This window comes from Coloeus monedula, assembly GCF_965178545.1.
Source record: "Coloeus monedula genome assembly, chromosome: 23".
Taxonomy (NCBI): Eukaryota; Metazoa; Chordata; class Aves; order Passeriformes; family Corvidae; genus Coloeus; species Coloeus monedula.
The window spans coordinates 5,131,920-5,199,879 of record NC_138803.1 but is presented as its reverse complement, the minus strand read 5'-3'; the positions used below and the strand labels follow the sequence as shown (position 1 = coordinate 5,199,879).

The following is a 67,960-nucleotide window of genomic DNA, read 5'->3' as shown; positions in this document are numbered from 1 at the left end:
CCACGTGGGGTTTGGTTTCTCCCAAGAAAAGGTGTTTGGGTTGGCCAGCTGGGGCTGAAATTGTCCTCCTGCAGTCTGGAACGTCCATCCCTTCATCCTGCTCCTGGTTTTCCATGGAATTGATGTTGGAGAGGGACAGGGAATGGGGCAGTTTGGGGCAGTCCCGGTACCAGTCCTTGCGCAGGGCCCAGCAGCGGTAGCAGTACCTTTTCCCTGGAGAGTTGAACTTCCTGCACTTGGAGCATTGCCAGCAATCCTGAGGGATTTAAGGCAAAAATTCCAGCAGAAAAATCAGTGTATTTTTGGGTATTCCTCGTTTTAGCCATGTGGGAAAAGCAGCAAGGAAGGCTCGTGATGAAAATTTTATTTATGAGTGATTTATAAGCTGAAAAAATCAACATTTTGTGGCTTGGAATTGATTTCTCCCTGTGTGTCCCACAGATTTCTCCCTCATGAATTCCTCTCCTTCCTCTCTCTCAGACCCCTGGAAGAATCCAAGCTGGAGCACAGTTTATTTTCATTTGATTTCAACAGAATTTTCTATTCCTCACTTGAAATTCAAGGGGAGAGCTCCTGGAATTCGGCAGGAATTTGTTTTCCAGGCTCACCCATCACTTAGAGCTGTGGAATCTGCACAATTAATAGATTTATTAATTAACTATCCCACAAAAAAGGGCTGGAGCTGCCCAAGTGCAGAGCCAGGAGTCAGCTATCCAAAACCAGGGACATTCCCATTTATTCCAGGCTGGAAAATTCTGCTAAAACCACTAAAATTCTGCTAAAATTATTAAAATTCTGTTAAAACCATTAAAATTCTGCCTAAAATTATTAAAATTCTGCCTCAAATCAATTCTTATTTTGGTGTCACCAGCTGTAAAAAGTCCCCTGATGTACTTTGAGGAATTCAAACCACCCTCCAAGGCAGCCTCAGGATTGGGAGAAGCTGAAAGAAGGAATTTGGTGTTTGGGATTTGGGAAGAGGAACAGGGTGAAAGCCCAGGAATTGCTGCTGGTTATCCTCCCACCTTGTTTTGTCCTTAAAACAGGGGAAAACCAGCTGTGGTTTGTAATTCCAGAGAACAAATGACACCACAAAGGCCATTCCAGTGTCATGGAAATACGGAATTTTCCAGAAGTGGATCCTCCTCCCATCCCAGAGAGCACAAAACAGGAGGCAGCTCCACTGGACTTGGAGAATCCCTGATTTTGTCACAGAAAAAGGGATTTTGTCCACTAAAAAGGTGGGTTTTTTTGTTTTTTTAGAGTATGGGTTCAGTGATTCCAAAGTGCTACCTGAGATTTCCAGGTTCCTTCCAAGGACAATCCTCCAGATTTCCATCCAGAGGGCAACATGGAATTAAAACCTTATTAAAAACCTTATTAAAACCTTATTAAACTATGCCTGGATATCAATAGAACTTCACCCAGCCCCTTTTTCTGTGGAAACCCACAAGAGAATCAGCTTTTTCCACCCCAAAACCAGCAGCAGATGTGGGATGAGTCCTTCCAGCCCCAGGGAATGCTGATCCCAAGGTATTCCCACCTCAGAAGCAGCCTCTGTGTCCGTGTCATCAGTCAGGCACTGGGAATTCTCCAGCTCATCCAAGCACACATCCTCAGGCACCTGGAATTCCAGGAAGCATTGTCAGAGAGTGGGAATGTCAGAATGATCCCTATTTATCGTGTTCCTGGCACTGCACACCCCAGTTAAACGATTATATAATCACCCTGCTAATTAAACCACTTCTGTAAGTGAATAAAAAGTCATTTTTTGCAGTGTTTTTATTGCAGAACGTTGGTGATTCTTCCTGGTTTAGTCCTGCTTTACTGTGATCAGATTTTCCTCTTTGAGTCTTTAGCTGGACGCTAAGAGCTTTTTCCAACCTTAATTCCATGATTTTTGATTTGTAATTCTTGCAGATCCTGGTTAGAAACCCAGTTAACTTGCTGGGAGAGGTTTAATTCATTTAAAATCAAATTTTATGCCTTGAAAATATGGATTTAAACCAAAACCCAAGCAGAAAAAACACCCAACACGTGAGGAATGGTGACAGCCTTTTCTAAACAGGATTTAGCCTCTGGATGGGAACAGATCCAGCTTTTCCAAGGGCAGCAGAGCACCATGGGATGAGTTAAACCAGGCCTAACTGTGGTACCTTTGTGGCACTTCCTGTAACCTCCTCACAGTCCAGCACTTCCACCTTGAGCCCAGCACTGCCCTGCTCCAAGGGGCACTCGTTGAGGAACCACAGGTCATCAGTGGTGTCTGAAACTATGGCAGTGTCAATGTCCTGAGGGAAAAAAAAAAAAAACCAGGAAAAGCCCTTTAGGAGCAGCTTCACATCCATCACCATCCCCTTTTCCTCTCCAACAACCTCCAATGCTCTGGGCAGCTTCTTCCTGGGGCACTTCACAACCCTGAGAGACCCTTTTTTAAAATTTCTACCTCATGGGCTCCCCTTCTTAAAATTTTCACCTCACAAGCTCCCCTTTTCCCAATTTCCTCCTCACAGGCTCCCCTTTTTAAAATTTTCACCTCAGAGGCTCCCCTTTTCCCATTTTCCACCTCACAGGCTCCCCTTTTCCCAATTTCCACCTCACGGGCTCCCCTTTTCCCAATTTCCACCTCACGGGCTCCCCTTTTCCCAATTTCCTCCTCAGAGGCCCCCCTTTTCCCAATTTCTACCTCACGGGCTCCCCTTTTCCCAATTTCCTCCTCAGAGGCCCCCCTTTTCCCAATTTCTACCTCACGGGCTCCCCTTTTCCCAATTTCTACCTCAGAGGCCCCCCTTTTTAAAATTTTCACCTCACAGGCTCCCTTTTTCCCAATTTCCTCCTCAGAGGCCCCCCTTTTCCCAATTTCCTCCTCATGGGCTCCCCTTTTTAAAATTTTCACCTCAGAGGCTCCCCTTTTTAAAATTTTTACCTCACAAGTTCCCTTTTTTCCCATTTCCACCTCACGGGCTCCCCTTTTCCCAAATTCCACCTCAGAGGCCCCCCTTCTCCCAATTTCTCCCTCACAGGCTCCCCTTTTCCCAGTTTCTCCCTCACAGGCCCCCCTTCTCCCAATTTCTCCCTCACAGGCTCCCCTTTTCCCAATTTCCTCCTCAGAGGCTCCCCTTTTCCCAAATTCCACCTCACAGGCTCCTCTTTTTCCAACGTTTTCCCAATTTCCACCTCACAGGTTCCTCTTTTCCAAGTTTCCACTTCACAGGCCCCCTTTTTAAAATTTCTCCCTCACAAGCTCCCCTTTTCCCAATCTCCTCCTCAGAGGCCCCCCATTTCCCAATTTCCACCTCATGGGCTCCCCTTCTTCCAAATTCCACCTCATGGGCTCCCCTTTTCCCAAATCCCACCTCAGAAGCCCCCCTTCTCCCAATTTCCACCTCACAGGCTCCTCTTCCCCCAGTTTCCACCCAACAGGCTCTCCCTTTTTCCAAATTCCACTTCACAGGCTCCTCATTTTCCAGCTTCCACCTCTGTCCTGCTTCCCCTTCCACCACCCTACAACGTTCATCCCAATAAAAAAGGGCAACTCCTGAAATCTGGGGACCTCTGAGGGCCTTGAGGGAGAGTTTGGTTGCTTTAAAACCACTAAAAATCACCAACCACCCGATGGGAAAGGCTGGGACAGGCCCACACAGGGGGAGAGGCTGAAAATCCTGGAGTGGGAAGGGGAAAGAGAGAAAAACCAGGAATATCTGATTGCCTTGGAGGCAAAAGAGGAGAGGGAGAGGACACTTTAAAGTGGTTCCACACCTGGTTAGTCTGAATATCTGTGGATCCATTACTCCTGGAATTGTAATTGCTTCTGAGGTTGCCTAAAAACCACCAAGGCAACCCAGCCACATCCCATTCCTCAAACACCAGGTCCAGCTTCGGCTTCTTGCTTTTGGAGAGGTTTTCTATCAAGTCTTTGTCTGGAAGAGCCAAGGAGAGTTCAAGTCATTGGTTAAGAGGCCAGCAGAGAAAAACTGGGCCCAAATTGGATTATTTTGTCCTTCTTGCATCAGGCTGGGAGCTTTGGGGTTTGGATGTCCCATCTGTGCTGCTGGATCTGACAGAAATCCCTGCATTAATTCAGGAAACATCCCAGTGTTCCCAGTGTCCCTGTACTGGGACAGGTTGAGTTTTCATCTCAAGTTTCACCACAGAAACACGAACACTTCCCGAGCCAGCCCTGAGTGGAGTTCTTGAGTGATTTAAAATGCAGAAAGGACCGGTTTGAATTCAGTTTGCAGCTCCTGAATTCCCAAGCCAGGCTCAAACAAAAGTGGGGATCCATCCTCCCTGTGCTCCAGCCTCCTTTCCAGCCCGGGATCCCAAACTGAGCGCTCTGGATTCCAGGATAACCTTGGATCTCCCTCCCTCCAGTGCCTGGAGTTTCAAAGGCACAGCCAAGGCTGTTTTGTACACTCAGGGAATTTCCACCACTCCCATTTGAGCTGGAAACACCCACATTCTGCAAAGAGCTGCTTTTCCAACTGAGGTTCATTGATATGAGAGAATACGAAGTGGAAAAACAAGAAAATTGCTCCCAAAACATTTGAAATCTCCATGAGTGACCCAGCAAGAAATCCCATGGGGAAATGTCAAAATATGACAGATCCACCAAAAAAAAAACCCCTTGTTGTTCAGTTCCCTGCTTGGTTTGCAGGGAACAACTGCAGCCAGCCCAGGCTGGGTTCTGTGTGCTCAGGAGCCTCCCTTGGGAAGGGGAATGGATCCAAGGATAATTCCAGCATTTAAAACACCCTCCAGCAAGGTCTGGAAGGTTTTTTTCATGGCATTGTTCAGTGAGAGATGTGATTTGGGGGCTTTACCTGCCACTGCACTCAAAGCATTTTGTTCTTTGTGAGCCAGACAGCGCCTGTGACGAACATTTGCAATCTCTCCATCTTTAGCACGAAGATTTGGAATGATTCCATTCCAAACCAGGGATTTTTTTGGAGTCTCCCAACTCCCTCCTCCAGCATTTTGCTGCTGTGTGTCCCACACAGGATTTGTAAATGTCATGGTAACACAGAAAATTGGCCCTCACCTTCACAAGAGTCACATTTGGGCTCTGAGGTAGCCAGAGCAGAGGCTTTGCTGTCACCCTCCACGATTCCAGAGTCAGACCCTTCCTCCTGGCTGAGCTGCAGGAAGGAAAATCAAGGAATTAGCCCAGCAGAGCTTGCAGGGACAAGGGGATGTAGCACTTCCATTCCCAGGCACCAGCTGCAGGATGAGACCAAGCAGGTAGGAAGAGGAATAACTCAGAATAAAAACTACAAACTATTGACCTCGTACACAGCCTAAAGCCTCTGGAATCAGCACAACCAACCTAGGAAAAATCTTCAGCTTGGCAAAAGTCCCAAAGTTGCCGTTTTTCATGCAGTAAAACCGGGATTTTGTGGCTCTCTGAGACCTCCCAGCTCCACCCGCCCTCATCCCAAACCACACCAGGAAACTTTGGAAGCGCCAAGATTTTTCCTAGGTTTTCACCTCTGCCTGAAAAGCTGCTGAAAACAAATCCTAACTAGACACAAAACTGGCTCAGTGAATGATTTGGCAATTCCTACTCGGAGAAAGGGTGGGATAGAAGGGGGAAAAGCAGGAAAACACGGAGCAGGCTGGAGAAGCTGAGGCCTGGAAGTGCTGCACCCCAGAGAAACGCGCTCAGAGACTGGCACTCTGTCACGAGGAGAACAGAGAAGGGTCACTCTGTCCCTGCTCTGTGGACTCCAAGAACTTTTTCTTTTTGGGGATTGTTTTTGGCTTTTTTTTCCTCTCAGGAAGGTGAGGAGCTGGCACAACAAAAAAGTTCTGGCAGTCCACCATGCACAGGTACAGAGAAGGGGCAACTCTGTACAAGAAAAGAAACCACCAGGCAGTGGGGTTTACCTTCAGCTGGTCTGGGCTGGGCTTAGCGACGCTCTGCTCCTTTGGGAGAGTCTGTGCAGCATCTGCAGATGGCAGGTAAAACACAAGGAAAAACCTTCCCCGGAAATAGCCATTCTCACATCACGCAGGGCCTGCAGCAAGCAACCAACGAGCCACGCTTGGCAGACCTTGGAAAATTCCTTATTAGCAAAGGCCTGGCTTCCTCAGGGATGAGTTTATGGATTTTGGGGTCTGCGCCTTGCTGGAGAAGCAGCTGGGTGAAAAGTCAGGATCTTCTCAAAGGGAAAAATGATTCCTGTTTTCCTACAGGCATCCCAAGCTCCTTGCCACAAGAATTCCTGGTTAGTCTGAGTATCTGTGGATCCGTTACCCCCGCACTTGGAATTGCTTCTGAGGTCGCCTAAAAACCACCATGGCAGTCGGGCCACATCGCACTGCTCAAATTCCAGAGGGTGGGGAATCCCACCTGGAAGGTCAACAGGGAAGAGCAAGGTTGTTCTTTGGAATCCTGAGGATTCCAGCTCTTCCTGAAGGGTGTGGGCACGAGGAATAAAGAGTGAAGAAGGGAAAATTCCATGCACACGCAGCGTGGACACGTCCTGGACAAACCCGAATCCAGCTGATTCTGCTGCTCCCAGGAGTTAATTAAAAGGCCAAGCTAAATAACAGGAACAATCCAATTAATGGGAATCTTCCTGAGTCTGGCTTTGAACAGGGAGAACAAAAGATGCCAGGCTGGCTCCTGCCTGCTCTCCTTGCAATTTAGCAGGGAAATTCCCTGCTGGATGAGGCTGATTCCCACCAGGAATCACACACACAGGCAGAAAATTCCACCTCAAAGTGGCCTTTAAATGGAGCAAAAGCCAGGATCAGAGACGACAGGGATCTATCCCATATTCCTGCTTTCCTTTCCCGCTTCCATCACCTTCCAGCTGCTGATTTTTTAATCCCTGATGGAAAACAGAAGCCAGCTGGCTCATCCATCACTGCTTGGGCTCTGCAGGGATGTTAGAACAGGGAAGAATCATCCTTCCAAAATTGGATTTTCAGGGAGTGAAAATACTCCAGGTGCTGGAAGGCTTCCTTTAGGAGCCAATATATTCCATAAAAAACATCCTTGAGGTGAGGGATTCCAAAATGCATCTCGTGGGAGACAGACTTGGGGGGGAAATTAGACAAGGAAGGGGGGGAAAATTGGTTAAGAAAAGGGGGAAAAATAAGAAAAGAAAAGGGGGGGAAAGAAGAAAAGAAAAAGAAAAAGAAAAAGAAAAAGAAAAAGAAAAAGAAAAAGAAAAAGAAAAAGAAAAAGAAAAAGAAAAAGAAAAAGAAAAAGAAAAAGAAAAAGAAAAAGAAAAAGAAAAAGAAAAAGAAAAAGAAAGAGAAAGAGAAAGAGAAAGAGAAAGAGAAAGAGAAAGAGAAAGAGAAAGAGAAAGAGAAAGAGAAAGAGAAAGAGAAAGAGAAAGAGAAAGAGAAAGAGAAAGAGAAAGAGAGAAGAGAAAGAGAGAAGAGAAAGAGAGAAGAGAGGAGAAAGGAGAGAGAAGAGAGAGAAGAGAGAGAAGAGAGAGAAGAGAGAGAAGAGAGAGAAGAGAGAGAAGAGAGAGAAGAGAGAGAAGAGAGAGAAGAGAGAGAAGAGAGAGAAGAGAGAGAAGAGAGAGAAGAGAGAGAAGAGAGAGAAGAGAGAGAAGAGAGAGAAGAGAGAGAAGAGAGAGAAGAGAGAGAAGAGAGAGAAGAGAGAGAAGAGAGAGAAGAGAGAGAAGAGAGAGAAGAGAGAGAAGAGAGAGAAGAGAGAGAAGAGAGAAGAAAAGAAAAGAGAAGAAAAGAAAAGAGAAGAAAAGAAAAGAGAAGAAAAGAAAAGAGAAGAAAAGAAAAGAGAAGAAAAGAAAAGAGAAGAAAAGAAAAGAAGGAAAAATCAGAAGACAAAAGGGGGGGAAAATCACCAAATCCAGTAATTCCTGTGCTGGGCTGAAGGAAACCCAACAGCTGGAAAGGAAGGCAAACAGCTGGAAAGGAAGGCAACCAGCTGCAGTCTCCCTCCCTGTGCATTCCAAGGTCTGGTCTGCCAAGCTTGTTTCGTTTGGGTCACACTCACGCACAGCCAGGCCTAACTCAGTCCTAAGGACAGCATTTCCTGAGCCAGGCTTAAAGTGACACCAGGAGTGGACCAGGAATGGCCACATTCCAAGGAAAAAGGCAGCAGAGGACAGAGTTTGGCTGGGAATCCTTTGCTCTCCACACACACAGCTTTTCTTGGGAAGAGGGAATAGCACTCACACAATTATCCTACAGGTTAAGAGTCCAAAAAGAATTCAAAAAATTCTTCCAGAAAATAAATCCAAAGATTCTTGAAAAGAATCTTCCGTAAAAATAAATCCAAGGTAGGAAACCAAACCCTTTAGGGCCATATTTTAAGTGTTCATTTTCATTTTGAATTTCTCTCCATGTGCCTGAGCCCTTCTGAAGGATTAAATCCATTTTATCTGTTTAAAAACCTCAGGAAATGTAGCACAAAACTCCACAGTGGAGTTTCTTTTTCCCAGTGGAGTTTCTTTTTCCCAGTGAACGTTCCCAGCCCTACAACAGGAACTGGCTGCAAGGAAGCCACCAGCTCAGATTAATTTGAGAATTTTCATTTTGATGGAGTTTGATTTGATTCCTCTCATGAGCTGGGGAAGCTGAAATGACCTTTAAAGGTTCCAGTGTTTGATTAAAGCCTTGCAGAGTTTTTAGCAACTCTTAGAGATCATCAAAGTATAAAACGAGGTGAGAGCAAGAAGTTGCAGCTCCGAAGCTGAAAAAATATTCAGAAATCAATCAAGATTGATTTCAATTGATTGAAGATTGATTTCAATAAAGGATGGGATATTTCAGCCACGCTCAGGATTCAGCTTTGGCCCAAAATTTGGCTTTTCTTGGCAGCCACATCACTCAAACAGCTCCTGACACACAGAAAAGACACAAACTCCGAGAGATTTGCTTGGCAAAGCCTTCGAGAGAAGTTTATTCCTCCTTCAGCCACAGATCTGCTCCTGAATTTCAGTACTTACCCAGTTATTGCAACATTTATGGAATGGGTTTGTGACCAACCTACCTGAGAGGGCAGCAGCCGTCAGGTTCCGTTTCAGCATCTCGTACACGGGGCTGTGGGGAAGGGACACAAGCGACCGTCACCCCCTGAGCCAGGAAAAATCCCCTTGGAGCATCCAGGGAGACCCCAAAACCCACAGGGAATTGATTTTCCTAGAGAGATCCCAAAAACTGCTTCTAGAGAGACTCCAGAAACCACAGGGAATCTTTTTTCCTAGAGATCCCAAAATCCACTGAGGATTTTTTTCCTAAAGACCCTGGAAACCACAGTGAGGTTTTTCTAGAGAGACCCCAAAAACCACTGAAGTTTTTCCTAGAGAGATCCCAAAATTCACAGTGAGGTTTTTTTCCTAGAGAGACCCCAAAAAACCACAGTGATTTTTTCCTAGAGAGACTCCAAAAACCACAGTGATTTTTTCTAGACATCCCAAAACCACTAAGGTTTTTTTCCTAGAGATCCCAAAACCACTGAAGTTTTTCCTAGAGAGATCCCAAAATTCAGTGAGGTTTTTTCCTAGAGAGACCCCGAAAAACACCGTGGTTTTTTTTCTAGAGAGATGCCAAAACCCCACAGTGAGTTGTGGGCTAGGGGGGTTGTTTCTGGAGAGATCCCAAAAAGTGCTTCTAGAGAGACTCCGGAAACCACGGGGAATTTTTTGCTAGAGAGATCCCAAAAGCCACTGAGGTGGTTTTTTTCTAGAGGGAACCCAAAATCCACTGAGGATTTTTTTCCTAAAGACCCTGGAAACCACAGTGAGGTTTCTCCTAGGGAGACCCCAAAAACCACTGACATTTTTTCTTAGAGAGACTCCAAAAACCACAGTGAGTTTTTCCTAGAGAGATCCCAAAAACCACAGTGAGTTTTTTCTACAGAGATCCCAAAACCACTGAGGTTTTTTTTCCTAGAGATCTCAGAAACCACTGAGGTTTTTTTCTAGAAAGATCCCAAAAACCTCTTCTAGACAGATCCCAAAAACCACAGTGAATTTTTTTCTAGAGAGACCCCAAACCCACAGTGAATTTTTTTCCTAGAAAGCCCCCATAAAACCCAATTAGGATTTTTTTTTTTAATTGCTTATTACAAACTTCACCTCCAAACTCAGTGCAGGACAAAGATTTTCACTGACATTTAACACCCAAGGCTTGAGGGGATGCAGGAACAAAAGGGACAGAGCTGTCCCCTCAACCCAGCAGTGACTCCAGGAGTTTTTCCTGGTGAAAAGAGAATTTTTTTTCCTACCTGGGATCCTTGACAGAGAAGCTCTGCAGTCCCAGCAGCTCTCCCAGCTGATCCCCTCCACAATGAACCATGTGCTGCTGCCTCTTGTCGTAGAGCTGCCTCCCCATGATGTACTGGCCCAGGAAATGCATCACCTGTGGGGGACAGGACACTGCCTCAGCCACCAAAATCCTGGGAAATTTCCTTGGATTTACAAGGATTTATGTTGTGGGAGGTAAATTACAGGTGACTTTTGGCACTTTTAGCCAAGGGAGGGTTGTGTTTTAGCAGAAGGTTTGGAATTGTTAATGCTTGGCAAGGAGGGAAATGGAGGTGAAGGTGGGGAAATGGAAATGTCCCAGTTAAAATGGGGTTATCCCAGTTTAAAGGGGCATTATTCCAGTTAAAATGGTGTTATCCCAGTTCAAACAGGGCTATCCCAGTTCAAACAGGGCTATCCCAGCTAAAAACGGGGCTATCCCAGCTAAAAACGGGGCTATCCCAGCTAAAAACGGGACCATCCCAATTAGAAACAGGAGTCTCCCAGTTCAAACAGGGCTCTCCCAGTTCAAACAGGGCTCTCCCAGTTAAAAACGGGGCTATCCCAGCTAAAAACGGGGCTATCCCAGTTCAAATAGGGCTCTCCCAATTAAAAACGGGGCTATCCCAGCTAAAAACGGGGCTATCCCAGCTAAAAACGGGGCTATCCCAGTTCAAAGACAAGGGTTCAAATAGAGGAAATTAAAGAGTCAGTCCCATCCCACCTCCCAAAAAACCCCAGGGATAAAAGCTGGAATGTGACCCCACCTCTTTGAGTGTGAAGGTGTCGCCCTGGGCACCTGCAGCCTGCAGAATCCTCAGGAGGGGCAGTTTGGGTCTCACCTGGAACACAGAGCAGAGTTTTGTAGGAATTCCAGCCGGGAATAATCCTTGGCAAGACAAAATAACCCACCAAAAAAGATCCAAAGAATTTGGATTTAACCCTTCACACTTGGATGTGGCTGCTCCTGTGAGGAAAGACTGGGAATGCAGAGCCAAGAGTGGGAATGCAGAGCCAAGAGTGGGAATGCAGAGCCAAGAGTGGGAATGCAGAGCCCAGAGTGGGAATGCAGAGCCCAGAGTGGGAATGCAGAGCCCAGAGTGGGAATGCAGAGCCAAGAGTGGGAATGCAGAGCCAAGAGTGGGAATGCACAACCCACACTGGGAATGCAGAGCCAAGAGCGGGAATGCAGAGCCCACACTGGGAATGCAGAGCCCACACTGGGAATGCAGAGCCCACACTGGGAATGCAGAGCCAAGAGCAGGAATTCAGAGCCCAGACTGGGAATGCAGAGCCCAGACTGGGAATGCAGAGCCCACACTGGGAATGCAGAGCCAAGAGCAGGAATTCAGAGCCCAGAGCAGGAATTCAGAGCCCAGAGTGGGAATGCAGAGCCCACACTGGGAATGCAGAGCCCACACTGGGAATGCAGAGCCCACACTGGGAATGCAGAGCCTTGGGATGGGTGGTGACTGAGCTCGGAGTCACCCCCAGGAGCAGGGATGGGACATTCCCATGGAGCAGCCCGGATTTTCCGATTCCTGTTGGGAACAAATGGGTTCTGCCCTGCTCAGAGCAGGGATTTATCCATGGATTTATCCACATCAAACACATCAAATCTTGTGGCTCATCTGCTCTGGGATCTGGGTGAAACCTCAGGAGCAATTCCATCATTCCCAGGGTGATTCCTATTATGGATCATAAATAAAGATTTGGATAATAATAAAGATTCCATAGGAACTGGAGCGATAGGAAATGGGGGAATGGGTTTAGACTGAAAAAAGGGGAAATTTAGGGAAGGAATTCCTCACTGTGAGGGTGATGAGTGGAATTAAGTACAAATTCAGCATAAAAATATGCATTATCCCATTTTTTTATGCCCACTTTTACTGCTTTTCCCTTTAAAATATTCCTAAATCAGTGATGTGAACGAGAACAAACTCCTCAGGATAAACCCCAATCCTTTAGGATCAATTCTCCTGATTTAAATATTGCTTGGGTTTAATAAAAATCACTGCTCTGAGGAGAAAATAACGGAGAGAAGTGGTGGAAATGAGGGGTAATTAGCTGCTAATTACCTGATGAGCTTGTCCAAGGGTGATCCTGCAGGAATTCTCGGCTGCTGGATGCTGGGCAGAGCTTGGGGAGCTCATCCTGGCAGTGAGGAGCTGTTCAAGCACCGCCCTAAAAATGGATCCAGGAGTTAAAATCAGCCCTAAAATCCCATTTTAAATCCTGTTCTGGGCCCCTCCTGCTTTGTTCTGTTCCGGGGGGGGGGGGTTTGGATTAAACAGCAGGAAAAATTTATCATGGAAAAGGTTGGAATGAGCTGCTCAGGGTGGAGTTGTTACCCCTGGAAGTGTTCAAAAGTCCCTGTGGATGTGGCACTTGGGGACACGGTTGGGTTCAGCTGGGTTGGATTTCCTGATCCCAAAGGGCTTTTCCAACCCTAAAGAATTCCTGGGCTGGATTTCCTGATCCCAAAGGGCTTTTCCAACCCTAAAGAATCCCTGGGCTGGATTTCCTGATCCCAAAGGGCTTTTCCAACCCTAAAGAATCCCTGGGCTGGATTTCCTGATCCCAAAGGGCTTTTCCAACCCTAAAGAATCCCTGGGCTGGATTTCCTGATCCCAAAGGGCTTTTCCAACCCTAAAGATCCCTGGGATGGATTTCCTGATCCCAAAAGGCTTTTCCAACCCTAAAGAATCCCTGGGCTGGATTTCGTGATCCCAAAGGGCTTTTCCAACCCTAAAGATCCCTGGGCTGGATTTCCTGATCCCAAAAGGCTTTTCCAACCCTAAAGAATCCCTGGGCTGGATTTCCTGATCCCAAAGGGCTTTTCCAACCCTAAAGATCCCTGGGATGGATTTCCTGATCCCAAAAGGCTTTTCCAACCCTAAAGAATCCCTGGGCTGGATTTCCTGATCCCAAAGGGCTTTTCCAACCCTAAAGATCCCTGGGATGGATTTCCTGATCCCAAAAGGCTTTTCCAACCCTAAAGAATCCCTGGGCTGGATTTCGTGATCCCAAAGGGCTTTTCCAACCCTAAAGAATCCCTGGGCTGGATTTCCTGATCCCAAAGGGCTTTTCCAACCCTAAAGATCCCTGGGCTGGATTTCCTGATCCCAAAGGGCTTTTCCAACCCTAAAGAATCCATGATTCCAAGCTGCATCCAGCAAACAGCCGTGGAAGGACTGGCCAGAGAAGCAGGGATGGGACATTCCCATGGAGCAGCCCGGATTTTCCGATTCCTGCTGGGAACAAATGGGTTCCACCCTGCTCAGGGCAGGGATTTATCCATGGATTTATCCACATCAAACACAGGGAACACTGAGGACCAGGGGGCTCATCTGAGCTCAGAGCTGGTTTGGGAATGTGGGTGAAACCTCAGGAGCAATTCCCTCATTCCCAGGGGGATTCCTAGTTGGGATAATAAAGATTCCACAGGAACTGGAGTGACAGGAGAAGGGGGAATGGGTTCAGACTGAAAAAAGGGGAAATTTAGGGGAGATATTGGGAAGGAATCCCTCACTGTGAGGGTGGGGAGGGGCTGGGATGGGATGGAATTCCCAGAGGATCCATGGCTGCTCCATCCCTGGAAATGTCCAAGGCCAGGCTGGAGCAGCCCGGGGTAGGGGAAGGTGTCCCTGCCCATTGCTGGGGGTGGCACTGGATGATCCTGGGATTCTGGAATTCCATGCCCTGACTCTGGCAGTGACACACAGCGGGGAACTTAGGGAATCTCCATCAGGAAACATTCCAATGCCACGGGGTGAAATTCCTGACTCAGAGGTGGGGAATGAGCAACTGAGTCACAACCCAATGGAATTCTCCCCATTCCAGCAGCTCCTGATATAATTCCCAAAGGAGAAGCCACAATCGGCACATCCCCCACCTCCCTGATTACCCAAAATCTCCCAAAGCTGCTGCAACCTCCCAAAAAAACGCCTGGATTCAGGGAATACATGAATTTTAACAGCATTTCTGGGGAAGGAGGTGCCAGAGCCTTTCCTGGAAGGGCCACAAGGGGAAGTCCTGCACAATTCGAATTTTTCAGGGCCCTTTCTCAGTTTTGGCATCCTCCCAAAAAGCAGCTTCACCTCAGCAATCACTCAGCAAATCCACTTTAATCCCTCCCTCAAAACGGGCTGGAAAAGTTGGAAAAGAAAGGAATTAATGTCAATTAAATAGTGGGGGAAAAAAAGCAGCTTGAACTGGCTCAAAGTCTTGACCTTGTGTCAGAATTTATGTGTTCCCAGCTCTCAAATTGAGATTAAAATCTCAATTTTTACAAGAATCTGGTTGCAAATAATCCCTGCAAGAGCCTTTTCGGTAAAGTTTAGGCTAAAGCAGGAAATCAACTCCCAAAATTGACTCCTCAATTTGCCTGTGAGCTGCAGCTTTGGGGATGTTTTCAGTCAATTTTTAATCTGTGCAGTAATTTAATTATTTGAATTATAACGTCAAGTAATGGGATTTGAAATTGCAATGCCACAAAATTTTCAAAGTAAAATCTAAATCGCCTTTTGCTGAATTTTCCCAGATAAATGAATTTATTCCCACAGCAGTTATCAGGATGTGAGGCACATGATGAGCTTAAAATGAGTATTTTGAAAATAATCAAGTTCCTGCCTGAGGAATGCAGCTGCAGACAAAACAGGCTGGAACCTCAAAACACGACAAAAATCCGAATTTTAGCACCAATACTGAGCGCTGGGAAGTTCAATCCCTGCCCCACCTGTTAAAAAGGATTTTTAGGGATTTTAGGAGAGGCTTCCGAGGGTTTTTACAGCAGTTCTGTGAGGCACTACATGGAATAAAACCATTCCCAAAAATCAAACACTTCTAAATATTTAGGAAGGGCTGATTCAAGCAAATCAAATAGTCAAATTTCCAAACAGTGACCAGAAAATAATTCAAATTAAAACAGCTTTAAATATAACTTTAAAGTTATCGTTTTCCCTAAATTTCAACAGATTTCTGGTGGATAAAACCAAAAACACTGTACAAAAAAATGCCCTTAATCTTCCCGAGAGGGGCTGGACAGAGTTGATTAAAGCCTATCAAACATCCAAATTTCTAAACAGCACTGACAGAGACCCGATAATAATTCAAATTCTAACAGCTTCAACCACTTCCCAATTATAATTTCCCTAAATTTTAACAGATTTCTGGCGGATAAAACCAAAATACTGAACACAAACACCCTTAAAACGAGCTAGACTTACCGACTTTGACTTTCTCTGCCTGTCAGCAATATCCCGGGATTATTATCCCGGGATTTTTGGGTGGGACGGCCCCCGGGGAAGGCTCTGCCACGTCCCGAGGATGCTCCGGACTCTTGTGAGTCGCTTTTTTCAAACCTCGCCCGGGGCAGGGCAGGGAGGGAGGCTCCCAAAGTGGCCGATAACGGCTGGGCTGGTGTGAAAATCAGCCCCAAAGAGGAGAAAAAATTCGGATTTCCTCTCCACCCCCTTTCCGAGAAAGGGATTCTGCTGCCCCAGGGGCTGAGGGAGGCAATGGGAGATGAGTTTTAACCGTTTCAGCACTGATTTTTCCACTCAAAGCCTCCGGGTTTTACAGATAAATGATGGGGTTTAGGCAGTTTGCTTCTCGGTAATACTCATATTTCACCAGGATTTAATCTTGGGGTTCATTAAGGTTTTGTTCCTGAGCTCTACAACATTTCCAGGCTGCCAACACCACAAAATTTAGGGATGCAGCCTCCTGAAAAGCTCCGTGTGCTCCCACGTGGTGGAAACTCCTATAAAACGGGCGAATTTCACGCTCTGCCAGCGCAGTTTCACTTTCCCCGCCCAGCTCTATTTCGAAATATCCCATATTTCACCTCACAACCCCTAACCTGGAGCCGAGGGAATGAATCTCCGGCGGATTTCAGGTCGTTGGGAGCTGCAGAAAATGTCCCTGGAGCAGAGCAAGGTCTCGAGAGGAAATCGTGAATCACACAGGAGTCATGAGCTGAGCAATTTTTCCACTCCAAAACTTCACCCCCGCCACGGGAAGCGGTCATTTGCCTCTTCTGTGACTAAAAGTTCCTCCTCGAGACACCAAAAACCCCACGAGACCGCAGCTTTTTTTAAAAGCAAAGATCTCATGTGGCTGAAAAGTTAAGCTCGAACTTATTCAAGCTCAGTTTTGGTTTCTGAAAGTCCCGTTTTAAGGGGAAAAAAAAATAGTTTCTAAATTCTATTTCAAGTGGAAACACAACAGGGGTTGGGTTCAGGTGTGACCGCTTTTTCCAGCTTTGAAATAAAGCAAAATACTGAAAACAAAGTTGGGATTTGAGGTAATTTTAGGTAAAAGAGCCCCGGAGGGGAGGCTTTAAACAGGCACTGATGTGATCATCATGTCACTGATAATTAAATTTGTCCCCATCAGAGTCCCTGGGGGCATCTCACGCCTCAAATTCAGACCTTTTAATTAAAAAAAAAAACAAACAACCAAACAAACAAACCAAAAAAAAAAAAAAAAACCACAACCATTTAAAATACTGATTTGTACCTGGGATGAGTTTTGTGGCTGGCATGATGCATCTGGCAGGAATTTTGGGCTGCTCCCCCAAAGATCTGCCCAAAATGCCACCCAAACCTTCGGTAAATAAGAGCAGATAACAAATAAAAAATGTTGTGCAACGCTCCTTTCGTTGTGAAATGTGGGAAAGGAGAAGGAAACCGAAAGTGATCACTTCGATTGAAGCCACAAAGAGCGAATTGCTCTGCAAATCCCCCTAAATCCCTCCACGAATTTGGGATGGGGAAGCATTTCCACCACCCTGAACATCCTGATTTGCATTTATCTCTATTTTAGGAGGGGGAAAAAAAATGGGCTTTTCTCAGGGTTTTTCCCCCAACAGCTGACACTTCCTTAAGTAAACCAAACTCGTGTTTGTGGGATCCATCCCTCAGATTGTGTTTATGAGGGTGAAATCCTGGGATCATGGAATTACAGAGCGGTTTGGGTTGGAAAGCGCCTTAAAGCTCATCCAGCTCCATGGGCAGGGACACCTTCCCCTATCCCAGCTGGCTCCAGCCTGGCCTGGGATGCATCCAGGGATCCAGGAGCAGCCACAGCTTCTCTGGGAATTCCATTCCAAGGCCTCCCCACCCTGGCAGGGAAGGATTTGTTCCCAATATCCCACCTATCCCTGCCCTCCGGCAGTTTGAAGTCATTCCCCCTTCTCCTGTCATTGCAGGCCCTTGTAAACATTCCCTCTCCATCTTTCTCGCCGGCTCCCTTCAGGCCACAATTAAATCAACCCGAAGCTTCCCTTCTCCAGGCGGAGCAATCCCAATTGTCCCAGAGTTTCCCGGGAAGAGATAAAAGTTCATTGACGCTCCCGCCGCCCCAGGTCCCTCCCGCCGGCACCGCCTCCTGCCCCCTCACCGCCCCCCTCAGCCCTATGCCCCCGGGAACCCCCGCCTTCGCCTCAGCCCCGTGCTCACCCTACAGCCGCTCCATGGGCTCCGGGCCGGGGGTCGGGGAGGGGACGAAGCCCCTACACCCCCTGAGGGCTCCGCGCCTCCATTTTAGCGGGGTCCGGGCCGCCGCTTCCCCTCACGGCCAACATGGCGGCGAAGCCCCAGAGCGGAGCGGAACGTGCTGCTGGAAAGGACGCGGTGCCGTCGTGGGCGTGTGGCGCCGCCCAGCGGGTTGGAGGACCCCGGCGGTGCGTCCTCCCAGCCCTGGTGGAAAACGTAAAAAAAAAAAAAAAAAAAAAAAAAAAAATTAAAAAATAATAATAAATGCATAAAGTAGTACTAAGTAATGAATACGGATCAAATATTGTATATAATAAAGTATATTATTGTATATTACGTGACACAACAAATTGTAATAAATAAAAATAAATAATTAGTAATAAATGATAATGACAATAATAAAAATTTAAAAATGGAGGGGGGGAAAATAAATGTTATCTCAAGCTCTTTGATGCAAGATCTTTGTATATTTTCAAGCTTAATCAGCATGAAAGGAGAGCTGCTCAGTGGAGCAGGCAGCAGGTACATCCCTGACTCAAGGACACCCTGGAATTATCAAGCCTTAAGGATGGAATAAATCAAGATGTCGATGTGTGTCTGTGGAGACATCGCTGACTCGGCAAAATAGTCAAGGTCCCTGTGTCCTAGAGCTAAGCTATTTTCATTTTAATACCCACCTGGACATTAGAATATTCCCCAGGACATTACAGTCCACTGGAATACCCACCTGGATATTAGAATATCCACCTGGATATTAGAATATCCATCTATCTTCATTATAAAACCCACACTTTCCCGTGTCACCTGCTCCAGGTGACCCTGCCGTGTCAGGGGGATTGCACTGAATGATTTCCAGAGCTCACGCCCAAGCTGGGATCAGGGAATATGTTTGGAAAATTCCGAACTAATCCTGTCAGAGCCTTGGGAAGCGACCAAAGCGGAACCGCTGCGCGTAAACAGCAAAATCCGGTGCGATGTGCTGGGTTTGTGGCCGAGCACCCCAGGCTGCACCGCTCGGACAGAAATGAGCCGTGTTTGTCCCGGGGGGAGGGAATCGCAAGCCGGGAACGGATCCCATTTCCAGGAAAAAGCCGGGAGCGGCCGCCCCGCACGGCGCGCTGATAAGTGCGGTGGGTAAACGTTTCGCCCAGAGCCCGGATAGCTCAGTCGGTAGAGCATCAGACTTTTAATCTGAGGGTCCAGGGTTCAAGTCCCTGTTCGGGCGAATGTGCTTTTTTTTTTTTTTTTTTTCCGCCCGGCCCAATTTTTTCACCCCGCAAAAAAAACAACCTGTTTCCACCCGCGGCACGACCGGCGCTGCCCGCCGGAGGGTCCCGGCTGCGCCCGCGGGGAATCCTGGCAGGAAATAAAAAATAAAGAAACTCATCTGTGGAAAAACGAGGTCCGCCCGAACAGGGACTTGAACCCTGGACCCTCAGATTAAAAGTCTGATGCTCTACCGACTGAGCTATCCGGGCTCTGGGGCGAAGCGGCGCACGGCCGAAATATGACGCTGTAACGGGAAGAGTGGCGGCCGGTACTTCCCTGCCCATATTCCCGTCTGCACCCCGCTATCTGCACCCCGCTATCTGCACCCTCCGTACTACCCCTCACTACCTTAACCCCCTGCCTGCACCCCTGATTTAACCCTCCCTTGCCTGAACCCCACTATCTGCACCCCACTATTTGCATTTTCCTGCCTGCCCCTCCCTTGCCTTAACCCCCTGCCTGCACCCCCTGTTTGAACCCCACTATCTGCACCCCGCTATTTGCACTCCCCTGTCTGCACCCCTTCCCCCCCGGCCTGCCTCCTCTGCCTGTCCCCTCGAGCCTCCCGAGCCCCCCGCAGCCCCCAGCCCCACGGCCTCTCCCTGCCGGCCGATGCCGCGGCTCTGGCACAGCTCGGGATCCCAAAAAACCAGCGCCAAGCTCATCCCGCGCATTCCTCTCCCTGTGGGCTGCCGGGAACAGGGGGCTTCCACTGCCAGCTCTGGGGGGCCCCGGCCCTTCTCCCTGCAGCAAAGTGGGGTGCGCTGGAGAAAAGTGTGGGGTTCAAAGGGAAGAGGAGGACAGGGAATGATCCATGTTTGGACAGGGAATGTTGTGGTGTCCCTGGACTCAAGGCTGCTTGGGGCCTGCTGGGACATGGAGTCACAGCCGGGGACCCCCAGATTCCGGCATCTCCTTGTTTTTGGTGAATCCCACAAAACCTCCACCCTCCCGTCCCCTGGGAATTCTTGAGGAAGGCCGGGATAATGCTCTGGGATTCATAATCCTGGGATAATCTCTGCCACCGCCAAACCCAAACCACAGCTGTGACCCACGGCCCTCCCGGCGCGGCTTTCCAGCGGCGCTGGGATTCCAGGGGGGACCATTATCCCTTTCTGCCGGAGCCTGGCTGCCAGGGAAAACACATCCCGGCCACCTCTGCCATGGCTCGGGCACATCTGCTGCCCACTTGGGGTGTCCCCCTGCCCCCCGAGCCCCGCGGTCCGGCTGCTGTGGCGGCAGCGTGTCCCCACCCAGCTGGGGGCTCTGGGGACCAGCAGGGGCACCCCGGTCCCAGTGCGGGCTGTGGGGTGTCCCAGCACCCCCCAAAGGAGCACCCACAGCCCCGGGGGGGACCCCAGTGGGGAGCAGGGGGGGTGGGTGCTGGTGGGGACAGAAGGGGTGTCCCCGAGCATGGGGGGAGGTGGAGGGGGACAAGGGCAGAGCGGTGGGAGCAGCTCCGCGCCCGCCCGCGGAGGCGATGCCGGGATGGGGACAGGAGGGGGGAACATCCCCGGGATTCCATGGGGAGAGCTGAGAGCATCCCGGGGACACCGGGCGGGATCTGCCCGGGGTCTGTGTAATGCGGAGGGAGACCAGGAGCATCCCGGGGACTTTCAGAGGGGCACCGGGGGGATACCGGGGGGCACCGGGGGGATACCGGGGGGCACCGGGGGACACCAGCCAGGGCTCCGTGCAATGCGGAGCGCGGCCGGGAGATGGCCCCGCACTGCCCCGCGCTGCGCCCGCCATTGTCCGCCGCCTCCATCCGCGGTGCTCCCGCCTCCCCCGGGCTCCTCCCGCATCCCCCCGGCTCCTCCCGCATCCCTCCGGCTCCTCCCGCATCCCTCCGGCTCCTCCCGCATCCCCGGCCCCGCCGCCGCCGCCGCAGCCGCTCGGAGCAGGTAGGGCCGCGCCGGGGGGCGGAGGGAGCGGGGGGGAGCGGGGGGCTCCGCTCGGCTCGTCCCGGGGTTCCCCCGCTCAAAAAATGATCTTTTATTTATAAGTATAGGTCTGTGTATCCATAATTTCCCCTCCCGGCGGAGATGCGGGACCCGCTCGCGTTCTCGGCGCTTTCCAAAAGCTGCGGCTCAGCTTGGGGCTGCTCCAGAGCACTGGGAACCCCAAAAGCGGGGGGGAGGGAACGCGGGGCTGCCCCTTCCCGGGGCACGCTGTGGGATCGGGGGTCTTGGAATGTCCCCTCAGGCCGGGGGGAGCGGGAATTTGCTGGGGGTTGGATGAGCGGAACAATGAAATGGTGCCCGAGGAACGGCGAAGTTGGTCCTGGGGAAAGAGGACAGGGGTGCGGGGGGGTCCTGTCCCCTCCCGGAGCAGGGGGAGGGACAGGGATGGGGACAGGGATGGGGACACGGGGATAGAAATAGGGAAGGGATGGGGACGGGGGTCACAGAATCCCAGAATGGTCGTAAGGGACCTTAAAGACCCTTTAAGGGGTCGTTCCAACCCCCTTGCCCCGGGCAGGGATGCCATCCTCTGGATGGGGACAGGGGCAGGGACAGGGACAGGGACAGGGACAGGCCAGCCGTGGTGTGAGGCCGAACAGGGTCGGCTCATCCCAGCCCTAAAACCCCACGGTTTTAGGGGCAGGAAGCTCTTGTGAGGATGCTGGGGGGAATCTGGGATCCCTGTGCTCCTGCAGGACGGTCCTGCGGATCCCAAAGCTGTGGGAATGCTCCTGGATAACAAATCCCAGAGGTTTGGGAGCTGCTACCCTGGAGCGAGGGAGCTCCATGGGCTCCCGGCAGCCACTCGTGTGTGTGAGGCCGAGCACGGCTGGGATTGTTCCCGGGATCTGGGCCGGGCTCGGCGAGCACCAGCGTGACCAGGAAAATCAATCCTTGCTTCCCAGAGCAGGAGAGACAGGATAACAGGGAGCTGTGGGGTGAGGGAACGTTCCTGGAGCTCGGATCCCCCAGGAAAACCAATCCTTCCTTCCCAAAGAGGGAGGAACAGGGTGACAGCGAGCTGTGGGGTGAGGGAACCCGCCTATCCCGGATTTCCCGGGATAACCACCCCATCCAGGCACCTGCCCCACCTCCTCGCCTCCGGAGCACCCTCCTAAATTCCAGAGGGAGGCTGGGGAGAGGATCCAGAGGATCCAGAGGATCCAGAGGACCGGCCATTCCAGCCCTTCCCTTCCAGCCCTGCAGCCGGGCGTTCCTTGCCTGCTGCAGCGGGAGCAGGTGCTCCGTGTGGGAGCGTTGCCGGGATGCACCGGGATTCACCGGGATTCACCGGGATTCACCGGGATGTGCCAGCCGGAGCACAGGGATACCCCGGGATGGGAAGGGCTGTGCAAGGCTGGGGGGCTGCAAAGGCTTGGGGGACCCTCCAGGGAGCAGCAGCAGCATTCCCAGCCCCATCCCGCTTTTCCATGCCTGTGTCCGGCCTGTGCCTGCGGCGTGTCCTTGGGATGTGGCTCTCTTCCACGGCACGGGAATCCTGCGGGATGAGCACCCTGAAAGGGCTGGGGGTGCACCCCGGGATGATCCCTGTGCTCCCTGCACCCCCAGGATGATCCATGGCCTCCCTGCATCCCCGGGGTGATGATCCCTGTCCTCCCCACATCCCTGGATGATGATCCATGTCCTCCTTGCGTCCCGGGAGCAGCTGGCTCCGGGAGAGGAGCCCCATGGCAACAGGGAAAGGGCTGGAGCATTTTCCATGGATACAGCAGCGGGATCCATCCCCCGGGGCCGCCCCGGAGCGCCGGGCAGGGAGGGCGATCCCAAATCCTGCTGCTGCTTCCCAGTGCATCCCGGGATGCTTCCCGAGCTGCGCTTCCCATGGATCAGCTCTCCGGGGCGGTTTTGGGGCGGTTTGGGGACGTTTTTGGAGTGGTTTTGGGGTGGTTTTGGAGTGGTTTTGGGGTGGCTTTGAGGCGGTTTTGGGGTGGTTTTGGGGCTGCAGCCCCTCCTGTCCCTGTGCCCCTCCTGTCCCCTGTGCCACCGGCGCCGGGTGGGTGGCAGGGAGGAAGCCGAGATTTGCATAGGACACGGGTGGTGGCAGCGGGGACAGCGCGACGCCACCCCCAGCGTCCCCCTGGGGGTCCCCCGGAACCCTGGCCCTGGTTGGGGGCTGGGGTGGGGTGGGGCGGTGAGTGATTCCGAAAGTCGGGGCGTGGGTGTGACACGGCGACAGGCGAGCATCAGCTCCCGCTCCCGCACCAGCACTTGGAGGGCGATTTTGGGGCTCTTCCGTGGGGTTCTCCCAATCCTTGCTCCTTGTGCTGCCCCAGCTGGGAAGGGAAGGGGCTGAGCCGCCCGCTCGCGGTGTCCCCAGCCCTGGTGACATCCCCTGGTGGCAGCAGGAGCCCTCAGCGTGGCTTTTCTCCAGCTGCTGTTGGCTCTGTGGGGTCGAACGTGCTTCCCACCCCATTCCCGTGGCAATTCCAGCCCCACCGAGCTCCAGCGGGATGCAGATGTTTGTCTTGGAGCCGAGCGCGGAGCTGTGGCTTTGTCAGCCACGAAATTCCGTTCGGAGTTTGTTGCTTTTGGGTTAAAAGTGGATTTTCCTCTGTTCCCCTTCCAAAAACCCGGCGCTGCCAGCTTTTGGGATTTCTGCTTTTCCAGGAAAAGCTCACAGCTGCCAGCAGGGCCCGGAATGCCAGGGAAGGGAACATTCCCAGCCTCTCAGCCCCCCGGAGTCGTTTTTTCCAGCTGGAAAGCACCAAAATCCCTGGATGAGCCGGTGCTGGGGGGCCGAGAGGGACCGGGAACGGCACAAATCCTGCGAGAGTTGTGGAGCTCATTAGGAGCCATCTGGTCCTACAGAGCCTGGGGCCAGGGGGGCCTCTTGTAGGGTGGGGAGGGGGTGACAGGTCTGAGGGGTGACAAAAACCCCACAGGGCTGGGAGGGGACAGCGGGGATCGGCCGGGACTGGCCTGGGGACAGCAGGGATCGGCCTGGGGACAGCAGGGGGGGTGAGGGTGCCCATCCATCAGTCCCTCACCTTTCCCTATACCCAGAGTATTCCCAGACATCCATGGGCTGCCCACCCGTTCATCCCCACCTTTCCCTATTCCCAGTGCCCATCCATCAATCCCCCACCTTTCCCTATTCCCAGACACCCGTGGGCTGCCCATCCATTAACCCCCCGCCTTTCCCGGTTCCCAGGAGGCCGGAGCAGCAGGATGCCGTTCTCCTGACCCTGATCCCGATCCCGGCAGGATGTCGGGCCCTGGCGAGCACTGGCCGGCGCTGGAGTCGGTGGGGCTGAGCCGCAAGGAGCTGGCGTTGGCCGAGGCGCTGCAGATGGAATACGACGCCTTATCCCGAATCCGCCAGGACAAGGAGGAGAGCCGGGCCAGGAAGGAGCAGCCCCAGGAGCGTTCCCTCATCTCCTGGGACGACCCCGCTGACAGGAACGGCTGCGGGGACAGGAACATCAAAGCGGCGCGGGGGCTCTCCGGCTCCGACCCCGCGCTCAGCTACAACGTCCCCGCTGTCCCCGAGGGTCCCCAAGCGCCGCCCGGGCCCAGCCCTCCCCGGCCGGACCCACAGCCCTGGCGGAAGGGCCCCCTGAGCGGGGATTACCTGTTCATCCTCGAGGGCTCACAGCGCGATTTCCTCGGGGAGCCCCTCAACGGCTCCGAGCCCCACGACGGCGGCGGTTCCCCCAAAAAGCTCTCGCCGCCGCCGCTGCCCCCCCGGCACCCGCTGTGGGGCTGTCCCGAGGGCGGCCAGCGCTCGGGGAAGGCGTCCCCGCTGTCCCCCAAGGGCCAGGGCCAGCCCAGGGACATCAACATGTTCTCGGTGGCGCAGGACAAGCTTTTGGGGCGCCGCATCTCCCAGGAGGATCCCTACGGCGTGGACGCCATCACCTGCCTCAACCTCAAGTCCACCTACGAGTCCGAGGTGCTGCGGGAAAATTCCCGGGGCTGGAAGGAAGGCAGGAGCATCCTGGAGAAGGAATCCAGCGGGAAGCCGGTGGCACGGAGCAAGACCATGCCCCCGCAGGTGCCCCCGCGGACCTACGGACCCCGCTCGGGCAGCAGGAAGAACCTGGCGCCCAACAAGAACCGCAGGATCTCCGTGGAGCCGGTGAGAGGCTTCCCTTGCTGGCCTTGGAATTGGGGTGGGAAAGGAGCTGGGAATTCAGCGCTGGGATGTCCTGGAGCTGCGTGTCCTTCACTCCGGGCGGGTTGTCCTTGTCCCACCCTTGTGGCTCCTTGGAATGTTGTGTGGGATGTGGGAAGAGGTGTCCGGGCATGGAGACATCCCATGAACCAGCCCTGCCCAGAACCCCGAAACTGGAGGTCCCATGGGCCAGACCCTGGAACGCTCACGGCAGGGGCAGAATTCCAGCTGTGGCACAGCAGAGCAGGGGATAAAAGCCAGGAAAAGTCCCCTTCCTCAGGGACCTGGGCTCACTCTCCAGGTCACTCGTGGCCCTCCCAGTGCCAGAACCTCATTAGGAAAGAGAACTAAAATCTCCTGGAGCAGCCGTGGCATTCCCAGCTCCTCCCGGGAGCCCTTCCCACGTTGATCGCTGTGACAGAGCCACCTTTGTCCCCAGCAGGACAGCGACAGAACCCCGGGGACCCCCCCCGGCACAGCGGTGCCACCTGCCCTGGGTGGGGACAGCAGCGGGCAGCATCCCCTGTGGCACCCCCACGGCCTGGGGACAGTCCCTGCCCATCCTGCTGCTCCTCAGCTCCATCCCTGCGGGATATCCCTGGAAATGGCCACTTTTGGGAGGGCTCTGGGGGTCTCCCAGTCATGGGTAAGGGGCCCAAACCCCCCCTGTGCTGGCCACATCCCCCACGCCACTGCAGGGCCACCTCTGTCCCCTCCGCGGTGGCCCTGGGGCGGCACAGGCTGCTCCAGCGGGTGGTCCGGTGGTCCCCACGGGGGTGGGCTTCAGGCTGGACCCCCGGGGGTGGCCCCCAGCTGACGGGCTCGTGTCCTGCCCCCCAGGTGGCCCCCCGGCCACACTCCTTGGCCAACGGCTATGAGCTCTTTGAGGTGTCCGAGGAGCGGGACGAGGAGGTGGCCGCGTTCTGTCACATGCTGGATGTGTGAGTACCCAAACAAGGCAAAACCCCCCCCAAAAACGGGTGAATTTGGGGGGCGGGGGGGGAGGGGACAACCCCCCCACAAATCCAGCAGGATCCCCGATCCATCCCCGATTCCTCAGGCTGCGCTCCAGCTCCGGCAGCACGGATTATTCCGGGACGGGCCTGGTGTGGAACGCCGTGAACCTGAGCCCGGAGCAGCTGGGCCACGGCGTCAGCCTGAAGGTGACAGTGGTGTGTGACAGCCTCAGGGAGCCCCTCACCTTCACCTGCGACTGTGAGTGCGATCCAACCCCCCAGGAAAAGCTGGAATCCCGGCATTCCCGCCATTCCCAGCGTTCCCACCGTTCCCCACAGGCTCCTCCACCGTGGACCTGCTCATTTACCAGGCCCTGTGCTACACCCATGACGAGCTCCACGCTGTGGACGTTGAGGATTTCCTGCTCAAAATCTGCGGCCTGGAGGAATTCCTGCAGAAGTGAGTGGCTGTGGATAATGGAGGGGGGGGGGGAAAAAACAGGGAAAATCCATCCCAGGCACCCCAGGGCTGATCCCGGAGAGCACAGCAGGAGCTTCTCTGCTCTTCTTCCTGCCTCTGGAGCCTCTCCTGCCAAAAGCGGCGTGTTGGGAATGTGGCTCCCGGCGGCAGGGTGTCGGTCAGGCTGATCCCCACGCGCCTGGAAAACGGGCTGGGAAGCTGGGAGCTGCCAAAAATGCTTTTTGGAGGAGAAATCCTAAAAGCCGTGTCAGGAAGCGGAGCCCGGCTTCTCCCAGCCCTGGATAAATCCCAGGAGGAGGAGGGAGAGGGATGCGGGATTTCAGGAACACCCGGGCAGTGCCAGGGATGGGCAAAGGGGATCCCATCCCTCCTTCCCTCCTGCCTTTCCTGGAGGAATTCTGCCTTTCCAGAGGGTTTGGAGGTTGGGGAGAGTTCTCTGCGGAGGGAGAAGCAGCAGCTGCGGCATTCCCGGCCTTTCCCGGGGCTGGAGCCAGCTGCTGCCGCTGGAGAGCTGCCCCTGGAGCCAGCCCTGCCGCGGGAATTGGGACCTAAAGGGACGGATGGGAATGGCTTGGGATCGGGAGAGGCTTTTGAGGGAGCCCAGAGCCGCTCCTGGCACCCCGAGGGTCTGCAGGGCCACCAAAAGAGGATTCAGGGCCATCCCAAGGGATTTCAGAGCCACCCAAAAGGGGCTTCGGGGCCACCAAAAGGAGCTTCAGGGCCACCTCGAGAGGCTTCAGGGCCACCTCAAGGGGTTTTGGGGCCACCCAGAGGGGATACAGGGCCACCCCGAGGGGCTGTTCCCAAGGGTGCTGAGCCCTTGTGATGCCAAACAGCCCCATCCAGCTGTGTCCAGCTGTGTCCAGCTGTGTCCAGGCGGACACAGCAGCCCTGGGGCGCTCAGAGCTGCCAGGGCCGGATCCATCCAGCTGTGGGATGGCATTCCCAAAGGAATGAACCCCATTTTCTAGCAGGGAGCAGCCCCCTGGGCACGGAGCAGACCCCACGGGACATTTCCCGGTATCTCCCGGGGCCCTCAGAGTTCTCTGGGAAAGCCCCGGGACACAAAGCCCCTTTTGTGGCCGATCTTTTCTTCCCACATCTTCCCGTGGCCCAGGAGATGCTGGAAGTGCCAAAACCCTCCCTGCGGATCTGGGCAGGCCCTGGAGCTCTGCTCGGCATCCCAAGCCGCTGTCACGGGATTCTCGTGGGATTTATCCAGGGCTCCATCAGCTCCTTCTGCCCGGAGCCAGCGAAGGAAGCGGGGCTGGAGGGGTCCTGCTCCAGGGAGGCTTCCCCGGGGGATCAGGATGTCACTCCCTGCTCCAGGGTTTTCCCTGCCATTCCCAGCTCCAAGGTTCACCCCAATCCCACTCTCAGAGCATCCTCCAGCCCCTCAGATTCCCACAGATCACTGGAGTGGGTCCTGCTCCAGATCCACTTCCCACACCAGTGGGATCAGGATTCCTGCTTTAAGGTTCCCACTGTCATTCCCAGCTCCAGGGTTCACCCCAATCCCACTCTCAGAGCATCCTCCAGCCCCTCAAATCCATGCTCTGCTTCCCATGGATCGCTGCAGGGGTCTCGCTGCAGGGGTGCTTCCCACACCAGTGGGATCAGCCTGTCATTCCCAGCTCCAGGGTTCTCCCTGTCATTCCCAGCTCCAGGGTTCTTTTTCCCTGTCATTCCCAGCTCCAGGGCTCACCCCAATCCCGCTCCCAGAGCATCCTCCAGCCCCTCAGATCCATGCTCTGCTTCCCACACATTTCTGGAGTGGGTCCTGCTCCAGATCCACTTCCCACACCAGTGGGATCAGGATGTCATTCCCAGCTCCAGGGTTCTCCCTGTCATTCCCAGCTCCAGGGCTCACCCCAATCCCGCTCCCAGAGCATCCTCCAGCCCCACAGATCCATGCCCTGCTTCCCACAGCTCCCTGGGCAGGTCCTGGCAGGCTGGGCTCCTCCACGCCCGGCTCTGGCGCCAGACCCGGCTCTGGAGGGGAAGGAGGGAAAACAATTCCTCATTCTCTGGGTTTCCTGGTGCCACAAAGGTCCCTGCGCAGGCGGGGCAGCCGCCCTGAGCCCTGGCCAAGGCTGCCTGGGTGTGGGATATTGGAATGGGGTGTTCCAGGCAGGATTTGGGGGCTTCCAGGCAGGATTTGGGGGCATCCAGGCAGGATCCTGGCGTGTGGGATGAGCGTGTGGGGCTCTCCCTGCATGTTGGATATCCATGAGCACACCCAGCCCCGCAGGAAGTTCAGCCTCGCTGGGAGCCCCAGCCAAGACTGCCTGGCCATGGAATTTTGGGATGGGGCGCCCCAGGAGGGATTTTGGGGCGCTCCAGATGGGATTTTGGGGTGTGGGATGAGCCTGTGGGACTCTCCCTGCATTCTGGGAAGCCAAGAGTTCACCCAGCCCTGCAGGAAGTTCGGCCTCGCTGTGAACCCATCCCAAGGCTGCCTGGCTGTGGGATTTCGGGATGGGGCACCCCAGGAGGGATTTTGGGATGGGATTTTGGGGTGTGGGCTGAGCCTGTGCCCTTATCCCTGCAGCAAACACGCCCTGGGCAGCCACGAGCACATCCAGCACTGCAGGAAGTTCGACATCGACATCCGGCTGCAGCTGCTGAGGAGGAGGGGGGTGCGCAGTGACCTGGCCCGCACGGTGGGTGTGGGACATTGGGGGGGGTCAGCGGGGTCAGTGCCACCTCCCTGCGGCCGGAGCAGCCCCGCTCAGCCTCTGTGTGTCCCCAGGCCAGCGATGACCAGAGCCCCTCCACCCTCAACCACTACATCCACCTGCAGGAGCGGCCCATCAAGCAGACCATCAGCAGGTACGGCCGGGGGACACGGTGGCACCGTCCCCAGAGGGCACACGGTGGCAGCGTCCCCAAGGGCACACGGTGGCACTGTCCCAGGGGCACACGGTGTCACTGTCCCTGGGGGACACGGTGGCACTGTCCCTGGGGGGCACGGTGGCACTGTCCCAGGGGCACACGGTGTCACTGTCCCTGGGGGACACGGTGGCACTGTCCCTGGGGGGCACGGTGTCACTGTCCCAAGGGCACACGGTGGCACCGTCCCCAGAGGGCACACGGTGTCACTGTCCCTGGGGGACACGGTGTCACTGTCCCAAGGGCACACGGTGGCACTGTCCCAGGGGCACACGGTGGCACTGTCCCAGGGGCACAGGGTGACACTGTCCCCAAGGGCACACGGTGGCACTGTCCCTGGGGGGGGCACGGTGTCACTGTCCCAAGGGCACACGGTGGCACTGTCCCAGGGGCACACGGTGGCACTGTCCCCAGAGGCACTCGGTGTCACTGTCCCCAGGGCACACGGTGTCACTGTCCCAAGGGCACACGGTGGCACTGTCCCAGGGGCACACGGTGTCACTGTCCCCAGGGGCACACGGTGGCACCGTCCCCAGAGGGCACACTGTGGCACTGTCCCAAGGGCACACGGTGGCACTGTCCCTGGGGCACACGGTAGCACTGTCCCCAAGGGCACACGGTGGCAGCGTCCCCAGAGGGCACACGGTGGCACTGTCCCCAGGGGCACACGGTGGCACCGTCCCCAGAGGGCACACTGTGGCACTGTCCCCAAGGGCACACGGTAGCACTGTCCCAGGGGCACACGGTGGCACTGTCCCCAAGGGCACACGGTGGAACTGTCCCAGGGGCACACGGTGGCACTGTCCCAAGGGCACACGGTGGCACTGTCCCCAAGGGTACACCATGGCACTGTCCCCAGGGGCACACGGTGTCACTGTCCCAGGGGCACACTGTGGCACTGTCCCAAGGGCACACGGTGGCACTGTCCCAAGGGCACACGGTGGCACTGTCCCCAAGGGTACACCATGGCACTGTCCCAGGGGCACACTGTGGCACTGTCCCAAGGGCACACGGTGGCACTGTCCCAAGGGCACACGGTGGCACTGTCCCCAAGGGCACACGGTGTCACTGTCCCAGAGGCACACGGTGGCACTGTCCCTGGGGGGCACGGTGGCACTGTCCCCAAGGGCACACGGTGTCACTGTCCCCAAGGGCACACGGTGTCACTGTCCCCAAGTGTCCCCCGGCCAGGGCTGAGCGCTGTCCCCTGTCCCCCAGGCAGGCCCTGAGCCTCCTCTTCGACACCTTCCACAACGAGCTGGACGCTTTCCTGGCGGCCGAGGTGAGGGCAGGGATGGACGGGGGTGGTTTTGGGGTCACTTGGGGGTCACTTTGCCTTTGGGGTGGGTTCTTTTCTCTTTTGCTTGTGGGATTTTAAGGGTGTGTCAGAGAAAGGAATCCTGGAATATCCCAGATCCATAAGGATTATCAATTCCAACCCCTGGCCCTGCCCAGACACCCCAAAATCTGTGCACCCCTGGGAGTGTTGTCCTGGAGCGCTGGCAGCTTCAGGGCCGTGCCCATTTTTTTGGGGAGCCTCTCCAGTGCCCCACTACCCTCCGGGGCAAAACCTTTCCCTAAAATCCACCTAAAAAGAGCAGAAAACCGGGAAAACCGAGGCACAAACTGCTCTGCTCCCAGTGCCGGGGGTGTGCCGGGGACCAGCCCTGCCCCCTCGGCTGCTGTGGGGTCCCACTCCAGCCCCTCTGCCCCTTCCAGGGAGATTTCCCGCTGAAGGCCGAGCGGGTGATCCAGTCGGTCATGGCCATCTGCAACGCCCTGGCGGCCGTGGAATCGCAAGAAATCACCACAGCCCTCAACCAGATGCCGCCCTGCCCGTCCCGCATGCAGCCCAAAATCCAGAAGGTGAGCGAGGGGCACCTGCAGGGCTCGGCCAGGAGGTGGGAGGGGGGGAAAAAAATTGTCACATCTGGCTCCATTCCCTCCTTTCTTCTCATGGAAAATCCCAGAATAACCGGGAGCAGGCCTGGATCTGGCAGCTCGGGGTGGTTATGTAAAATCCGCCTTGGCAGCGCCAGGCTGGAGCTCGGGGGGTTTTCTTGTGGTTTTTATCTTTTTTTTTTTTTTTTTTTTGGTGGTTTTGTTTTGTTTTTTGTTTTTTTTCCCTCCACAGGATCCAAATGTTCTGGCCAAGAGGGAAAATCGAGGTATTTCTCTTCTCCTGCTCCCCCTTTCTGGGCTCAAGTTCGTGGTGCTTTTCATCTTCAAACCCCTCCTCCCCCTTCCATTCTCGAGGCCAAAAACGGGTTGGAAACCGGTCTGGTTGAGAAAAAAAAAATAAAAGAGGATTTTGGGGGGTGTTGTTGCTCCTTGTGAGCTCCAAATGGGAAACCTGGGATTCCCCCTACTCCAAATGGGAAGTTTGGAATTCTTCCCATCGTTAATCCATCCCTGGGTGGGGGAAACCAGTGTGGGGGTCCCAAATCCAGATTTGAGGGAAGGATCCATGAGGGACTGATGGATCCATGAGGGGTTGATGGATCCATGAGGGATTTATGGATCCATGAGGGACTGATGGATCCATGAGGAACTGATGGATCTATGAGGGGTTGATGGATCCATGAGGAACTGATGGATCCCTGAGGGACTGATGGATCCATAAGGGATTGATGGATCCATAAGGAACTGATGGATCCCTGAGGGACTGATGGATCCATGAGGAACTGATGGATCCATGAGGGACTGATGGATCCATAAGGGATTGATGGATCCATAAGGAACTGATGGATCCCTGAGGGACTGATGGATCCATGAGGAACTGATGGATCCATGAGGGACTGATGGATCCATGAGGGACTGATGGATCCTTGAGGGCCTGATGGATCCATGAGGGACTGATGGATCCCTGAGGGACTGATGGATCCATAAGGGATTGATGGATCCATGAGGGACTGATGGATCCATGAGGGACTGATGGATCCATGAGGGATTGATGGATCCATGAGGGACTGATGGATCCCTGAGGGGTTGATGGATCCATGAGGAACTGATGGATCCATGAGGGATTGATGGATCCATGAGGGATTGATGGATCCATGAGGGACTGATGGATCCATGAGGGGTTGATGGATCCATGAGGGACTGATGGATCCATGAGGGGTTGATGGGTCCATGAGGGACTGATGGATCCATGAGGGACTGATGGATCCATAAGGGATTGATGGATCCATAAGGGATTGATGGATCCATGAGGGACTGATGGATCCATGAGGGACTGATGGATCCATGAGGGACTGATGGATCCATGAGGGGTTGATGGATCCATGAGGAACTGATGGATCCATGAGGGGTTGATGGGTCCATGAGGGACTGATGGATCCTTGAGGGCCTGATGGATCCATGAGGGACTGATGGATCCATGAGGGATTGATGGATCCATGAGGGGTTGATGGGTCCATGAGGGACTGATGGATCCTTGAGGGCCTGATGGATCCATGAGGGGTTGATGGATCCATGAGGGGTTGATGGATCCATGAGGGATTGATGGATCCATGAGGGATTGACGGATCCCTGAGGGACTGATGGATCCATGAGGGATTGATGGATCCATGAGGGACTGATGCATCCATGAGGGGTTGATGGATCCATGAGGGATTTATGGATCCATGAGGGATTGACGGATCCCTGAGGGCCTGATGGATCCCTGTCCGTGTTTCCTGCAGAGAGGATCGTGGAGAGCCTCACGGCCGCCATCCTCAACCTGGTGGAGCTCTACTGCAGCACCTTCAACGCCGACTTCCAGACGGCCGCGCCCGGGAGCCGCGAGCTGGGGGTGGCCCAGGAGGCGCGGCTGCTCAGCTGTCCCCTGTCCTTCACCGTCTACGCCACCCACCGCATCCCCATCACCTGGGCCGCCAGGTAAGGGGCTCACCTGGGTGAAATCCTCCCTTCCGAGTCGTGTTTCTATCCCAGGGATTCCCAGGAATGTTGGGAATAAGGGGTGAGACACCCCCCAAGTGTCCCAGGTCGGGATTGAAGGGAAGGAGCGGTGGTAAAATCGGGATGTTCTGAGTGGGGAGGGTGCGTGAAAGGCGCCGAGGGTGTGGCAGGGAAGGGTTGTAAATCGTGGGATATCCTGAGTGCGGAGGAAGCATCAATTCCAGCTCCTGGGAATCCCCAAGGTCCCACAGTGTGCCTGGGAATGCTGCCACTGGGACACCCCAAAATCCCACAGTGTGCCTGGGAATGCTGGCACTGGGACACCCCAAAATCCCAGCATGTTCCTGGGAATGCTGGCACTGGGACACCCCAAAATCCCACAGTGTGCCTGGGAATGCTGACACTGGGACACCCCAAAATCCCACAGTGTGCCTGGGAATGCTGGCACTGGGACACCCCAAAATCCCACAGTGTGCCTGGGAATGCTGGCACTGGGACACCCCAAAATCCCAGCATATTCCTGGGAATGCCAGCACGGGGACACCCCCAGATCCCAGCATGTTCCTGGGAATGCTGGCACCGGGACACCCCAAAATCCCACTGTGTGCCTGGGAATGCTGCCACTGGGACATCCCAAAATCCCAGTATATTCCTGGGAATGCTGGCACTGGGACACCCCAAAATCCCACTGTGTGCCTGGGAATGCTGGCACTGGGACACCCCAAAATCCCAGCATATTCCTGGGAATGCCAGCAAGGGGACACCCCCAGATCCCAGCATATTCCTGGGAATGCTGCCACTGGGACATCCCAAAATCCCAGTATATTCCTGGGAATGCTGGCACTGGGACACCCCAAAATCCCACTGTGTGCCAGGGAATGCTGACACTGGGACACCCCAAAATCCCACGGTGTGCCTGGGAATGCTGGCACTGGGACACCCCAAAATCCCACAGTGTGCCAGGGAATGCTGACACTGGGACACCCCAAAATCCCACGGTGTGCCTGGGAATGCTGCCACTGGGACACCCCAAAATCCCCGCATGTTCCTGGGAATGCTGGCACCGGGACGCCCCCAAACCCCCGGCTGCTCCCAGGATCGCTGGCACTGCCAGGCACGGTGGCATGTCACCGCCGCTCGGGCCGGGCTGGCTCATCCCGCACACCCCGGGGCCACCGGGGGGGAGGTGACAGATGGCCCCACGCGGCGGCCCCGCGACAGCGGCGTGGCCCCTTTGTTCCGCTCCTCGGTGCCCGTGCCTGGCGCGGGGGGGACCGGGAAGGGACCGGGAGAGGAGCGGGAAGGGGGAGGTTGGTGACAGCGGCGCCGGCAGAGCCGCCCCGCCGGGGACCCCTCGCCTTTGTCCTTGTCCTTAATGTATTCCCGTGGTGAGTGGCTCCGAACAAAGCCCGAGCCTGGGAAATGCCGCCAGCCCCTGACCCCCGCGCCCCCAGCCCTGCCCGGATTGTCGCTCGGCACCTGCCACATGGCACGGCCCCCCCGTGTGCCGGAATGCTCCGTGCCATATGGCGCTGGGGACACCGGGGCTGGGGGGGGGGGGGGGAGGAGGTGTCCCCGTTCTGCCCCCCTTTCCCACCCTCGGGGCAGGATTTAGGGGCTCCGGTGGCCCCACGCGGCTCATTTGAGGTTTTTTTTTCCCGCAGTTATGAAGATTTCTACCTCTCGTGCTCCCTCAGCCATGGCGGGAAGGAGCTGTGCAGCCCCCTGCTCACCAGGAAGGCCCCCGTCCACAAATACCTCTTCCACCTCATCATTTGGGACCAGCAGTAAGGGCAGCACCCCGGCCCTGGGGTGGGCACGGGGGGCGCGGTGCCCACCCACGCTACCTTCCTCCTCCTCCTCATCCTCTTCCCCTGCTCCTCTCCGCGCCGGTTTTTGGGTGTTGGAAGCTTTGGTGTCATCCCTGGGAATAGCACCCGGATCTGCCCCCGCCCTGGGAAAGGGGATCTGCTCCCAAAATAGCACCGGGAGCAGGCGGGGAGGCCGCGCTGAGCCCTTGCCACGCCTGGCATCTGCCTGGCATCCACAGCGGCCTGGGGAAGGGAGGTGGGGATGGGACGGGATAATTTTAGAAGGCGCCGGTGCCCCCAAGGACAGGCGCCCGGCGGGACGGCGTAGAGCGGAGCGATCCCGGGATCAATCCCCTTCCCGCGGGATGTAGCTGCCACCCCGGGCTCCCTGGGAGCGTCAGAGAGGAATCCCAGCCCCGGGGTCCCACGCAGCACCCTCGGGGTGTGGGGCAAGGTCAGTGCCCGGCGGGGGCTCTCCGTGGAGGGCCCTGTTCCCTGCGGTCACCTTCCTGGGACGGAGAGCGTGGCCGGACTTCCCGGAGCTGGGACAGCACCAGCTGGCTGTCCCCAAACCTGCAGGGTGTCTGGCCATGGCATGGGACTTCCAGGGACACCCCGGTGCCAGCAGCAAAGGTCTCAGTGGGGCTGGGCTCTCCTGGAGCATCCCAAGGAGGGGACTGGGAGAGCCCATCCCCGGCTCCCTGAGCCCTCAGCCTCTCTCCCGCAGGATCTGCTTCCCGGTCCAGGTGAACCGTCTGCCCCGGGAGACCCTGCTCAGTGTCACCCTGTTCGCCGTGCCCGTGCCACCCCCGGGCGGCTCCTCCGACGCCAACAAGCAGCGGCGGGTCCCCGAGGCCCTGGGCTGGGTCACCACCCCGCTCTTCAACTTCAGGCAGTACGTGGGGTGTGCCAGCAGCCTGGGCATGGCGAGGGGCTGGGCTGGCATCCCTGGGGGGGTGCAGGAGGGTCCCCAGTGCCATGGGGTCCCCAGAACCCTGGCCACAGTGAGGGGCTGGGCTGGCATCCCTGGGGGGTGCAGGAGGGTCCTCAGCACCTCGGGGTCCCCAGCACCTCAGGGCCCCAGTGCTGTGGGGTCCCCAGTGCCTCAGTTCAGCACCGGCAGCGGTGCCACCCTCCTGCCCCAGCAGAGGGACCCCCCCAGTGCCACCCTTTGTCCTCCCCCAGGGTCCTGACCTGCGGGCGGAAGCTCCTGGGCTTGTGGCCGGCGACTCAGGACAACTCCAGGGCCAGGTCGAGTGCCCCCAACTTCAACCAGCCCGACAGCGTCATCCTGCAGGTACCTCCTGGCATTCCAGAGGCACATTCCCCCCTCCCAAAGCTCCACGTGGGGGTCCCCTCACCCTCTGCCTCTGCCCCTGCCCCAGATTGACTTCCCCACCTCGGCCTTCGAGGTGAAGTTCACCAACCCGCCTGCGGCCGAGTTCAGCCCCAGGTACGAGTTCGGCAGCCTGGGGGAGGAGGACCAGCGCCAGCTGCGGGAGGCCATGCAGAAAAAATCACTTTATTGGTAAATAAACCTGGGGGTGGCATTGTCCTGCTGGGGGGACACTGGTGACACCCCCCAGCACGCACAGGGGGTGTCCGAGGGTCTGATCCTCCCTCTGGGGCTGCAGCTGGAGTTTTCCAGAGCTGGGTGTTACCGGTTCTCCCGTGTTCTGCCCTCCCTGCTGTCCCTCTCCACGGGGACAGCTGACCGGTCCCTTGGCCAGCCTGGCACGGCCGAGCCAGCCGGAGTTGTCCGGGGGGATCAGGTGTCAGCAGCTGAGCAAAGTGCGTGGGGTGCTCGGCCAGCGGGGCTGGCTCGGGGGTCCCTGGGCAGGGGGACAGCCAGGGACAGCTCAGTCCCCCCTGGGCACAGGGCCTTGGATCCTGGCTGGTCCCCAGCAGTGTCCGGCTGTCCATCAGCTCCTCCTTTCCATGGGTAGGGCCATGAGGGGTTGCAGGGAGAGCTTGGGGGGGATTTACTGGGGTTCCAGTAAGTGGTGGGGGCAGAGGGGACACGCACCCCATCCTGCCACTCCCGTCCCATCCATGCGTTTTGGGGTCACAGGGATGCCACCTGCCCACCCTCCCACCCCTATCCCACCCCACCACGCCCTCCCTGACCCCTGTCCCCATGTCCCCGCAGGCTGACGGACGCAGACCGGCAGCGGCTCTGGGAGAAGCGGTGCCACTGCCACGCGTCCCCCGGCACCCTGCCCATGCTGCTGGCCAGTGCCCCCAGCTGGGACTGGGGCTGCCTGCCCGACATCTACGCCCTGCTCAGCCAATGGACCTCCATGAGCCACCAGGACGCTCTGGGGCTGCTGCACGCCACGTAAGCCACCCGTGGGTTGTGGGGACGATCTCATCCCATGTGGTGGTGGCAGGAGGGCACTGTCACCCCACGGGACATGTCCTGGCTGCAGGTTCCCGGACCAGGAGGTGAGGAGGACGGCTGTGCAGTGGATCGACTCCATCTCGGACACGGAGCTGCTGGATTACCTGCCCCAGCTGGTCCAGGTGCGTGGTGGCACCGGGATGTGCCACGGGGTGCCCGCCGGTGCCACCGTGCCCCGACACTGTCCCTGGCGCAGGCCCTGAAGTACGAGTGCTACCTGGACAGCCCCCTTGTGCGCTTCCTCATGAAGAGGGCGATCTGCGACCTGAAGATCACCCACTACTTCTTCTGGTGGGTTTGAGGGGCTCTGGGAGCACCAGGGGGGGGGACTCCCCACATGTCCCCAAGCCGGGGGGCACCCTGAGCCCGGCCTGACCCCGCGTGTCCCTGAGCAGGCTGCTGAAGGACGGCCTCAAAGACTCCCAGTTCAGCATTCGGTACCAGTATCTACTGGCAGCGCTGCTGTGCTGCTGCGGGAAGGGGCTGCGCGAGGAGTTTGACCGGCAGTGCCTGCTGGTCAGCACGCTGGCCAGGCTGGCACAGCAGGTCCGGGATGCTGCCCCATCTGCCCGCCAGGTGGGTGCCGGGACGCCGGGAGGGGTACAGAGGGTGCTGGGTGTCAGTCCCCTGTCCCAACCCATGCCCACCTCGTGCCATGCCCATCCTATGCATGTCCACCCTATCCCGTGTCTGCCGTGCTTTTTGCCCACTCTATCCCACGCCTACTCCATCCCATGCTAACCCTTTCTCACGCCCACCCCTCTCTCTCCCATCCCATTGCATCCCACTGCATCCCATCGCACCCTATCCCATCCCACGCCCACCCCACCCCATTCCCACCCCGCAGGGCATCCTGCGCGAGGGGCTGGAGGACGTGGCGCAGTTCTTCAAGGCCCACGGCTCGTGCCGGCTGCCGCTCAGTCCCAGCCTGCTGGTGAAGGGCATTGTGCCCCGGGTGAGTGCCATCCCTGGGGGGCTCAGGGGGCTCCTCTGCCCGCTCCTCTGCGGCCCACCCTGACCAGCTGCCCCTCGCTCCCGCGGCAGGACTGCTCCTACTTCAACTCCAACGCCGTCCCGCTGAAGCTCTCCTTCCAGAACGTGGATCCGCTCGGGGAGAACATCCGGGTCATCTTCAAGGTGAGCCTGTTGCCCTTGGCCATGCCCAAATCCTGCCCCAGCCCCCCGAGATCGCCCTTGCTGCTGGCTCTGCTGGCTCTCCCCTGGCTCTGACGGCTCTGGTGGCTCTTCCCCGGCAGTGTGGCGATGACCTGCGGCAGGACATGCTGACGCTGCAGATGATCCGCATCATGAACAAGATCTGGGTGCAGGAGGGGCTGGACATGCGCATGGTCATCTTCCGCTGCTTCTCCACCGGCCGCGGGCGAGGTGAGATGGAGTTTGGCTGTCCCCAAGGGTCACCAGGCTCCGGGTGGGGCTGGGGATGGCTCGGGACATCCTGGGGTCTGATCCCACCAGCCTATCCCTGTCAGGCAGTGGTGATGGGTGGGTTGGTGGCAAAGGGGGTCAGGGTCTCGCTGTTTGGGGTTGGAAGGGTCTCACCCCACTGTCCCGGCCGCTAGGCATGGTGGAGATGATCCCCAACGCCGAGACCCTGCGAAAAATCCAGGTGGAGCACGGCGTGACGGGCTCCTTCAAGGACCGGCCGCTGGCGGACTGGCTGCAGAAGCACAACCCCGAGGAGGACGAGTACGAGAAGGTGAGGGAGAGTCCCTGCTCCTCGTGTCTCCCATTCCGGGAACCAGCTCCTCGCTTCCCATCACATCCATCCTTTCTCCACGCTTGTCCTTCCCTCCCTCCTTCCTCGCAGGCTGTGGAAAACTTCATCTACTCCTGCGCCGGCTGCTGTGTGGCCACCTACGTGCTGGGCATCTGTGACAGGCACAACGACAACATCATGCTCAAGACCACGGGCCACATGTTCCACATCGATTTCGGCCGGTTCCTGGGCCACGCCCAGATGTTCGGCAACATCAAGAGGTGAGAGAGGCCCCTGGGACCTCCTGCCCTCTTCCCTGCGGAGGGGGAAGCTCCCTGTCCTTGTCCTGGTGGTGGGTGACCTCTCCCTCTCCATGTCCTGGTGGTGGGTGACCTCTCCCTGTCCTTGTCCTGGTGGTGGGTGACCTCTCCCTCTCCATGTCCTGGTGGTGGCTGACCGCTCTCTGTCCTTGTCCTGGTGGTGGCTGACCTCTCCCTGTCCTTGTCCTGGTGGTGGGTGACCTCTCCGTCTCCATGTCCCAGCAGTGGGTGACCTCTCCCTCTCCTCATCCTGACCCCCATCCCTGCTCACTTTGTGTCTCCTGTCCCCCGGCGCAGGGACCGGGCGCCATTTGTCTTCACCTCGGACATGGCGTACGTCATCAACGGCGGGGACAAGCCCTCCAGCCGCTTCCACGACTTCGTGGACCTGTGCTGCCAGGCCTACAACCTGATCCGCAAGCACACCCACCTCTTCCTCAACCTGCTGGGGCTGGTGAGAGCCGGGGGGGCCACAAAATTCCCCTCAGCATGGCACAGGGGTCCCTTTGTCCCCTGTCCTCATCCCTGTCCTCATCCCTGCCAGATGCTGTCCTGTGGCATCCCCGAGCTCTCCGACCTGGAGGACCTCAAGTACGTCTACGACGCGCTGAGGCCGCAGGACTCTGATGCCGATGCCACCACCTACTTCACCAGGTAGGGGCCATGTGTGGGTGACACAGCCGGAGCGGCTGGAGGCTCCCTCGGATGGTGGCACTGAGCACGCGGTGGCCTCGTTGCAGGTTGATCGAGTCCAGCCTGGGCAGCGTGGCCACCAAGCTCAACTTCTTCATCCACAACCTGGCACAGATGAAGTTCACGGGCTCGGACGCCCGGCCCACGCTGTCCTTCGCCCCCCGCACGCACACCCTCAAAACGTCCGGCCGGATCCGCGACGTCTTCCTCTGCCGCCACGAGAGGGTCTTCAACCCCAGCAAGGGCTACGTGAGTGGGGACAGCTGGGGACAGGCCCAGGCTGCGCTCGGCGTGCCCCAGGTCCCCATCCCACGTCACAGCCCCACCTCTCTGCAGACCTACGTGGTGAAGGTGCAGCGGGACAGCCCGGGCGAGGTGACCTTCGTGCAGCGCACCTTCGAGGAGTTCCAGGAGCTGCACAACAAACTGCGTCTCCTCTTCCCCTCCTCGCTGCTGCCCAGGTACCCCTGCAGCCCCCCAGACCTCCAGGGGCCCCCCAGAGCCCCCCAGGACCACCCTGAGTGTCCGTCCCTGCAGCTTCCCCAGCCGGTTCGTCATCGGGCGCTCGCGGGGCGAGGCGGTGGCCGAGCGGCGCAAGGAGGAGCTCAACGGCTACATCTGGCACCTCATCCACGCTGCCCCCGAGGTGGCAGAGGTGGGGACATGGGGTTGGGGAGGTGGGGACAGCGCCAGGGCCACCAGCAAGGTGGGGAAACGCTTGGGGACAAAGCACCTTGTAAAGCATCGACGCATGCCCCGGTTTTGGATGGCGGGGTTGTTGTCACCGCTGTCACCACTGATGTCACCTCCTGGCCCCACAGTGTGACCTCATCTACACCTTCTTCCACCCCCTGCCCCGGGATGAGAAAGCTGCTGGAACCAACCCGACCCCGAAGCCGGCAGGTGGGGACAGGGTGATTTTGGGGGGTGATGGCAGGGGGTGACATCAGGGGTGTCCCATTCCATCCCATCCCTCCCATCCCCCTCTCCAGATGCCACGTGGGCTCGATCCCTGGGCAAGGTCGGCGGGGAGGTGAAACTCTCCATCTCCTACAAGAACAACAAGCTCTTCATCATGGTGATGCACATCCGAGGGCTGGTAGGACCACGGTGCCCGTGGGAGCAGGGTGGGGGTCTGTCCCCATCCCTGTGCTCATGGGGTGTCCCCACTGTGCCCCACAGCCACCCCTGCAGGACGGCAACGACCCCGACCCCTACGTCAAGACCTACCTGCTGCCCGACCCCCAAAAAACCACCAAGAGGAAAACCAAAGTGGCCCGAAAAACCTGCAACCCCACCTACAACGAGATGGTAGGCGGGACGGGGACGGATTCAGGGCATCCCCGGGGACCGTGGCTGAGGGTTCGTCCCGTTGTGTCCCACAGCTGGTGTACGACGGGATCCCCCGGGGGGACCTGGAGCAGCGGGAGCTGCGGCTGAGCGTGCTGAGCGAGGAAGGCTTTTGGGAGAACATCCTGCTGGGCGAGGTGGGAATTCGCCTCCGGGACCTGGACCTGGCTCAGGAGAAGATGGGCTGGTTCGCCCTGGGCTCCCGCGGCCACGGCACCCTCTGAGTCCCCCCCACCCCGGGAGCCCCGGGTGGTGTCCCCGAGGGGCACTGCCCAGGGGTCTCCTTTTTTAAGTTTACCTTGTGTCAAGGGAGCAACGCGGGGAGGGAGGGCCGGGGCGGAGCGTGGGGCGGTTCGGGGGTTATTTCTTCCTTTGGGATATCCGTATTTTAATTTTTTTTTTAAATAACGAGTAGCGTGAGCACCGGGGCACAGGGGAGGGGATGGTGGCACAGAGGGGTGGGGGTGGGGTGTGTGTGGACCCCCGCACCCTCCCCCCTCCACCCCAAGGAACCGGGCAATTCCCACCGCGGGGAATTCGCTCCCAAAGGAGAGCGGCGTGGCGGGGTGCCCGTCCCGTGGGGTTGCCGGCCACCCTTCCTGTCCCCGTGCCCTGGGGACATCCGTGTCCTCCGCGCCTGCCACCCGGCCCCGGGGGCGGGCTTGGTGCCTGTGGTGCTTTGTTTACAGCGACAGCTCCGTAAACGGACGAAATGTTTCTCAGGATCGAGAATAATTAACTTTAACCTTTATATTAAAAGTTTTAAATATTAAATCTGGTGGCGATTGGGGCGGGGGGGCGGCGTGGCTTCTTAGGGGTGGGGAGAGTTGGGAATCTCCTGCATTGGGACCCTCCGGTGTCGGGACCCTCCTGGCTGGAGACGGGAATGGGATAAAAAAAAGGGATGAAAAGCACGGGGTGGCACATCTGTCCACACCTCTGCCCGCACGTCTCCCTGCAAATTCACCGCACATCTGGGCACACATCTGGCCGCCGCACTCTCCACCACGCCGAGTCCTGGGGGTCTGCGATCCGCCTCCCTCAACCCCCAGGGTCCTCCAGCTCCTCTCCCAGTGCGCTCCTCACCCACCGCTGCCCCTGGGGCTGACAAAGTGTCCCCAAAGTGCCCCCAAAATGTCCCCAAAGTGTCCCACGCCCAACCCCGGGCGGCACCGGGGTCCCCCCGCGCCCCTCCCCCCCCACCCCGGGACCCCGCCGCGCCGCCAGGGGGCGCTGCCGCCAGCCGCGCGCTGGCTGATGCAATCCCCGCGGGGCGTGGCCAAGCGGGAAGTGGGCGGAGCCTCGCCGACACCGCCCAATGGGAGGCGGTGACGCGAAGTGGGCGGGGCGGAAAGGGTGACGCCCCTCCCGTCCCTCCGGGGGCGGGGAGCGCCGAGGCGGCGGCGCCGCCATTTTGTGCTGAAGCTGCCTCAGGATGGAGTCGAAAGCAGAATCGGAGCTGCCCGCCGCCCCCCGAGCCTTCAGACTCGCCGCCCCGCCACGGAGCGCCGCTCCACACGCACCTCCGCATCGCTGGCAGCGCTGAACGGCGCCATGGAACACAGCGGTCGCGAACGCGCCGGCCCCGGCTTGGGATGGGCCCGGTTGGGCCTGGCCGCGGCCTGGCCGAAGCTGGCGGCGCCCAACGCGGCGCCCGCGGGCGGCTCGCCCCAGCCGAGCCCGCCCTTCTCGTGGCTGCGGGTGGTGTCGCAGCTGCTGTCGCCGCTGCCCGCCCTCCTGCAGCGGCTGCTGCCCGGCGCCGCGCTGAGCTCCGCGCTGTGCCCCGCCAAGGCACCGCCGCCGCTGGTGCTGCTGCCGCAGGCGGACACCTCGCTGGACTGGATCGAGGAGGAGCCCCTGGAGAAGCGGCCGGAGGGCGGCCCGGAGCCCCCGGCAGGGCTGTGGGAAGCCGGGCTGGTGCGGAGCGGCCTGGGAGCCCTTCCCATGGACTGGTACGTGCTGGGCTTGGAGCAGGGCAAGAGCCACCTGCCCCAGCCCCTGCGAGCCGAGGGCTTGCCCGAGGCTGAGTTCCTCCGCAGCAAGCGCCTGGCGTTCCTCCAGCGCTGGCATCTGCCCGTGCCGGACCCCGACCATGGCTACCACAGCCTGGAGGAGGAGCAGCAGCAGCAGCAGCAGCAGCACAGGGGTGTCCGCCGAGAAATGGGGGAGCAGCGCGGCGATGCTGGGGATTTGGAGCAGCCCGAGGATGCAGGGAGACAGCCTGGAGGCGTCCCCGTGGAGCAGGAGGGGCTCCGGGATGCGGCTGAGGAGGGAGAAGCCTTGGCTGAAGAGGAGGGTGAGGACTCGGAAACAGAGCAAAACTTCCCGATTTCCACCAGACCTGCCTGTGCGAATAAATTAATCGATTATATCATCGGGGGAGTATCCAGTGGGGAGGAGAGTGAGGATGAGGAAGACTGGGTTGATGATGATGATGATGGGTTTGATAGCGAAGAGCTGCCCTCGGACTCAGACGCCGACAGCCAGGACGGGGAGAGGCTTCATCTGTGGAATTCCTTCTACAGCTTGGATCCCTACAACCCTCAGAATTTCACAGCCACCATTCAGACGTCTTCCAGCGATCCGGGAAAGGTAATGTCGGACATGGAGGAGGAAGAGGAGGAGGAAGACTCGTGGGCAGAGTCCTCTGAGGGCTCTCCTAGTTCCGAGGAGGACGAGTGGGACTGTGACAGCGTGGATGAGGCAGAAAGCTTGAAACTTTGGAACTCGTTCTGTAGCTCGGACGATCCCTATAACCCTTTAAATTTCACGGCGGCCTTTCAGACAGCGGAGAAAAAAGGGACGCCGGGTTTCGAAGGGGCAGAGAGGCCGAGTTCTGTCACTGCTGAGCGCTTCGCCGTGTGTAGGGTGCAGCTGGAGAAACACAACTGCGGGGTCACTGACTTGGGGCAGCGCGGGATTCTGTGCGGGGAGAAAACTGCGAATTCCAAGCGGAAAAAGGTACAGATTCTCCTCATAATTTTGTGTTTTGGGATTGTTATTAAAAAAAAAAAAACAAACAAAAAACAACAACCCCACGCTGCGCCAAGCAGGGGGCGGGGGTGAGGTCACTTGTGCCAGCATTCCAGACCGTGCTTCCATATGTGCTGATTATTTCCCTGGAATGTTGTGTCTCATCCTTGGCACGTGATGGGAAATTTTGAGACACCGGGGTAATTAATTTCTTCTGTAGGCTCTCAAGTTGGGTTTCCGTTTCGAGGTGTAATTTTCGTTCTGTTTCTCTTGCGGCTTCGACGTCACAGAAACTCCGGGGCTGGGGGTGTAAATTTTTCCCTGAGAAACTCCAGAGCTGTGAAGGGGTTTCCCTGGAAAGCACCAGTTTCGGTTAAAAGGAAGTTATTTAGGTTGTTTTTTTTTTTTTAACCCAAGCAGGCTTGTCCGTGTTCTGGAGTAAACTCCAGTTTCCATACAAACTATCCCAGTATTCCCATTTTCCATTTAAGAGAATATTAAATATTACAACACTTCTATTATAAATATATATAGTTATTTATAGAGCGGTTATTTATAGAAGGGATGTCATAAAAAAATGGACTTTTGAGCCCAAACCGGCAGCGTAATTTGATTTTTTGAGGGATTTGGGCATGCCTAAATCCTGTACTAGGATGCAGAGAAATAGGAATTCGTCCTAAATTTTTGTGGTGCTGCAGATGTTCAGGGTGGATACCTCAAACATCTGGATGAGGGATGGTGGAACAAGTCATGCAAATAGAAAATATGCTTCATTCTTAAGTGTTTCTACAGCAGATATATTTATTTTCTCCCTTAATTTAGATTAATAATTAATTTAGAGCGCTCCCAAGTCCCAGGGCTGCAGCTGCAGCAGGAATTTTTGGCCCAGCTGCTGCTGGCGATCCCGTGCCGTGGTGAAAGAAGGGATGAGCTGGCTGCAATATCCCAAATGATGTCAGAGCTTCGGGAATTGTGCCCCAGGCTGGCTCAGACTGATGTAAAAAGGCTGCAAGGTGGGGACGGGCTGATGTAACAGCTCCTGAAGCAGGTGCTTGCATCAGGGCCAGCCACAACAGAGCACAATCCCCAGGTATTCCCGGGAATTCTTGGGGTCATTCCTCCAGCTCAAGGCCATTCCCACTTGGAATCTTGCAATATTTACGCTCCTAAAGCCATAAAAGCTGAGAGCGTTTGTTGCACTTAGGACTCAGCACTGCTCTGAGGGCACGTGGGACCTGCTGGCCCTGCTCCCACAGAGACCTGGGATCAGGGGATTTCTGGATCCTCAGCTGCTGATTATTTTTGGAGTCATCTCTTCATCCTGTCCTTGGACGTGACACGTCCAAGGCCGGGTTGGAACAGCCTGGGACAGTGGGAGGTGTCCCTGCCCATGCAATGGGATGAGCTTTACATTTCCATGGTTTTTTCCTGCTTCCAGGAGTATTTGTCCCACAGCAGAGTTTGTTTTTGAGGAATCAATCCTGCTTCCAGAGGTGCTGACAATTCAGTTTGTGCCTTTTCATAGCTAAATGCAAAGGCACAAATAGTTCAGCAGGAGCCTGAAATAAGCTGGGTTTAACTCAGACTTAAATCCTTACTACAGTCTTCATCTAAACCCTGCCAAGTGGAGATCCTGAGCCTATAAGTTCCTTTATTTACTTAAAATAGCTTAATAGCTGTTAAAAATACACACTTTTGGTGTGTGTATTTTTAATTTCCTTTCGTCAGCTCCACCCCCAGCTGGAAATGGAGGAATTGTTGCAGTCACGTAGGGATGAGTGTTCCTTCCTTATCTGTCCGAGCCGTTCCTGTTCCCGTGGTGACTCCTCGTGACTCACGGGCCTCTTGACTCAACAGCCATTCTTCCCTTTATTTTTGGGGGGGGTTTGTTATGTAACCCGCAGCAATCCCAGCCGTTTTCCTGGAGCACATTCCCAGCCTGGAATGTCCTGGCAGGGCCCTGGCTGAGGTTACGACCCAGGGAACGCGGTGTGAGTTCACAGAGGCCTCTTCCAGCATAGGGGAAGAGGGATCCGGGACACAGGGGTTGGAAGAGGGTATAAGGGAATTAACAGGGGTTTTTTGCAGAGGCTTTTCATGTACTGCCTTTTTCTCTGGCAAAGTATAACTTAATAACAGGAGAGGAAAGAATTTTGGAACTGTTTCGTCTCCTGCACGCCTAAGAGAGGAGAGTTTTCTCCCCACCTCATCCCAAAATTCAGCAGATCTTATGTCCTCGGAGGTCAGATTAGGAAAGTACTGAAAAAGCCATCGTACAAAAGATTGAACTCGATTTTTAGGGTATTTATGCCCAGTTAAAGAAAGGTAGCTTTGAACTTGGTGGTACATTTCTTTATGGTGTGCAGAAACCTCAGATCCCATTATGAAAGCAACACCACAAATCCTCAACCCCAACTCACCAAAAAAAGAGGAAAAAAAGAGAAAGTTTGCACCAGAACCAGCTTAAGACAGGAGCCCCTAAACCAGCAGGGAAATACTCACTGGAATTCTGGATTTACCCCAGGAAAGGGGGCGGCCTTGAGTAACTCTGGAGTAGCTGAGGAGTATTTTAGTCCAGGCAAGTCAGCAGCTGGGTGGTTTTAAAGCTGAAGGTGAAACATTTTGGGCGGGAATGGGGAGTAAATCATGGAATCATGGAATTCCAGCTGGTTTGGGTTGAAGGGACCATGAAGCTGATCCCATTCCATGAGCAGGGACACCTCCCACTATCCCAGGATGCTCCAGCCTGGCCTGGGACACTCCCAGGGATGGGGCAGCCACAGCTTCTCTGGGAATTCCATCCCAACTCTTCCCTACCCTCACGGGGAAGGATTTATTCCCAATATCCCATCTAAAGCAGCACATGGAATCCTGGAATTGTTTGGGTTGGAAGGGATCATCCAGTCCCACAGGCAGGGCCACCTTCCACTATCCCAGGCTTCCATTTTTACCCATTTTTACCCATTTTTACCATTATCCAACCTGGCCTGGAACACTTCCAGGGATGGGGTAGCCACAGCTTCTCTGGGAATTCCATTGCAGTCCGGAATTTCTTCCCAATATCCCATCCAGCCCTACCCTCAGAGAAAATTCCTGAACCTTCCAGCGCTTCTAGGTGTTGAAGAACTTTCATTGAAAACCCAAACCATACCCATTTAAAGTTTTCATTTGGTGAGAATTCCTGACTCAAATCCTTCTTTTTTCCAGGTCACATTCCTTGAAAAAGTGACTGAGTATTACATAAGCAGCGAGGAGGACCGGAAAGGGCCCTGGGAAGAGATGGCACGGGATGGATGCAGGTTCCAGAAACGCATCCAGGAGACTGAGGAAGCCATAGGATATTGCCTGACCACAGAGCACAGACAGAGGGTATTCCATAGGCTCCAAGAATCCCATTCCCAGAGGACTGATCCCTTCTAGCACCTTAAAACTCCTGGAAGTTGCCTGACCCTTTAAATTAATGAAACCTCTGAATGAGAAGTGGCAGCTGCATGTGCTGAAATGGGGAAAAAAAGTGGGATTTTTCCTTTTTCCCACTTGGATATTGAACAAAAAAATTCCCGTTTTGCTCTCCAGATAAAATCCCTGGAGCTCCCTGAAGGGTCAGGGTGCTCTAATTGCATTCCTGTTAATTAGCACTTGAGAGAACCAGACTGCTTGGGGTTCAATCCATTCCCAAAAAATGCCTTTTCCTGCCATACCTTGGGAAGTGGGGACTGTTCAGTTGGATTTTTGCACTTTGGAAAAGAAAAGGAAAAAAAAAAACAAAAAAAAAAGCAAAACCTATTTTGAAGGAAATATTTATGGGGTTCATTCCCTGGAATTGCAGTTTTGATTTAAAATTCCCTGAGGAATGTGCTGGTGGGTTTTTTTTTTTTTTTTTGTGCTTTTCCATCTTTTCCACCTTCTCCAAAAGCCTCATTTATAAAAATCTCGTCCCTTAAGGGATTTTTTCCCTGCTTTTTGCATGGAATAATCCAATGTTGGAGTGTTCCTGGAGCTTTTTGAGGTGTGATTATTCCAGTCAGGAGCACTGGGGAGGCCTCTGGTGCATCACAACCCCTTTGGTTTGATGGATTTGAAATAATTCCCTCCTCCAGGATTATTCCAGAGGGTTCTGGCTGCTTGTGCACCAAATTCCTTGGCTTTTAGGGCAAGGAAATGCCTCATCCCAATCAATAATTAAAGCTTCGAGGTACTTAATGAGGCTGTGGAAGATGCTTGAATTTAGGGAGGAAAATTCCCTAATTATTTAATTAATCTTTGCTGTAATTCTGCTTTGGGAGAGGGTTTGAAATGAATTTTTATATCCAATCTGCTTGTCCTGATAATTTTAAGGAGAATTATCTTGGGTTTAAGGAAATTTATGGCAAAATTTTCCTATTTTCTTTCCCAAAAAATCAGTATTAACTCTGTGTATCTGCACTGGGGTCACCAAAAACATTTCAGTGGGAGGAGAAAACTCTTTATTTATATTCCTAATTTAAAATATTAAATTATTTTAGTCAAAAATCGTTGAGGGGAAAAGGGGGTTTGGAGCTGGAGGTTGGTGTGGGAATTTTCCAAGCAGCTCACACGAGGGAATAAAACCAGAAAAATTCCAATGTTTGCACAAAGTTGGGTGAATAAATCAATTATTTGTTCAGCTGGCCAGAATAATTTCCCTTTTGTAGAGCAAAAACCTAACAATGCTTTAATTTTATCCTTAATTACTTCCATTTTTAATTTGGAAGAAAACTACGGGGAGAAAATTATTTATTCCTGTTTTATCCTGGCTTGAAAAATCCCAGAATTTTGGGATTTATCCTTTAATTTTCTTGCCAGAAGTGGCTCCTTTGACTTGAAAAAATCACCTTTTTGTGGTGCCAGTACAACATTTAGGGGATTCATTAAATTAGAGTTGTGTAAATTCGAATGGAGCCCAAATTCCAGCTGCAAATGCCATTTTCCATCCCCAAAACATTGGATTCTCCTTTTCTCCAAAAAAATTCTCAATTGGAATCACACCCTCAAATCCTGAGAAATCCACTTGGAATTTCGGAGGATTTTGCTGTCTCACTTTGGATCTGCTTTTTAATTTAGGGGAAAAGTGGAATTCCGAGAGGAAAAAATGTGTGGATTTATGGTCAGTGGCGTTGACAATTCCAAGTGCTCCCAGGAAACCACACTACACTCATTTTTCCATGGATCTCCCAGTTCATTTTTTCCCATGGATCTCCCGATTCCTGGGATCTTTTGGGAACGTGGTGCTTCAGTTCTTTATGGACAACTCGGATTTCTTGGTGCTTGGGAGAACCTTGGGAGCGCTGGGAATCGACAGCTGCCGATGTTGGCTTGGAAAAACGGAGAGATTGGATCGAAACAAGGAACAGCTGCTGCTTCCAAAGGGCTGAAACCTTGGAAAAAAGGAGGGGTTTTATCCATCTGCAGCGTGTCCAGCATTCCCACTGCTTGGATGAGCTTTTCCCCCCCCCTTCTCCAACCTCCTGGTTTCCAGGTAATCCAGCGGGAGATGGAATGGAATGGACACAAAATCCATCCCTGAGCATCTCAGAGCTCGGCATCCCCCTTTTTCCTTATCAAATCCCTTCAAAAGTGTGGGGTGAGGGGGGTGAAAGCAACGCTTGGAGGGCTTTAAATCAAAACTGTGATCAGCAGATTTTATTTTTGTATCATTTCGGGAAAAGTTGGATTTGGCTTTCTATGGATTTTCCTTGATTTGTGGCCGCTTGGTTGGGTTTTTTCTACCTAAAGTTCTATTTCTGTACATAAGAAACTATTCAGGACTAATCTGTGCGTTGTAATAAAGAGATTTGCAAGATAAATCGGGTTTGATCCGGGAAAATTTGGGGGGAAAAAAGCTGCAAAATCCAAGGATTTCTGGGTGGTGAGAAGCTGTGTTTGTCATTCCGGGGCTTTTAGAGCAGGGAATTCCATCACCGGGGCTCCCGTGAAGCTGGAATTCCAGGCAGGAGCTGGGAAGGAGGTGGCTGGAAGTGCTTTGTGCCCCAAAATTGGGGGTGGAGGTGCCTGGAGGCACCAACTGGACTTTTCCAGGGATTTCCAGGGAATGGGATGAAGGATTTTTGGGACCTCAGCCAAAACCCTGCTGCCACCTCCGTTTGGAGCAGGGTCAGTGTCACCCCAGGGCTCTGCTCCACCTCTGGTCATGCCCTGGGAATCTCTGGAATGCTGGGAGAATTTTGGGAAGAGATTCCAAGTTCCTGGTTGTTTATTCCTTAAAAAAAAAAAACAACCTTCACTCAGAATTCCCACCTTGGAGCACAATCCATGATTCCCCCTCACGTTTTCACTTCCTTCATCCCTAAATCACCCCAGGGTTGGTTTTCCTGAGTATCAGGATATAAAACTGCTGGAATAAACAAGGAAAAACATGGGAATTTCCTGCAGTATTCCTGGAAAAAAAGCTGGATATGGGGAACATGGGGGTTTTAAAGTAAATTTTTAAATTCGGAGTAATTTGCTGCCTCTAAAATCTCCCTAAAAACGAACATTGGGATTTCTCCGTGCAGGAAAAAAGGCTGGAAGTGGCACAGTCGGTGTGCAGGGAACGCTTCCCTGGGCTTGGCAGCACATCCAGCTGCCATCTGGAACACACAAATCCCACTGGGAATTCTTTATCCCATCAGCACCAGGCTGCACTTGGAGGAGAATAATTCCTGCTCCGGAGCTGCAGCTTCTCCACACGATTGAGGAACTCGTTTGTTGGAGCCCCTGAGCTGCTGCTTTGCAAATTAATGGTGCTGCGGAGCTGGTTTGATCCCAAAAAACCAGTTTTTTCTGGAGCTGGGAGGCAGGAGAAGGCAGAGACGTGGAATTTTGCCGGATTCTAGGGAGAGCCCAACGTTCCAGCCCCACAGCCTCGGCCTGCTGGGCTCTGAGTGGGATTTAATCCAAGGGTTTATTCCAGTTGTTCAGAGGGGATGAAGTCCTGAGGGAATGAAGGATGGGAGTGGGGTGGGAGCATCCCTCTGCCCTCGGGATAATGCCGGGATAACAACTCTGCCTGCTCTCCCTGCTTTCTTGGCCTGGGGTTTTTGGGATGGTGCATGGAATTTTTCCTGAGGCACATGAACTGTCTTCTCCACCTTCCTCTTGCTCACCAGGTCTGCTCCTTCCCGCCCAAAAAAAATCATGGAATGGTTTGGGTTGGGAGAGACCTTAAAGATCCCTCAGTCCCACCCTCTTCTGCTATCCCAGGGTGCTCCAACCTGGTCTTGGACACTTGCAGGGATCCAGGGACAGCCACAGTTTCTCTGGGAATTCCATCCCAGCCAGGAATTCCTTCTCAATATCCCATCTAAAGCCTCTCTCTTTAATCCAGCGAAACCTCAGGATGTGGGAGTACGCCCATGCAGAAGGAGCTGTTTTCCTCCTTTCTCCTTCCCCCTTTTTTCTTCCCTTCCCCATCCCTGCTCCCTCCCTTCCCTATCCCAAGAAAAATCACCTCACCCGGAGCAGCAAATCGGTGCCCACTGAGCCCTCTCGGCATGCAGAGCACAGCCCCTGGCACCAGCAGCTGGAACATTGGGATATCGGGATCCTGGGATCCGGGCCCAGCTCCCTCTTTGTGCCGGGAAGGAACAAAGCTCCAGCAGAACATTGGGATTCAGCACCAATTCCCGATCCTTCCCGTGCTCCCCTCGCCTCATCCCAGGCTGTTCCCGGTCTCTGGGATAATTTGGGTTGGATCTGAGGTGAAACAAGGTGCTGGCACAGAGGGAAGCAGAGCCAGGTGGAAAACATTCCATTCGCAGAGCTGGAAGGATGTTTTGCTGGCATCACTCCACACTGCATTCCGGGAGCCATGGAAACCGGGGCTTGGATGGAGTTCCTGGGTGGATGTGGCCCTGGGATGGGTGATCAGAGGTTGATAAACATCTGCTCCCTGCGTGTCCAGGCCCCAGCATTCCCACCGGGAATGATCCCGGGAGCAGCACCGCCGCCATTCCCAGGCACCATCCCCCAAATCCCAAGGAATTTACAACCAGCCGTAAAGAACAGGAGGCAATTCTGGCTTTTCCTCAGCAACTCCCGTTCACCTGGGGTGATTCCTGGTTTCTGCTCCAGCTGGGAATGCCGGGAGGGCTCAGACACCCCGGGATTGTGGCTGCGGTGTTCCCAGCCTGGCATCCAGGTGGATCCTTGGAGCAGGGGGAGGAGTGACAGGGGCACACCTGGAGTGACAGGGACACACCTGGAGTGACATGGACACACCTGGAATGACAGGGACAGGCTGGCGAGGATGCCCAGGCACAGAATTCCCAGAGAATCCCTGGCTGCCACATCCCTGGAAGTGTCCAAGGGCGGGTTGGACAGGGCTTGGAGCACCCTGGGATAATGGAAATTGTCCCTTCTTTCCTTAAATCCTCCCAATCCAAACCATTCCATGATTCCAGTCAAGAAGGGGACAACGCGCGTCTCGGGGCCATCGCTTGGGGCCACCTGCGTCCCTCGCTCTCCAGCCGCATTCCTGGTTTGGTTTTTTTCCCCGGGAATCTTTTGTCCAGGAGGTGGTGCCAGAACCGTTCGGGACTCGCGGCCAGCGCCGCCGCCGAGGCCACCACCCCCGCTGAGGTTGTCCCCAAGGTGTCGCCTCCTCCCAGCCGGCCCCTCCCATCCTCTGGATGAACCTTGGGATGGGAAAACCCAGGGCGGGAGCAACAACCGCCCCTTTGTGCGCCCGGTTCTGTGACATTCCCGCTGCCTGAGCCACAGCTTCCAGCAGGAAGCGTCCCCAGCCCGGCTTTGTGTCCCTCGGCGGGGTCACCACGGGCTGGGTGTCCTCCCTGCCGCTGTCACTGCGCTGTCACCCGCACCACGCATCCCTTTTCCAGCTGCTCCCCTCCCTTTGTTCCCTGGTCCCGCCGTGGCTTGGAGGCTTGGAATGGTGTGGATGGAGGAGGAGGTGGCAGCTGGTGGCTTCTCCATGGGGACCTCGGTGCTGGGCTGCTCCTGTTGGGAGCAAAATGCTCGTCCCCAAACCAGCATCCGTGTCCAAGGCCATGGATCTTCCTGCAGGACACATCCCTGCTCATCCCGCTGTCCCCTTCCTCTTCCTGGTGTCCCCAAGGCTTTTGTTATCCCGGGAAAAGGCAGCAAATCTGCCTCTCTTGGAGAGGAGATGGAATTTGGAGTCATCCCAGGAGTCACCACAATCCTGAACCAGCTCCAGCCTGAGCTCCTGACTTATTTCCCTCAATCCTGGATCCCTCCACTTCCCTGTCTTGTTCCTTCCTTGGGGGGAAAATGAGGAATTTGGGGCACGGTCACGGATGGATGGGGAAGGTGGGAGTTTGGGATTTGTGTGTGCACAGGAATCACGGCAGAGCCACCCAAGGGGATGGATCCCTGCGGATACGAGAGGATGTCCATCCCTGGAAATGTCCCAGGCCAGCCCGGACAGGGCTTGGAGCAACCTGGGATGTGGAAAATGTCCCTGCCCGTGGCACTGGATGAGCTTTAAGGTATCTCCCAGCCCAAACCAGTTTGGGATTCCATGAAAACAAAAAGCCCTGCTGGTATTTCCCTGTTGAATTTCCATTGGATTAAGATAGAAGGAAATACAGGGAAAAAATTCCCCTGTGGGAAGCAGTAAAAGCCGATTTATTCACCTGGCAGGAGAGAGAGCCTGGAGCTACTCGGGGTTGTTGGCTGAAGGTCCTACAAAGCCTCCAAAAACCTCCGCGTGGTTCATCCCAGGTCTCCTTCCCAATGTGCCTGATGAGCCCATTCCCAGCAATTCCCATGGAAAACTTAGGGAGTATTCCTGGTCAGGGAAATTCAATCCTCCCTGGGGGTCGCTAGAGAGGGAAGGAAATCTTTTAGGATCAGATGAGCTTATCCAGCCTGGACCCTGATCCCACATTCTCTGGAGTTATTGGATACTCCGGATAATTGGAGAGGTTTATCCTGGGGCTGGAAGGGGAGGGATGGGCACAGCGAGCTCCTGATGTGGCACCAGGGGGACAAATTATCCCATTCTGGAAAAGGTTCTTCCTCCAGAGGATGTTGGGAATTGAACAGGGAATGAGCACGGCCCCAAGGCTGCCAGAGGTCCGGCAGCGTTCGGACGACGCTCCCAGGGCTGCACAGGATTTGGGATATCCCGTGCCAGGAGCTGACTGGATGGTCCTGATGGATCCCTTCCAACTCTGAAAATTCCATGACTCCATGAAGAAAACCCTGTCCTTGAACCTCTGCGGCGGTGGCTGGAGGAGCCGCCATTCCCAGGAATTCCATGGTTATCCCAGGTTATCCCACAGAGCCTGCAATGGGATTTGGGCGTTTCAGGAACAGCCTCTTGCTGCACTTGTCTTCCTAAAACCATTTCTGCCCTGATGCCCCAAACCATCTCCACCAGAGCTCCCCAAAACCACGACGGAAAAGGTTCCGTGTGGCTGGATTTGGGTTGCCCTGGGATGAAGCCGCCGCTGGTGCATTCCCAAGGAATTCCCGGCTGTGGAAGCAGAGCCGCCTCCCTGGGGTGATCCGTGACCTCCCCAATCTTGGGGCACATCAGGGAGTTCCCCTGGGCACGAACGGGGCGGTGAGCGAGGTTTGCTCCTCAGCGGGTTCAGAGGTGGTGACACGATAAGAGGGTGGCACCTCCCCGGTGTCACTTTGGACCGGGGCCAGCCCACACCCAGGCAAACAGCCTGAGCTCCCAAAAATTGCTTTGGAATTTTTTACTCGGAGCTCCCCCCCGCCCACAAGTGTGGGGGTCTGAGGATTTGCTCACCACCCTCAGCTCCCAACCCTGGGCATCCACAAGCTCCCCCCCTATGGGTTGCAGCCAAATGTTTCTCCTAGGGAATGGAGTTTTCCAGGTGAAACAATCCTCATGACCCAGGGAATGGAGATTTTCCAGGTGAAACAATGCCCAGGACGGTGGCAGCGCCAGGGTCCCATCGGCTGCTCTCCCAAAGGGACCAACCAGACGTGTTTTTCTCATCCAGTGGTTCAAAGAACTCCAGGAAAAGCTTTCGGGGAACTGGTTTCCCCAAATCCCGGCGGGGAACTGCTCTGACGTGGGGGCTGAGCTTCAGCTCAGCACGAGAAACCCTGAAATTGTTCGGTGGCCGTGGTGGTGCTCGGTCAAACATTCAGCTTGATCTTGGAGGTCTCTTCCAACCCTGATGATCCTAAAATCCCTGCTTTTGGCACCAGGGAGTTTTTGGGAACCAGGAAGTGTTTTTTTCCCTTCTTTTCTACCTCTGAGGCCTCTCCCGAGCCAGCATCTCCCTGCTGGTGCCACGAGCGGCTTTGCAAAGGCGCCGCTGAGACAGGAGGGCAAATTGGCTCCTTCAATCAGCGGCCCAGGTGCCTCCCAGACCCCACCTTTGGCCTTAAAAGACATTTAATTGACGGCTGCGAGAGAAAATACCCAGTGGGCAGCCCCAAAAGTGCCGCAGATAATCATCAGGGTGCCCTACATACGGCTTGGCTGCGAGATCAGACGGGGCAGAAGAATCCGACATTGTTCCAAATGAACAGGAGAGGGAAGTAACAACTCCATAATTACTCACCTCGACTTAATTGATGGTAATTACAGCGAGTAGGCAGTGGAGGAAGCAGTGACGGGCTGGCCCTGGAGAGTCACGGCGAGGGCGGGGAGGGTGCCCTGCGCACCGCGGCTCCGAGGGGGTTAAACTCCATGGGTTTGGTCGGGAATTTTTTTTTTTCTTTTTTTTTTTTTTTTTTTTTGCTTTTCCCTCCCTCCTGGGTTATTCGCAGCGAGCAGAGCCGGGGTGGAAGGGCTGAGCTGAGCCTTTGCTCCTGGGGAAGAGACCGGGACTCGTTGTAGGGCACTTCCCGAGCCGGGTGTTGTCCCCGCTGGCAGCGCGGGGCTGCTCCGTGCCCGAGCCCCCCGTGCCACCCCCATGGGGGATGACATCGACTGGCTGGACCTGCCGGGCAGGTGGACCTACGGCGTCTGCGGGGACGGGAGAATCTTCTTCATCAAGTACGGTCCTGCCCGGAGCCTCCGTGGGGTGGGGAGGGGGCTCAGCCGGGGGTGGGGGGAGCGGGGTGCGTGGCTGGGGGGCTGCGAGGGGCTGGAGGCTCGGTTTGGGGCGGAAACAAGGGGTTCCTCCTGCTGCAGGTTTCCCTCGGCACAGCCACCTCTCCTTTCTTCCTGTTTCGCCCTTCTTGGGGTCACCGCTGTCCCAGTTCCCCTCCGTCCCTAAAATCCACTCCTTTGGCTGGAGAAGTCCCCCGTGGTGCCAAGGCCCTTCCCCAGCGATGGGGAGGGGGCTCCTGGTCCCCCCGGGGGTGCTGACAGCCCCTCTGTCCTTGTCCTTCACAGCGACGACACCAAATCCACGAGCTGGGTGCACCCTGGCACGGGCTACTCCATCCAGAGCGGGCACTTCTCCTGTGCAGGTGAGGCTCGGCCCCGGCTCCTGGGGGGCCACGATTGGGAAATGCGGAGTGAAATCCTCCGGGAATGCAAAGCAGACCCCCCAGAGCTGAGCCAGCAGGAGCTGGGGAGGGTTTGGGGGTTGGTGCGAGGTGATGCTGTCCCTCCCCAGCGTGGGTTTTCCAGCTGGAGAGAGACTCTTGGGAGATTTTCTCTTCCCTCCTGTGCTTTCCGCGACCTGTGGCTGATGAGGAAAGGCCTCAAACCTCTCCAAAAACGCAATTTGAGCCTTTTGAGAGTCAACCATGGCAAGACAAAGTGTCACGATCACCCCTCAATCCCTGCCCGCACCATCCTGCCCTTCTCCAGGGGGTGCTCCCGGGGGAGCAGGGCCCCGGTGTGACACCCGGGGCGGGACAGGGAGGGTGACCCCGCTTGTGGCCTGTCCCCGCAGGGCTGCCCCGAGGCTGGGAGGTGGACACCACGATGCACGGGGGCCTCTACTTCATCAAGTAAGTGGGAAGGGGCCGGCGGGAGAAGCTTTTGCATCCCGGGATGCTGCAGCTGCCTGGGCTGATCTCCTCGGGGATCAGGAAGGACCAGCCCCAGCTCTGGGCTCTGCACCTGGAGCTCCTGCGCCAAACGCCCATCCCGGATGCAAAATTCTCCTCGGAGGCTCCGGGCAGCTCCGGGGTGGGGTGGGCGAGCCAGCCACCCCCTGCCCCGCGTCACCCCGCAGGGAAACATCTCCCGGAGCCCAGGGGGATTCCTTCAGCTCCCGGAGTTTGTGGGAAGGAGCCCGGTGGGTTCATGGGGTTTGGAGCAACCTGGGATACCTGGAGGTGTCCCTGTTCCCTGCCCAGCCCCGTCCAGCTCTTCTGGAGCTGCTGGGGGACTCTGGAGCCTGGGGCACGGAGCTGGCTGCGCTGGCCGGGCTGAGGCAGCGGCGGCAGCAGCAGGAGCGCAGCTCGGTGAGGATCCAGCCCGAGGCGCTGCTCCCGGTTCATCCCAGTGAGTTCTTCCCCATTCCCTCTCGTCCCTTCCTTGCCTCCAGTGCTGGGATTGGGGCCGTGGCGAGGCGATTTTGGTGTCTAGACAGGCTGAGAGCTGCAGGCTGTGCCTCACCTCGCGTGGGGCTCCGGGTCCTGCCGGGTGAGGCTGTTCCAGACGGGATCTTTGAGCCCGTCCCTATCTGGCACTCGGAGCTTTCCCTGTGTGCCCAGACAGCCATAAAAACCTGGCGAGAGCAAAGATCCCGGGGTGGGCTGGAGCAAAGAGCCGGGATTTGCTGCTCTAATCTGGGCAGCAGAGACCAGGTGTCCTTGAGGCAGCCCCAGACGGGGCCGGGAGTGAGGCTGGAGCTGCTCCGGTGGGGTTGGAGTTGTGACCTCAGGGACCACCTTCCCTGTGTGCCCCAGGACCTGGGAATGTCACAGCGGAGCAGGGAATGGGGCTGGGGCTGCTCTGGGAGCCCCCAGTGGGGTTGGAGCTGTGTCTTCAGGGGCAGGGAGCACCTTCCCTGAGCACCACAGCTCCTGGGAATGCCACAGCGGAACAGAGAGTGGGGTTGGAAGGTGGTGGCCACCAGGCCGGGGCTGGGGAAGGGTCTTGCCAGCCCCACCTGGGGCCCAGGGGTCCGAGTGGTGGCTGTTGTCCTCCAGAGGTGGCACCAGGCCCAGCGGTGGAGAAGGGAAGCTCCGGGGAATGCTGGGGGATGCTGGCACCCCCCAGCCTGGAGTGTGGGATTGGGGGTGTCCCATGGGAAGCACTGTCAGTAGAAGGGGTTTTTCCATCCCCATCCTGCCCCCAGCTCTGCCTGCAGGCGGAGAGGCCCTGCTGTGTCCATGACTTTGGGACGGGAGCTGCTCCAGCAGCTCCTGGTGCATCATTAAGGGAGCAGGGAATAGCTGGACCACCTTGGGGAGGGGACAGCTGCAATTTTGGGGTCCTGCGGTGGGCTGGCAGGGAGGAAGGGTGTCCCCCCGCGCTGTGGGGGACACAGGAGGCAGCGGATGCAGTGAAAGCCACCCCCCTGCCCAGCCCCTAATGCCCCGTGGCTCATGGGGGGATTATAGGATCAAGGGCAGCCACTGGTTTTCCCTTCCCGGAGCGCCCTGTGGCTGTCCCCAGGCCGAGGATGGAAGGTCCCCGCGGGGTCTGAGCCCGAGCTGGGTGCGGGCAGGGTGCCACCACGGGCCTGGCAGCGGTGACAGGCAGAACGAGGGCAGTGCCATGGATCGGGGCACGGTGCCATCGCTGTAGGGCTGGAATCTGCAGTGCCGGTGCCTCGGTGCCCAGGTCTGGGAGCCACCGGGCCGGGCTGGGGGCCTGGGCAGGGACCTGCCAGCCCCACCTGAGCCATCCTCGGCACCAGCTGTGGCTGTCGGGGGCTGTCCTGCTGCCCGTCCCGGCGTGCTGAGCCTGGGGGTGCAGAGCCTGCCCCTCTCCAGAGGGTTCCACCACCCAGCTGGCACCAAAGGCGCTCCCCTTCCCTGGGAGATGCAGGATCCCGAGGGACGCGCCGTCCCAGGGATGCAGAGGGATGTCCTGGCTGTTTCCCCGATTCAGGGCAGGGACCTCTCTGTCCCCCCATCCCAGTGCTGGGATGCTGGGGGGGGTGCAGGATCCAGGATTCTGGGATGCGGGAAAGGGAGCGGGGTCCTATCAGGGTCCCCCACACTGGGATGCGCAGGGAAGTGCAGTCCCTGCCGTGCCCCCGCTGCTGGAATGCGGGTCCAGGTTGTCCCCAGGTTGTCCCCAGGTTGTCCCCAGCTTCTGGGCTGCGGGAGCAGCGCGATCCCGGCTGCTCCCCGCGGGATGCGGGGGGTGTGTGCGGGGTGGGCAGCGCTCTCCAGCCCCCTCGCAGGGTCGCGGCTCCCCTCGGTGCGGGCCCTGGGGGGCTCGGGGCGGCCCCACCGGGGGCTGCGGAGGTGGGGGGCGGTGGGGGCGGCGCGGCCCCCCCGCCCCGCTCGGTGCCAGCCCGGCGTCACGTGCCGCTCGGTGGCCCCCGAGCATGCCCAGCTCCGGCTGCGGCTCCGGCTCCCGCTCCGGCTCGGGCTCGGGCTGGGGCTGGGGGTGGCCGGCAGGATGCTGAGCCCGTAGGCAGCGGGGGGGGGACCGGCCGCTGCCCGCCCCGCACGGTGAGTGCCTCCGGCGCGGCTCCCTTCCTCCTCCTCCTCTTCCTCCGCTCTTCCTCCCCCTCCTCCTCCTCCTCCTCGCGGGCGCTGCGCGGGGGGCGCGGAGCAGCAGCGCATCCCCTCATGGTGCTGCGGGGGCTCTTTTAGGGAACGGGGGTGGCCGCGCTCCGGCCCCATGGGCAGAGCAGGGCGCGCTGTGGGGGCCGGCACCCCCCGGCTGCCCGAGGGGCTGCCCCTGCACCCCCTGCCCCTCGTGTCGAGCTGTGGGTGACGAGTGGAGCTCCCCCCAGCCGCGTTATGTGCTGCGCGCTGGTTTGTGTCCCCAAAAGGCTGCGGGCTGGGAACCCCCGGGTTTGGACCCCCCAGGCTTGGCCCCCACTCCGTGCAGGGGCAGAGCAGTGCCGAGGCTTTGGGGGACCCCCGCTATTCGCTGTCTGAGCACCCCCAAACCCTATCCTGGTGAAGAGGGGAGGGCTCGGAAGGGTCGGACCCCCCAACCCCGCGCGCCGCGCGGGCCCCGCGCTGTGCTGGGGACGGGATATGATGGATGGGGCTGAGCGATGTCGTCTGGCGCTTCCCAGGGAAGCCGAGACCTTCCCTCGGCTCCGCGGCTCGTTTCTCTGCCTGCTGCGAGCGAGAGCCATCCTCCTCCTCCTCCTCCTCATCCTCCTCCTCCTCCTCGGCCGGGAGGAAGGGCAGCGCCGCCGCTCCGGGGCCCCCCTGCACCGGGGGGTGTCTGGCGGTGCCGGAGACGCGCGAGCCGCAGCCGCTGCCCCGAGCCCTCAATCGCAGCTTTGTTGCGCCGCTCGCAGCTCGGAGGGAAACAGGCTCTGATTCATCACATGATGGGGATGTTCATACGCCACGAGTCTATTAAACCCCAGCGGAAGGGGCCGGACCGGCCTCCCCCCGGGGCTCGCTGCGGACCCCACTGCTGACCGCGGCCCGGGGGGAGTCCGGTCACTCCATCACCCCCGTGCGGGGTCTTGGCCACCTCCGAGGGCTCCGCACCACCTGGCCCTGCCATCCCCAGGTGACGCGGCCGCGGTCCCTTGGGTGCAGGGCCCCCCCCCCCCCCCGCTCCAGATGGCCGCGGGAGCCGCTCCGTTAATCCCGGAGCGCGGGGAGGGCAGCGGGGAGGCGGCCGGTGGCCATCCCGAGGTGCGGGGAGGGTCGGCAATGGAGGGAGCGGGGCCGGCGTTTGCTGCAGGATTCATCCCTCCAGGCTGCTGCGGCGCTGCGTGCGGCTCTGCAGCCGGCGATCGGCAGCACCCCGCTGGCTTCTCCCACTCCTGCGCATCCCGCCGTGAATCCCGCCATGAATCCCGGTGTGAATCCCGCCGTGAATCCCGGTGTGAATCCTGCTCTGCATCCCCGGGCTGAGCTCCCCGGGATACGCAGCCCCGCACACGCCGGGCTCCGTGTGTGCATGTGACAACTCCGGATCCTTCCCCTGGATCCTGCTGGCATTCCCTCGCGAGGAAGGAATGCTCCGGTCCCGCTCCAACCTGCGCCTGTCCCTCCTGTCCCCTTCCCTTCACCACGAGAGGCTTCCCAAAGCATCTCCTCGGCCTGGCAGAGCCGTGGCTGGGGAATACCTGGGCCTATCACCCACCCCGAGCCACCCCCTTGGGGACCCAAACCAACACTAGGACTTCCAGAGAGGGGGTGGCCGAGGAATTAAAATTCCTGAGCTAAAAATCCCATGGGAAGCACAACATCCGGCCCTTATGGACAGTCGGTGTCTGGGGGGCACCCCGGGCCCACGATGGGGACCCCGCGACACCCATCCTGCTGCACCTCTGCTGGCTGCCAGGGACATCCCACAGGGACAGGGGCTGTGGCGAGGGGTCCCCAGGTCCCTGGGCAAGGCCAGGCGCAGAGGTGCCCCCGGCAGAGGCGGTGGCAGGGTGACGGCTGGCATCGGGCTGGCGCTGCAAACCGCGTTTTCCTGCCGAGTTCCCATAGAAACAGGCGGGAGCAGCCGCCGGGCTGGCGAGGACGAGGCAGAGGAGGGACGGGCAGGAGGGTGAGGGACACGGCTGGCACTGCCTGGGTGAGGCCGCAGCGCCCGGGTGCCAACGCCACGAGGGCACCGCTGACCGCTGGCTGCTCCCTGGCCTGGGGAAGGGACGAGGGACAGCAGCGTGGCCCCGGCTGTGTGTCACCGTGACGGGGTGAGTGTGTGCGTGTCCACGTGTGTGTGCCCGTGTCGGGGTGCCCACAGCCCTCACACCACTGCCAGGCCTGGCCTCAGGCACAAAACCCACCCCAGATGGGCAGCGAGGGGGTTTTAATCCCCCCGAGGCCCCCCGAACCATCCAGGCAGGGCCGGGGGTTGTTCTCTGCTCCATCTGTGCCCCCGGGAATCAGCTGGGCTGCGGATTTCTCCCAAAGCTCGGCTGGAAGGGGATGCGCGGCTCCGGCGCTGCTGCTCCTCTCTCTCTCTCTCCCAGGCGTCAGTAGTAGCATCCCCCACTCCTGTTTTCCTTGGAAAACACGATAATCCGCAGCAGCAGCAGGCAGGAATAGCGCCGGGAGGGATGTGCTGCCTCCTCTCCAGCCTCGTTTCTCTCCGGCATTCGCAGCCCTACGCCCACCCAGGGAACTCCTGCCCCGCCGGCTGCCCCTTCCCACTGCCCCGCGGGAGGTGATGCTCCAAAGCATCCCTGTTTGTCCTGGCACCGGGGGCAGATGGAAACATGTGGGCAGAGGGAGGGAGGGAAGGAGGGAGGGAGCACGCGTGGAGCCCCCCTTCCATCCCTGCCTGCTCCTTCCACGTTCCCAAGCTGGAAAATATCCTGGGAATGGGTTGTTTTTGCAGGCAATGCTGGTTTTTAGTGCGGATTGGGTTTGATTCCGGTTTTTACTCAGCGGCAGCAGCACAGGGAGCCCTTCCAGGGCCTGTCCAGAGTTCCAGAGCCCAGCTGGAGCAGGGAAAAGGCTCTGGAACAGTGGCTGCGGGGCGAGGTGGCTCCGGTGCTGGCACGCAGGGAATAAGGTTGGATGGTGGCAGGGAATGAGGCTGATGGTGGCCGTGGCCGGTTGTGCCCTTAATCTGCGAATTCACTAAAGCTCTTTAATAAAGATTCAAAGTCACCAACTTCTCAATTAAGGGATGAGGCAGCTCTTGATCCGCGTTTCTGGGTCAGGCGGAGAAAGGCCGTTTAAGACCTGGGCAATTCCTTTGATGTTTCCCAGGAATAAACACCTGGCTGGGCAGGAGGACGTGTGGCTCGGCCTCCTCCGGGGCAGGACCCGCAGCCTGGAGCCCAACCCTGGCTGCTCCTGACTCATGGGCTCGTTCTGGGAGAAAGTGGAGCCGCCGGAGCGAGTCCAGAGGTCACGGAGGTGCTCCAAGGGCTGGAGCATCTCTGCTTGGAGCCAGGCTGGGAGAGAGAACAGAAGGCTCCAGGGAGACCTCAGAGTTCCTTCCAGGAGATAAAGGAACTCCAGGAGAGCTGCAGAGGGACTTGGGACAAGGCATGGAGGGACAGGACACAGGGAATGGCTTCCCAGTGCCAGAGGGCAGGGATGGATGGGAGATTGGGCAGGAATTGCTCCCTGGGAGAGTGGGCAGGCCCTGGCACAGGGTGCCCAGAGCAGCTGTAGCTGCCCCTGGATCCCTGGAAGTGTCCAAGGCCAGGTTCATGGGGTTTGGAGCAACCTGGGATACTGGGAGGTGTCCCTGTTCCCTGCCCAGCCCCGTCCAGCTCTTCTGGAGCAGCTGGGGGACTCTGGAGGTGATTGGGACCCTCTGGACTCGGCCCACGGGTGGTCCGCACCCCGCCAGCACCCCCGGCTCTCCAGGGCGCTCCAAACCCTCTGTTTACCTCAACAACAGCCGCCTGCACGGGTGTTAATTGCAGGAGCTGGCAAAGCACTAATTAGGGGATAATGAGATGCCTTTTGTGTGTGTTTGGCAGCCCGGCGACAGACGCCCTGCTCCGAACACCCCGCGGGCCGGGGATGGGCCGTGTCCGTGACCCCCCCAGTGCCGTGTCCATAATCCCCGTGCCGTGTCCATAATCCCCGTGCTGTGTCCGTGACCCCCCCGTGCTGTTCCTACAATTCCCGTGCTGTTTCCGTAATTCCCGTGCTGTATCCGTAACTCCCGTGCCGTGTCCCTGATCCCCCCCCCCCCGTATCCAGAATCCCCGGGCTGTGTCCGTGATCCCCCCACGCTCTGTCCCCCCAGTTCCATCTCCCCGGCCGCTCCAGCCTGGCAGACTCTGGCATTTCTTAAAACCCCCAAGGAGCTCCCGGCCCTGCGGTGGCCGCGCAGCTGCTCCCGAGTCCCGCCGGTGATTCCGTGGCCGCCGGAGCCTTCCCGAGCATCCCTTTGTTCTCGGAGCAGGGAGGCCGCATCTGATGCGGAGCATCCCACTGCCCTCTGCCATCCCACGGACAATCCCTCCCCATCCTCGGCATGTTCCCAATCCGGGGGGGCTGGAATTAGAGGCTGGGGCTTGTCCTGGCTGTGACGGAGCAGAGAGAACATCCCGCATCCTCCCGCTGCTTCCCGCTGCTCCGGCACCCGTACTCCTGCTGTTGTTGTTCCTCTCCTCCTGCTGCAGCCACCGGGAACGCGGAGCCGGCGTTTTCCCCCTCCGAGCTTTCCTTACGTAACGCCGGCAGCGGCTCCGGCAGCTCGGTGGCACCGAGGCCTGGACGTCGCATCCAGGTGACAAAATAGGGACGCGGCTGCTGGATTTCTCTAGGACAGGGTGGGAGATCCCTCTCCGTGGAGGGAGCAGCGCTGTCCCGGGGCCCCGGGGATGCCGTGCCGTGGCTCGGGCGCCGGTGCCGTGGCTCCTGTGGAACAGCCGGGACCGGTCCGGCAGCCCCGGCCACCTCCCAGCCCTGCCCGGCCGGTCCCGCGGCGGCCGCGGGGATGAGCCCCGTGCTCGGCACCGCTTCCCGGAGCGGAGCTGCCGCGCACCTGAGGGGCTGCGGGGGGACAGGTGAGGGTGGGGAGGGGCTGTGCCCATGGCAGAGCCCTGGCACAGCATCCCAGCCTCGGGGGAACAGCTGGAATATTCCGAACCGCTGGCACTGCTCCCCAGCAGCCCCGCACCCACACCCCGGGCTGGGCACTGGGAGGGGTTGGAGGGACCCCCAGGAGGGTTTTGGAGGTCCAGAACCCTTCGAGAGCGCACCCTGAGGTGGCTCAGCTCCTGCTCTGCATCTCGCTCTCCGTTTTCATCCGTTGTCACCATCCCTTGTCCCCGTGTCCCCCGAACCGCTGTTCTCATGTCCCGCAGCACCCCAGGGCCCAGCTCCGCTGCCCCTTTGCAGGGAGACGCTCAGGGAACAGCAGAACCCCGAAATTCCGCCCCCCCGAGCCAGCTGCTTGATGGACTGGAATTGATTTTCCAGCCTTTTTTTTCTTCTGCAGAATCTGAAAAGGCGATCGCAGCCTCAGGGCCCGGAAAGCTCCAGCAGATCAGGAGACACAAATCCGCCCTTCTCGCCTCTCTCCGATTATTCCCGACCCCATTCCCGGTGCCAAAGCCGGGGGGACCCTGGGCTGGGGGGACCCTGGGCTGGGACGGGCTGGGCTGGTTTTCCTGGGCTTCTCCAGCGCGTTGCTCTCCCTCCTTTTCCGTGGGGGATTTTTCCCCCCCCCTCCTTTTTGCTGTTGTTCCTAAACGCCTGTTTGGCGGATGTGCAAACGCAGTGACCTTTCCCGGGGCCGCTCGGAGCTCCGGCTGCTCTCCCGCCTGTCAGGGAGATGAGGGAATTCGGGAGATGAGGGAATTCGGGAGCTCCGTGCGAACTCCCGGGCCCCAGGGCTCCGGCGCTCAGCTGCGATGGCGATGATGAGCGCCCGGAGGGGAGCGCGGAGCTCTCGTTCCCCGTCTCACCTCTCCCCGTGTGCCCGGCAGTGCCAGGCCTGTCCCCAGCGCGTCCTGTCCCCGTCCCCCCGCGCCTCCTTCCCGCGAGCTGTGATTGCCGGGACCTTGGCCCTGCGTTTTGGAGGTCCGGGAGAGGTTGGAGAGACCCCCCCCGGAGGGTTTTGGAGGTCCAGGAAGGTTTGGAGGGACCGGTCCTGGCAGGCTCTCCCCTTTCCCAGTGTCCTTGGTGGCCTCTCTGGCCACGGCCAGGCGCACCCCAGATAACAGGGAGCCGGCAGGAATGTGATTTATGGGGCTAAAGTTCACCTGCCCTGAGCAGCCGCGGGCTCCTGGGCTATAGGATGGCCGAAAGCGGGGCTGGCGTGGCAGGGTGACCCCGTTCCAGGTACCACCAGGCCCTGGCCGGAGCAGGCCCAGGAAGGGCAGCGAGGCAGCACAGACCCCATTCCCATGGGATCATCCCAGTGCCTGCTGTCGAGCGGTGGGATGGGGTCAGTGGGTTTGGGGTGCTGTCCACCGAGGCAGAGCCACTGCGGGTGATTTTGGGGTGCAGTGAGGGGAGGCTGGAGCTGTTGGATGCCTCAGGGGAGAGGCTGAGAGGGGAATACGCAACCTTAACCAGGGAAACTGAGGCACGGAGCCAGCACAGCGCGAATTCGAGCCCGGTGACCTCCCGTGACGCGTTCCATCCCTGCTCCAGAGAACTCCCGAGGTTTTTTGGGGTGGGATGTGTGCGCCTGTGCACGCGCGCGCCCGCCGGCACCCAGCAGCCCCATTTCCCGATCGGGTTTGGGTGTTGCCATCCCGTAATTAGCCGGTAATTGCTCGCTAATGAGGCAGCGATCCTGCGGCGGGGCCGCGTTTCAAAGCGCTTCCCCCGCCCCGGGCCGCCCCCGCCGTGCCCCCGGCATCGCACCCCGAGCCCCGGCGCCCTCCGAAGGTGCTGGGTGGGTGCCTGGGTGGGTGCCATGGGGGCTGCGCTGGCTCCTGGGGCATCTCCCGGTGAGATTTTTGGGACGCCCGGGGTCCCCTGTGCTCTTGGTGGCACTGGGGACACTGGACAGTGGCGTGTCCCCGCAGTGCCCGTGCCAGCCGGGCAGCGTGCCCCGGCTGCTCTGGGCGATGGCACCCGTCCCGCTGCCTCCGGGGCGCTTTGAGGATTTTCTCTGCCTCGCCCCCGCTTGTCCCAACTGGCGGTGTCACCCCGCTGGCGGTGTCACCCCGCTGGCGATGTCACCCCACTGGCAGGGTCACCCCACTGGCGGTGTCACCCCACTGGCAGGGTCACCCCACTGGCAGGGTCACCCCTCTGGCGGTGTCACCCCACTGGCAGGGTCACCCCACTGGCGGTGTCACCCCACTGGCGGTGTCACCCCTCTGGCAGGGTCACCCCACTGGCGGTGTCACCCCTCTGGCGGTGTCACCCCACTGGCGGTGTCACCCCTCTGGCGGTGCCGCCCCGCTGCCACCGTCCCCTTTTGCCTGACCCACCGTGCCCTGCTCCCGCGCCACCCCACGGGAAGAGCCACCCCAAGCCAGCCCCGTGTCCCCGCAGTGCCACCAAGAGGGTCCCCACTCCCGTCCCCTCCTGCCGCTCTCTGCTCCCGTCCGTCGCCCCACGCCCGAGCGGCGCAGCGGGTGCCGGGTGTTTACAGCCTGGCACGGGTGCTGGGAGCCAAACGCGACTCCAGGGAGGTGTTTTGGGGTGTTTTTTCCCCTCTAATTCCCCACTTTGAACCCTCAGGCTGGCTCCGCCGGGGGCGGGGGTGCCCACGCGCGGGCAGGTCCCGTGTGGAGATCTTGGGAATGCGATCGAGGGTACCAATCCACCCCACCGAGAAGAAGGCGGGCACCGGGGCTTGGCGCAGCTTTTGGGGTGCCTCTCCCCTCTTCTCAGGGTGGGTTTCCCTCCTCTTTCCCGGGCACCCCTCGGGGGGATGCGCTGCCCGCAGCGAGGAGGAGGAGGAGGAGGAAGGCTCAGGTGTGTGCCAGC

The 67,960-nt window shown here is 57.2% G+C and overlaps 3 protein-coding genes across 3 annotated transcripts in view; 2 read left to right on the top strand and 1 right to left on the bottom strand.

The window, feature by feature from the left end:
• Window positions 1-17,824, bottom strand: part of MDM4 (MDM4 regulator of p53) — a 19,098-nt gene extending 1,274 nt beyond the window's left edge. Inside the window, exons 1-11 of the mRNA XM_082296176.1 lie at window positions 17,693-17,824; window positions 12,308-12,413; window positions 10,997-11,071; window positions 10,211-10,344; window positions 8,975-9,024; window positions 5,887-5,948; window positions 5,042-5,138; window positions 3,760-3,920; window positions 2,157-2,291; window positions 1,544-1,624; window positions 1-256 (exon numbers count right to left, since the gene is read on the bottom strand). The exon at window positions 1-256 is cut by the window's left edge and continues 1,274 nt beyond it. Coding sequence (XP_082152302.1) covers window positions 1-256; window positions 1,544-1,624; window positions 2,157-2,291; window positions 3,760-3,920; window positions 5,042-5,138; window positions 5,887-5,948; window positions 8,975-9,024; window positions 10,211-10,344; window positions 10,997-11,071; window positions 12,308-12,382 — 1,126 coding nt within the window. The 5' untranslated portion in view covers window positions 12,383-12,413; window positions 17,693-17,824. The remainder of the gene's footprint in view (window positions 257-1,543; window positions 1,625-2,156; window positions 2,292-3,759; window positions 3,921-5,041; window positions 5,139-5,886; window positions 5,949-8,974; window positions 9,025-10,210; window positions 10,345-10,996; window positions 11,072-12,307; window positions 12,414-17,692) is intronic.
• A 3,050-nt stretch (window positions 17,825-20,874) lies between these two features.
• On the top strand, window positions 20,875-42,383 carry PIK3C2B (phosphatidylinositol-4-phosphate 3-kinase catalytic subunit type 2 beta). The gene is made up of 33 exons (XM_082296165.1): window positions 20,875-20,901; window positions 24,134-25,060; window positions 25,937-26,037; window positions 26,157-26,311; window positions 26,392-26,512; window positions 29,085-29,196; window positions 29,286-29,365; window positions 30,644-30,707; window positions 31,145-31,291; window positions 31,560-31,593; window positions 33,109-33,304; window positions 34,990-35,112; window positions 35,864-36,031; window positions 36,322-36,433; window positions 36,522-36,664; window positions 37,286-37,474; window positions 37,566-37,659; window positions 37,734-37,828; window positions 37,933-38,113; window positions 38,385-38,492; window positions 38,582-38,674; window positions 38,794-38,923; window positions 39,118-39,254; window positions 39,366-39,535; window positions 39,872-40,028; window positions 40,119-40,228; window positions 40,315-40,516; window positions 40,604-40,728; window positions 40,805-40,922; window positions 41,089-41,170; window positions 41,260-41,366; window positions 41,450-41,578; window positions 41,653-42,383. Exons 2-33 carry the CDS (start codon window positions 24,188-24,190, stop codon window positions 41,839-41,841), a joined length of 4,845 nt encoding a protein of 1,614 aa, XP_082152291.1. The 5' UTR covers window positions 20,875-20,901; window positions 24,134-24,187; the 3' UTR covers window positions 41,842-42,383.
• Window positions 42,384-43,044: 661 nt separating this feature from the next.
• PPP1R15B (protein phosphatase 1 regulatory subunit 15B) lies at window positions 43,045-50,415 on the top strand. Its single transcript, XM_082296249.1, has 2 exons — window positions 43,045-44,578; window positions 47,798-50,415. The coding sequence occupies exons 1-2, from the start codon at window positions 43,172-43,174 to the stop codon at window positions 48,008-48,010; spliced, it is 1,620 nt and encodes a 539-aa protein (XP_082152375.1). The 5' UTR covers window positions 43,045-43,171; the 3' UTR covers window positions 48,011-50,415.
• Window positions 50,416-67,960: the final 17,545 nt, after the last annotated feature.

What these genes read in the sequence shown, in the direction of transcription:
- PPP1R15B (XM_082296249.1), top strand. Translation starts at nt 43,172, where the DNA reads ATGGAACACAGCGGTCGCGAACGCGCCGGCCCCGGCTTGGGATGGGCC. An exon ending in CGAATTCCAAGCGGAAAAAG is followed by an intron (nt 44,579 to 47,797) that starts GTACAGATTCTC and finishes TCTTTTTTCCAG; the next exon opens with GTCACATTCCTTGAAAAAGT.
- PIK3C2B (XM_082296165.1), top strand. Translation starts at nt 24,188, where the DNA reads ATGTCGGGCCCTGGCGAGCACTGGCCGGCGCTGGAGTCGGTGGGGCTG. An exon ending in CCTCACCTTCACCTGCGACT is followed by an intron (nt 26,312 to 26,391) that starts GTGAGTGCGATC and finishes CGTTCCCCACAG; the next exon opens with GCTCCTCCACCGTGGACCTG. An exon ending in CTGCCCCCGAGGTGGCAGAG is followed by an intron (nt 40,923 to 41,088) that starts GTGGGGACATGG and finishes CTGGCCCCACAG; the next exon opens with TGTGACCTCATCTACACCTT.